The following is a 72,089-nucleotide window of genomic DNA, read 5'->3' as shown; positions in this document are numbered from 1 at the left end:
TACTAATATTTAGCTAAGGTCAGTTAACTGTATAATAAATAATTCATAATCATAACCATTTTGATCCTCGGATATCAAAAAGGTATGAAAGATTCAGCTTGTAATAAAGCTTATCATTTTCTTCTAAAATATCTTTAATGCAAGCATTAGGGTTAAGAAGTACAGGCTTACAAAATGAACAACAGCAACACCTAGAGGTCATGCCTGGAGTTTTATATGCAAAATACAAAGAGGCCTGCAAATCAATTCCCCTATTTAAAGTTTTGTAACCATAGTGCTTTAAAATGCTCAAGGACCCTCTTTCTGTCTGTCAATCCAACTCTGTCCTCGAAAGAGCACCTCATTAAACAGCCGTCTATACAGTTAATGCGAAAACACTCTCTTTTACGACCCACACAGCGGGAAACATTCCTCAAATTCACATGGTTTCTGTGGATATCCATGGAGACAGTAACACACTATTTGTGGAGATTCAGAAGCGTGCAGTTAACTGAAAGAACATGATGAAAACTATAGACACTGCGGTCTGAAAGTCATCTAAGTTTGACCAAAGATATTTGTAATGATTCAATGATTCTTTGTCAGATTTATGTGCTTCCTGTATCTTTTTGTTCTTAAACTCAACGTAAAGTCAGTTTTTGTTATGCACACTTTTTCAGTGCATACTGTATTCATAATTAAGTGAATTTGTTTCCTCATTGAATATTTTGTTTAACTCTTATATGTAGCTGATTACACGAGTAACATGGGCAAATGGGTTGTATATGTAATTTCATGTTGACATTAAAGGGATTGTTACTTAGGAAATGTTTATATATATATATATATATATATATATATATAATCACTTGGGTGATTTCCACTGAATGACAACTTGAATCACTCTCTCTCTCTCTCTCTATATATATATATTCAACAGTTTTGGGGTTAGTAAAATTTGTTTTTGAAAGATTTGGTTTTACTGACCAAGGCTGCATTTGTTTGTATGGTAAAGTGCAACTTAGACATTCTGCTAAATTTCTTATTTTGTGTTACAGAAGAAAAAAAAAACATTGTTTGGTGACACACGGTTAGCAGAAGATGACGGAATTTATTTTCCACCTTTTAAACTGCTTTTTCAGGACTGTTTTCCACCCAAAACTATTGTTGGATGATGCATCAAGTCACTAGAGGGCAGTCTTTGGTAGCTTCACAAGCAGAATAAAACTTGCACCGAAACATACATTCATTGAGGTTACATACTAACATACTGACTGATTGATACATTTTTGATGCAATGTCCAGATATGTTCATTTTAATGTTACTGTACTCATAAATTCACATTAGTCTCATACATCTCAGTATGACTGAAAACCTGTGCTGGTGCACAAAGTATTTGTTTTTTTTTTTGTAAAGACGCACAGAATGACGTTAACTCCTCTGTTTCTGTCTCTGATGTGGAATTAATATTCCAGTCATGTATCTTTCTCTCCTCTAGCAACTCAAACTCCTCTCATGTGTGGGTTAAAAGTCTTTGAGAATAGTCTCACTCTGACTGGAGTGCTTCCTCTGGTCTTGTGATGAGGCAGCTGTGAACATCTGCTTCCGGCTATTACACACAAACACACACACACACACACACACACACACACACACACACACACACACACACACACACACACACACACACACACACACACACCTTGTTTCCCCCGACGCACTGATGCTTTGGGAGATTTGTAAGCTCCTTTGTTTTTGAAATCCTCAAAGAGCTGGCGAATGCTGACTGCAGCGTGTCTGGTGTCATCGTCGCATGGGAAGATGAATGGGACGGTGCTCACGTCTGTAGATTTACCATACTACTTCTGACATTTTAACCCTTTTCTTGACATTCAGGACTGCTAGTGTCATTAAAGCCTCACTTTGCAAGTCCGCACTTCCCCTGCAAGTTTATAGATGCCTGTGCGGCTGCCCCCAGATGCGGATGTCGTAAAACGGTGATGAGATCGCTGATAAAGGTGAATGGTTATCATATTAATGGCCGGTGTGTCCACTGTCCTCTCTTGGGTCAGTAGTGTATGTTACTGCATACAGTATTTTATTGCGTACTGTAATACAGAGTGGGTTGTAGAGTAAATTTAAAGCTTGTGAACTCTTCCACACCTGCAGTTCATCCTAAAGTTCAATATCAAACACACGTAGGAGATTCATATCCTTCTGTATACCATTCACAGTTCCTTTTGATGCACATTTTTTTTCTCTTTCTCTCTCCTTTTTCTCATTCACTCTCAAACTCTCTCTATTACTTTTTATTTTTCTTTAAAGTTTGGCTTTCAATGTGCACAATTTACATTTAAGATTTGTGACAATGTAGTTTCATTTTAAAAATTACTTGTTTGCAAATGATGTTCTTGGTTGAATACAATTATAATTATTACAATAATCATTATATAATTATTACAAATCATTATAATATGCTTATAATATTCTACAATATATTCAGTACTCAAGAAATATATATTTTTTTATCAATTTAATGCATCCTTACTGAAAAAAATAGAAAAAAATAAAATAAAAAAATGTATATATATATATATATATATATATATATATATATATATATATATATATATATATATATATATAATATAAACCTTACTAACCCTTGCTTTATTCATATATTTTGTATACAGCTTCTAACAATTATGCTAAATTATTCCAAGATGCTTCTAAAAATACTAAATTGCCATTAGTGCAAAGCAAGTATGCACAAAGCTTATAATTTCTTGTGATGCATGCTTTTCCTTTTGCAGAAAATGAAACGTAAGCCAATTTGAATAGAACCGATTCAGCCACTAGGTAACCAACTTCTTAATATTTAGTAGGCCACAGTATCTTGTATAACTTTGAAAGTGTGAATCATAACTCACATTTAGGTTTTTCCTCCAATGCATCCACATTGGCTTGATTTATTAGCAAGCTGTTCAAACATCTCTATAAATGGAGAATAGTGATTTGAATCTCAGGAGTTTGAAAAGGTGCAGACTACAGTCTGTCTCTCCCTCTTTAAACTTTGTCCAAATTACTTTTAGGCTATGCTTGTATTAAATCAGTAACATATAGTAATTATTGCCTTGGTTCTTGCCAAGCACACCTGTTTCTGGTTAATAATGAGAAATTTCAAGTTAGCATAGTTCAGTGTATGTTGTTGCTTCTATGGCTAAATGGCCCCTAAAGTGACCCGTCATCCTTTGAAGAATCTTGGCGTTTATATTGGCGCAAGTACAAATTATCAGTTAAGATCTAAATGTAAAAACCTTCCCAGTGAGAAAGATATAGACATAGATTTCCATGTACAAAAACATAAACCTTGTTGTTTTATTATTCAAGTCATTTGTCACAGTACTGTATGTGCACATTTTTGTTGATAGTTGATCATGTCGTGATTAAATAGAAAGTGAAATCTTTAGACAGTGATAATGCAGTGAAAGAATATTTACTCTTTAATGGTGTTCTAATGTCATGTTTTGAGTTGTGGAGATGATTTGGCGAGTGTGTTGGAGTAATTGGGACGGTGCTGTGTTACTGCTTGAAACCCTGCTGCTTTACTGTCAAAGAGATTTTTCTTTTTGTAGGCTTAATGCCACACACACACACACACACACACACACACACACACACACACACACAAACACGCACACTTTCTCCAGGTGTGGTTTTTATCAGCCCCTAAAACAAAACCTTTTGTCTTTTATCATAATGAGTAGAGCACAGCTGTAAACTTTAAATAGTTCAGTTTGACTTTTGTGGCTTAGAAATCTAGAGTGATGTGTCAGTTATATTCAGTTTTTCGTTTAATAGAGCGTAAAAGAGATTGGTCATGGCTTAACGGGAGCCTTCGGCACTGAACTTTTATTGCTTACGTTGGCATTACTTGAGATTTGCAAATCAGGAATGCATTGATTCACTGTACTAAATCATAAAAACAACACATTATTTTCACAAAAGTTTGCATACTTTTGCATACAGCCAATTATTCTACTTTGATCCATGTTAGAATGTCTGTTTTTTGTTTTGTTTTATTTTGGCCTGTGTGATTCCGTATACTGCCAATTCACCCAATAGTATTTCCACACCCTGGATTGTCAGTTGGTGAAAAACATAGTGGATTGCAGCCATGGAAGTCATCAAATAAAATCGGTCCGATACTGTGGATTCTACCTGACTTAAAAAGCCTAGGTATCATCTAAAAAGCAGCATGAGACCAGCCATATTAAAACACGGTTGAATCAACTCATAAACTTGTAGTGTAATGATCCTCACATTCCATTGTCCATTGTGCTTGTTCTTGTTGCATGTCATCAATTTGGCTAACTACAGAATTAAATCTGAGGATGAGGTGGTGGGAGAACCAATATTTAGAATTTGTACTGCAGTACCCATTTCAACCGCTGTCAAAATTGCATTCTACTCTATCAACCACGTAACACTTCCTTTCTAGCACCTAGTGCACCATAGCAACCACTTAGAACACCCTAAGAACCTCCTAGTACATCCCTAGCAATGACTTAAAACATCCTAGTGACCATTTAGAACAGACCTAGCAAGAAACCACCCTTAAACATCATAACAGCAACCCACAACACCGTAAAACACCCAAGCAACCACCCAGCACACCTGTGTGTGTACACATGGATGGGTTAAATGCAGAGTACAAATTTTGAGTATGGGACACCATACTTGGTCAAGTCACTTCACTTTCACTTTGACTAAAAGCACATAGCAACCACATAGCACTCCCTGTTTAGTACACAGTACACCCTACTGTACTAACCACCCAGGGTGACCTTGCAACCATGCAGAACACCCGATAACAATAGCAACCACCAATGACAACCTTACCTAACATTATGGCAGCAGGTTTTGCATGGCTGAAGCAATGAAGTATTGTACAGGTTATCTAACACATGCACATCTCAAACTCAAATATAACTAGTTGAATAGGACTAGTGTTAAAGAGATGGTGGAGCATGGACCATTTTAGAATGATGCTATCTGAGATTTGGTTGTACTTTGTTTTGGCGGTGATGAATGTGTGAGGAAAGCTGAGACTGTCGCACCTCACAGAGGCTTCTTTACCCTCCCCGACCTGGCAGGGAAACAAAGTTCGGCTGTTCACATTGCGCTCACATCCAAGTTTTTATTATTTATGAAAGGCCTGACAGTGTTTGATTTCCTCCTATGATTTATCATTATGTCAGTGCTGGCGTATGAAACACAGAGGCTAATGGGAAAGTGGAGGAAGCCGCATTACCTTTTGTGAGGCAGATGGACCATGTTTTCCTACTGACAACTGGATTGTGTGTGTGAAAGAAAGCAAATATACCTTGTTTGATCTGGCGGTAGTTTGCATCCAATCAGCATGGCCTCTGAAGCCACAATGTGTCATCTAAATGAACCGTGCCATCCAACCGGGCAAGCTATGAAAAAAGCAACAGGAGAACACACACTGAAAGTGTGTTGGATAAAAGGTAAGAGAGATCAGTGTGGGCACCCATCAAACAGGATACAGACTGATAATGACTCGTGACCTTGTCAGTATGCATCACTGCTGCTATCTGAAAGATAAACACACACCCATAGCAAAAGTAGTTAGCATAAGCTGGCTGAATTTGGCTATTTCATTGCAGGGAATTCTTTAGTAGTTGATCATTTCTTCTGTGTAATGAATCTTTCCTGTGAGTCCTTCATTCTTTTGGCACATATAATCAAACCAGTGTGATCATTCTAGGCTGGTTCCTGTGGTGTATAAGCAAACCCAACTGATCATAGAGTTCTATATGCGACATTTGCACCAAATAGAGGGACTGGATGCAGCGTCTGTCATTTATATGTCTGAAACATGTCCATTTTATGGTAGAGGAATTCAAATGATCAGAAAAGGATGCACTGGATGGTTGCTAGATTGTTGTGTAAGGTTGCTAGGATATTATAGATGGTTCCTAGTTCTAGGTGGTAGCTAGGACACCCTCTATGGTTCCTATGGTGTTCTGTATGGTTGCTAGCATGTTTTAAATGGTCCTTAGATTGTTTCAGTTGGTGGTCAGGGCACTCTGTGTGGTTGCTATGGTGTTATCAACGGTTGCTTGGGTGTGTTGGCTGGTTGTTAAGGTGTTCTGTGGGGTTGTTCTCTAGATGATTCTCCAGGTGGTTGCTACAGCACGTTGGGTGGTTGCTATGGCATATTCAATGGTTTCTAGATTTAGAACAATCCGATGGTTGTCAGATTGTTCTAAATGGTTTTAGATTGTTCCAGGTGGTTGCTAGGGCAATCTGGTGGTTACTAAGGTATTCTGAGAAGTGGCTAGGTTGTTCTAGATAATTATATATCTATCTATGGTGATAAAAACATTTTTTTCCCCCGATTTGATTTGGAATACAGTGCAATACTATTTTTTTTCTCATAAATATGGCCATGATCACAATATATTATATCTATGGTCCAAAATATTCAGATTAGTGAACAATTGATATTGTTTTACAGTGATCAGTTCTTAAACTTCTACAAATTGTATTTATTTGGCTATGTTCTTAGTCAGATCTTTGCTTTTGCTAGCCATCACCTTTAGAGTGTGGCTAAAAAGCTGCCGCATGGACAACAAGAAGTTGTGGTCATGAGGAGGAAAGAGGCCTGAACGCTCAGTGGAAAGTCTTCAGTCACTTCCTGTGCTCACAAAGGTGGGTTTATCTGTCTAACCATCCAGCCAGCCAGTCTAAGACCACCAGAGCTGTAACAACTGCATCAACACTTCAAACGCCAAACCTGCTACTCTCTCTCAGTCTGTTTCACTCTGAGAGGCTGGCAGTTGGTTTTTGTCTCCTCTTTGAGACAGGGTTTTAAAAAAAGGGCTCAGGTTAAACAATATCACAGATGTCGGCTGATGGGATACAGTAGGTGAATGCACACATGCTTTCATTTACTTTACTGCTCTTGCTTTACAAGATTGCTTCAATATGGATATGTGAGTAATAGAAAGCCGGAGGTGTGTTTCCTATGAATATTTCAAACAGGAAGGGTTTGTGAGGACTTCAGCAATGAGACATGTGCGTGATTGTTTGGTCATAATGATTGAGTTTCATTGAGGAGTGCAGAAATAAGAGAAGAGAGACAGTTGACAAATCACCAACTATACATTTTGTTTAGTTGCACATCATGAGTTGATTTTGTACTGCATAGTCATTTTAGATGGATAGATTGTAGAGGATGGAGCAAATTACTGAGATATTGTTTGTAATTTACTGAGACTGTCCATTCTGGTATCTGAATCAGCTCAACCCAAATGTGTTTGTGTCTGGATACAGTATACGCCCAGTTGTAATATTCTTCTCCATAATTTGATGAATAACTGCTGCCATGATCGATAAAATTGTACAAACTTCTATTCACTGTCTATATTTTCCACAGGCAGTGATAGCATTGTGTATTGATAGTATTGTTGATTAATACGTCTAATTTTTGCATGGTAAAGAATGATAATTGACTTAATTGCAAAAGTGATTTAGCATTAGTCTATTTTCATTTCAAACACATATCCATAAATATTTGGAATTTAAACCATAAAAAACTGAAATCAAGTTTCTTTAAAACCCTGTATTGATAATTTGGTCGAGAGATTGAGAGTGAGGTTTACAGTAGGTCCAGTTTTTATTTTAGGCATAGAAAGTATAAGTAAAGTACTGTATATACAAATATGCATTAACGTTCAAAAATTTGAGATTAGTTTTATTTTGATAAATAACTATTTGGCAAGGATGCATTTAATTAATCAAAGGTGACGGTAAAGACATTTGATGTTATAAAATATATCTATTTCAAATAAATTCTGAACTTTCTATTAATCAAAGAAAACAAAAATCATAAAAATATTAAGCAGCACAACTGTTTTCAGCATTGATATGTTTCTTATCAATGTTTAATAATATGTTTCTTAAGAAATGTTTCTGAGCAGCAAATTATTAGCATATTAGAATGATTTCTGAAGGATGACGTGACACTGAAGACTGAAGTAATGATGCTGAAAATTCAGCTTTGCCATCACAGGAATAAATATAATTTTAAAATATATACAAATAGAGAACAGTTGTTTTAAATTGTAATCATATTTTAAGATTTTATTGTATTTTTTATCAAATAAATGCTGCTTTAGTGAGCATAAGAAACTTTTTCAAAATGTTACAGTATCTGCCAGCAGGGTCTAACTGTTTTACACCAGCTGTTAAGACATTGACCCTTTGCTGCCTAGTTTCCGTTGAAACACATTCATCTTAATTCTTAATTGTTCATAATTGTTTTGATGTATTGTTTTTAAGCAGTTTTGGTGGCCAGGTCTCTCTCTTTAAAACACGTTTTGATATCCAGAGACTAAAGAGGTTGAATAAACATTTAATATTACGTTGTCCTGTGGACAGGTGTGATGTATCACACCTGACTCCTCTGCGTATGCATAATTATTGTAATCGGTTCCAGAGACCACTGCAACACTCACAGGAAGTTAATCAGATGAAAAAGGATAGATCATCCAAATATGATTGATTATGAAACCAGTAGAGCAGATCTCCAGTGACAGGGAGGGGAATTGAATTTGCCTTGCCGAAGTATCCCATCAGTGCTTGAACGGGAAGCATTTGTCCTGTTGGGCAGTGACATAGGTTTCCTTCTGATGTCTGCTGGGAGCTACAGACACAAGGTTTTCCCTCGAGTAAGATTGATGATTGGGTTTAAAGTATCCCTTTGGAAGATCGAAATATGCTTGGCAACTATTGCAAAGAGAAGTGCAGACATTAGGTCATGCAGTCTGAGCTGTAGTGACGGACTGCTTGGGACCTTTGCCAGATATAATGATCTGAGATGATGTGGACAGGCGTGATCTGGATGACTGCTAACAAACCAACATTCCTCAAACGCAAGCACAGAATCATAAAAACATGCCTAAGAAATAAAATCTGCAGACACTTTTAAAAGAATAGTTCACCAAAAATTATTTTCCACCCTCACGTCAGTTGAAACCCATATTTTCTTTCTTATGTGGAACAATCGGTCAAGACACACACACACACTCAAATTAAGCAAACTCTACCATGAACTATTTTTATTAAAATTATAATTTTTAAAATAAAATCTGTTCATTAAACTTGAATATTTGTCCATTTCTATGTTCATTATCATAATTTACACTGACAGTTTATTTATGTAGTTGTTTATTTACTATGAATTTTAGTATGACAGTAGGACTATGCATTTATGACAGTAGGACTATGCAGTTAAAATACATTTATTAATAATTATAATTAAGTTTAAAATTAAAATAATTTGTAAATATATTGTTAATCTGATTTCTTTATAAATACATTTCTTTGTTTATTAAATTAATTAATTAATTAACAATTTTCAGTAATCATTGTAGTATGAGTAGGACTTTAAATATTAAATGTATTTATTATTAATTATAATTAAGTAAGTGTTTTAATTTAAATCTTTTCCAAAAGTGTGTGTATCGCGTATATTATCAATAAATCTATTTAATAAATTCATTTATTTATTAGCTAATATTTTATACTAAAAAAAATATATATATTTTTTTTACATTTTGATTATGAATAAATAAATACATTTATTTATTTGACAATTTACCGGGCAGTTTAAAACTTTACTGCATGATCTTAAAGTTTATCTTTTCAACTTTTTCTTTATAATGGTTACAGTGGCCCTTTATGGTGGTGGTCCTTTGTGGATGTGATCTAGTTTAGGTTCACATACAGCTGTGACAAACTGAGGATGACAGCAGACTCTGTACTGCTCTGGGCAGCTGATGCTGGTTTTAATGCAGCACGGAAGAAATATTGACCAATTAGACTGTTGACCTGTCAGATCTTGCCTGAAGGGTAAGTGGAGGATGCCCTTGGGTAACCCACAGCAATGAGGGGTCATTCTACAAATAGGCTCTTTTAACGAATTATAATATTAATGTCAGTATGGGTCACTGGATGTCATGTCCTGCCTTTATGACTTTCATGAAGTTCTTTTTTTTTTTTTTTTTTTTTTTTGAGATATGAAACTCTGAGACCACAATGAAAACTAAAAAGCAAAAATATAAAATATTAAGTGAATAAAATTTTACGATTTTCAAAAATTCTAAGTGAAATGATATGGTCTAAGATGAATAAGAAAACATGTACGATTCTGTATTGTTTCTTGGTTGCTAATCAGACTGAAGCACAATTACTTGTTAAAATTATATGTAAATTATATATAAATAAATGTCATTTTTTTTAATTTTCAGTTTTCACTCAAAATTGTTACGCTGATAATCATCTTTATTGAAACATCATTGAAACATTAAATTACTTATTATTAAAATATTATTAGACAGATCACATGCACTTAAATAATGTTCGTACTAATTTGCGGCACAAAAAGTGCTAACTGGAATTGTTTCTTTTCTACTGTTTTATTGGTGTAACCTAATATATTTAAGTTTATTTATTGAACTTAAATATTTCCGACTTAAACTTTCAATTTTTTTATTTCAATTTGACCACATAAATATTTTAGGTTTTGAAAATGGAAACTTCTTTATAACATTCTTAAAAAGGCTGTAAAAGCCTTTTTGGTACTTATTGGATCCTTTATATTTGCAGAATACACATTTCAGTATTTACATCTTTTCTTTATCCAAAACCTTTGATATAATCATAGTGTGTTCACATATAGAAGCATGCATTTAACATATAATTTAAGCAAAGAGTAATATGGTTGAATAATTGCTGTTTTCTAGGGAAACGCCTCAGGATGCACAGTACTCTCTCTCTCTCTCTGTGTGTGTGTCTTCTCTGAACTCTCTCTCCCCTGGGTTCACTCTTCACAGGTGCACTGAGCTTAACCCACTCTGTTCCTCTTAACGAAGCACTCTGGGGCTTCCTGTGACCCCTCACCTCTCTCTTTAACCTCTTTCTCTCTCTGCACACACACAGCGGACATTAGCATGAAGAGCCTTGAGGATACAATAGCTTGAAAACAGCAGGACAGGAAGTGTGTGTGATGTGATCAATGAGATGTTCCAAAAGATGGTGGAAATGAATAGAAACACTGATTGATTGACACATTTTCACTTTGATTACAGAGAGATACATTTTCGAGGGGATAAACTTTAACTCAGTCTATCTATTTTTCTATCTAGTTGTTATGAACCTCTTAAAATGGTCTAGGGGTAAAAGGAGGAACATTCAAATTTGTGGCAAATCTGTAAAACTGATGGAGGCAGCAAGACACAATGGAGACACCAACTGCCAACAGATTTGATTAATTTTACAAAGGGAAAGTAATCCATATAACTGTCAAAATATTTATAAGAATATAAATGATTAAAGAGACAACCAATATGTATAAATATTTACAACTCAGTTCTATATATCTGTCATTATACTGTATCTGTCATTTTGTTCATCTTTCTCTCTGTCTGTCTTTTCATATACATTTAAATCAATTCAAAATCAAGCATTAATAACAGTTTCATAGTCTTAACGGCATGTGGAATTCCAACAGTTTTTAATTTAAAAAAGGCTTTGATTATGACTGGTGCCACAGAGAGAGGTATTAAATGTGGGTTAGTTGGTAGTACTGGTCTGATTAGTTTGGGGAGATTTACTGTGGGACTGCTGGGGTTATCATTGGTATCATTATCATATAAGTTCAAACTGAAAAAAACAGACCAAAAACAAGACCAGTCTGTTTCACACAGAATGTGTTATTAGGCAACCATTTTTAATAAAACCAATCCAAATCACACTCAAATGTTCATTGGCAAAGGTAAATAAGCAATAATGGCATATTTGGTTGCACTTTATTTTTACATACTCCTTGCAGTATATGCAAACTTTTAATAATTTTAACAAAATAAGAGGGATCATGAAAATTGTATATGTTATTTTTTTATTTAGTCATGTGTTGAATAAGCTATTTTAGAGATTTACATATACTTTACAAAAAAACAAAAAAAAACAAACATAAAATGTCCCCGTTCAAAAGTTTACACATCCTTGAATCTTAATACTGGTCTGTTACCTGGATGATCTGCAAGTTTTTTTTTTTTTTTTTTTTTTTTTTTTGTGTGTGTCCTGAACAGGTCAGCTGCCTGCAGTTTTTTTGGAAAATTCCTCCAGCTCCTGCACATTCTTTGGTTTTCCAGCATCTTCTGCATATTTGACCACTTTCCTGTAGTGACTGTATCATTTTGAGTATCCATCTTTTCAAACTCAGGACAACTGAGTGACTCATTCGCAGTTATTACAAAAGGTGAAAACATTTACTGATATTCCAGATTTCAACTTGATGCATTAAGAGCCAGAGGGTGTACATTTTTTTAATCGGATAATCAGGGTAAATTTAACATATTTTGTTTCCGGGAATATTTTATTTAGCTTCTGAGAACTAAAAAAAAAAAAAAAAAAAAAAAAAAAAAAAAATATATATATATATATATATATATATATATATATATATATATATATATATATATATATATATATATAATACTATATTTAAACAAAATAAGAAAAATATAATCATCATCATCCTTTCCAAAAGTGTACACCCCCAGCTCTTTATGCAGTCTATCTATCTATCCAACCTCCATTGGCACTTGTAGTTACATTTTTATTCTTTAATAGCCAATGATTAAATGAATTGCTGAACTATTACTGAGGTATAAGAAACACAGTAAACCAAAATTTTAGCAAACATAATTTTTTTTGCCTTTGTATACTGTCCACGTGACTCTCAACAGCACATACAATGAACTTAGCAAGAGATATGTTAAATGTAAACGCTGTGTATGTGGTAATTAGAGCCCTGCATGTGAAAGGAAACTTTAACGGTGGTAATATCTTTCTGTAATGAGGCAGATAACAACGTTGTGTTTGTGCCAGACTTTTAGACTAAATGTGGCACCAATTTAAACCACATAATCTTTACACACACACACACACACACACACACACACACACACACACACAGGACTAGAGACCCTTTCATTGTATTTGCCTGGAAATGCCATTATTGAGACACTTTTTAACTGTTTTATTTTTCACAGATGCACAATGCATGAATTATTTCCTAATTGATGTTGAAAAGTGTTTTATGTGTGTTAGCAGTCAGTAGGCCTGACATACACCACACCTTCTGTGCCTGTAATCAGCCAGTCCTCCAAATGTATGGCACTGAGAGTGTTAACACACACCTTTACTAAACCAGCCTTTCAGTAATGACCTCCCTGGGGACAAACAAACACACCACCTCTGCTCCCACGCTGCTGATGACTTTGAATTGTTCTGGAATTAGTACTTTGTTTTGTATCCTTTCAGTACAGCAGCTAAATGCTAAGGTATATTCAATTGTGATTTATTTGCAGAGAACTGTACATGCACTCCCCCCACCCACAATTCCTGCCGGCCCAAGACTCAAACTCACAACCCTTTGATTGGGAGTCTGACTCTCTAACCATTAGACCACAATACGACTAGCATGTGACGTAATGCTAAATTTCTCCAAATCTGATCCGTTGAAGAAACAAACTCATCTAGATCCCAGTATTATTATACATATAGCAAGAAATAATCAGTGAATGTAATGTTAAACAACATATTTTCCACCATAATTTGCAATAAATGTAGACAAATGTAGTTAATTTGACAAATTTCATTAATTATTAATTTAAATAAAGACCTAAAGATCTAAAGCTCGGCATAAGTCCCTTGGCTGACTGTCATTCACTATAAAATCTGGCTAAACTGGGGTTGTAAAAATACTAAATGGGACATGAGCCACATAACTGCACGACTGCATACTTATGCATATATTTACATGCACACATAGACAGAAGTGCACAACCATTTCAGTCTTTAATGGCAATTTCTGGTCAGACTGAATATAAAGGGTCATCTCTACAACAATTCCCCCCTGACCTGTTGAGTTTACTTAACCAGGAACAGACAGTTTATCGCTGAACAGTTCTCCCCACTCCACTGAGCACAATTACAAACTACCGCCATTAGAGCCTCTCACAGGATACAGCTCTAAATCCAACTGATTCATGTGAGGAATGTGGAACACACACACACACACATGCATATATATATATATATATATATATATATATATATATATATATATATATATATATATATATATATATATATATATATACATATATATATATATTTTTTTTTGTATTATTATTCGATTTAAATACGCAATAAATACAAATAAATAAGTTAAAAATGCAATTAATATTTTATAAAGTGATAAAAAAGATTACATTTGATTTAAATAAATAAATAATACATCTAACAGTAGCCTTCTCTGTATAAAACTTGTTTGAAGTTGTAAATAAACAGATTATTTGAGGACATTTTACAAGTATATACTATTTCAGTTTTTCAAAATGTCATGCTTAAGTGTGTTACTTGCCATTTGTTTGTAATTGTTTGTTAAATTTACTAGCATTTATTGAGTGAAAATTGTTTCTACACCATTTTTTTTTTCAGTGGCATTATCAACTGGTCATATGAAACTTGTTCTGTTTTTACAGATTGTTACTTAGAAATCTCATCTGTATTTCAGTAATGTTCTTGCTTCATACATAAATAAACGCCTGAGATTTACCTGCCGGATCAGTGACATTTTGATATTATTTTAAGAAAGAAAACACAGTGAGTGGGTTATCACACTCATACTTACAGATCTGGTTTCAGATCTGATAAATGTATTTTACCAGCAGGCAGCAATATTGACAGCCTGTGGGGTCCTGTGCAGTTTCCCACTAGAGTGCAGATGTCCGATAAGGTGAGAGAAGCATAAAGCTGTTCGACTGTACCACAGGCATTGCATACAAACCCTTAATATACTACAGTATGCTTCAAACTCCCTTTCAGAACCATTGATGTCAATATTTGCAGACGAAAGAGTATAGTATCAACACGTATTCCAAAGAAAGAAAGAAAGAAAAAGAGAGAGAGGTTGGTCAGTGGGCTGAGTCAGAATGTTGTTATCTTGCTAAATTATTAGTAGAGCTGACTACGATATGAAGGCTCAGTGCTGAAATCACTCCAAATCAAAATACCGGCCAATGACATCTTGCTTTAGGCAAAAACTGTGTTTGCAATGAAAAATGTATGTGTACTCCAAATCCTTGCCAATACAATGGATTTTGATGTGAAAATATCCTTAGTTTTTAAATGTAGGGTGCAACTCTCATCCTGTAGATCACAGAGGATTATCAAGAGGAAGAAGAACGTGACATCTTTTTGATTGGAGGAGTATTGTTTTGAGAGAGTTCAGAAATGAGACAATCGTATGGAAAGTATTGAAGGTTTTACAAAGCATGAATTGTGTCTAACAGTTTATACTTTTATTCACACTCACTTTCTGAACTCTCTGACCATTCTTCCTTGTGTAACTAACACTTCTCTTCCGCTATCTTGCCCTGCAGCCACTGTTTAGTGCTGAAACTTGACTCAATTCGCCTTGTTGCTTAACTTGTATATGGTACACCGCAAAAAAAGTTATTTTCTTATCTGTATCTCTATTTGTAGCTATATCATCAGCTGAGCACAAGCCTGACCAGACACCACTCTAGACTGGTTTCAGTTTTACTTTCCAGAATTCTTTGACTTAGATTTGTCATCTTTGCTTTAGCTTCCCCTCTTTTATATGGCTATCTGTCCATCATAGCAACACCCAGGCCAAAGAAAGGCCAGCAGACGGTAAGTACCAGAGGGAGAAGAACAAAGCCCAGTGGTGTTTGTCAGTCACTAGGCAGGAAGTGCCGATCCCATGCTTCTTCTCACCCTTGTTTCCTCTCTGTCACAAGCTGTGGGACTTTGACCGACTGCCACTGCAGTCTCACTGCGTCTGCACAGCTGAGCTGCCAATTAAACAAGAAAAAAGACTGAAGGACATCAACCAAATGGCTTTATCACCAAACCAAAAATCTGGAATTTTTATATATATATATATATATATATATATATATATATATATATATTTATATTATTCACAATATCAATTAACATAACATAGAGATGCATTTTAAATCCCGAAGGCAGCATTTTTCAGTCTTCGGATGCAGCCGAAATTTTTCAGAGGAAGTTTCTCGCTCAAGTTCACATGACCGAGACAGCAGAAACCACAAGTTGTTTGCTTTGATAAGAAGCACAACGTTTCATTGTTATTCTGAGCACACAAATAAACGTATACAGAATCGAAAGATTTATTACTTTGATCTGTATGACCAAAAATGACGGAGTATTTTAAGAGCAAGTGAGACAACCGGTGCCTCCATCTGTTCAGCTGTGAGCCTGCGCTGCTGTTCAGTTTCCACACACACTTCAATAGCACACATTTCTGTAGTTTAAGATTAGATTTAGCGGCCATGTATTGTTACTACATAAACCTTTTAGATGAAAAGCTACATTTTAGGTCTATGAATGATAGGTGGGCTTTTGGATGTCTTGCCCGAGGTAGGCTACTGTATTAGCACATAGACCATCATTCACTTAACCAGCCACACCAAAGCAAACAGGAGGAGAGCATAAAAAGACATGGCATGTGGAATTGAGTTCAAAATTTAAATATAAGCCTACAGTTTATAGTTTATTTATTTAAAAAGTAGGCTATATTTGTGTATAAAGTTGGGGATCAAAGCGTTATTATGATTCCCAGTCCAGCCCACTCCCACTGAAATTTTTCCAGTCCCGTCCAATCCCATGATTAATAGTGATTTTGTTTCCAAATCACCCACATTTCAGCTAATAATCATCACTTAGAATGACTAACATTATTTTTTTATTCTGCTAGGTTTGTGTGCTATTTGTCTTGCCATTATGTAAATAATCTAATTGTCATTAATACATTTTAAGTGTCTGACCTGATATATGACCATATATTTCGAAAAGCCTTATATAAATGCCTCCCTAAATTATATCACAAACACACCATGTTCATTATGAAAGATTAAAGAGGTCAAAAGGTACTGCACCAAGTAGGAATGACCCAGGTGTTGTCTCATTATTCTGATTTGAAGAGGCTGGGGATATTCAAACTACAGTAATTAAATGGAGGTGCAGACATAATATGATTGCCATTATGAGTCACACAAACACACACATAATTAGTAAGAAGACAGAGTTAAGTGTGTTATTTTCAGTGGAATACCACTGCTGACACATCACCTCGGGTTTTTTTTGCAAATGAAAATGGATACTTTCAGCTGACAGGGTAATTCAATCGTTGCAAATGGCTTTGATATGATTCACAAGGAAAGGTGTCCACTGGGTTTCATGCCAAAGTGGAAAAGCCCAAGGCACGGGTGGAATTGGAGCTTGAGAGAGAGGGGAAAAAGATGGGAAGGGAAGGTGAACACCCTGATGTTTGTGGATTGTGACTGTGGAACCGTGGGAAGAAGGACTTTTATAGTTTATATTGACCTTTCCAAGCACAAATATAAAGTATCAAAGCCAGTATTTTACTTTCAGGATCTGGTTAATCATTTCCATGTGAAGCATGGAATAGTTTGCCCATATATGATATATTGCATGCAGCTCATCTCCTTTCTTGTTAACATACTGTTATTAGTGTTAAGGCATTCGTTTTGAGCTTTTACACATGTGTCACATGAAAGCTGGTGTACGGTTGTTGTAGGTCAAAGTGATGTAAAGCCAAATACATTTTTAACACCTGCACCATTACTCAGAACACCTTACATCCTTTAGTGCCTAAAACACATATATGCACACATACAAATGCTTCCCCATTATCGAGGCACAAGCAAGAGTGTGTCCACCAGCTGGCTGACATTACACTTGAAACAAATTTTCTCTGAAACTATTTCCCGAACATCCCCTGCAGGTCAGAAGCATATAATCTCCCTTCTGCTGTCCCCTTTTTCTCCATTCCGTCCTCCTCAGTTCTCCTTTTCTGTCTTTTTTTCTTAAAAAATCATATCAGTTTTGCTCCACATGCACAGACATCTCACACCGGGTCTTTATAAAAATCTCTCAACCCCCACTCAAGTACTTGATTTATTCAGCTCAAGTTGCATTTTATTTTTTTCAAAGCTGCAAATAGACAAAAGAAAATATTTTGCTCACAGGTTGTTCTCAGGAGACTCCGAGTTTGCCGTTATGTTTCATCAGCTTGGTCTTAGATTTAATATTCCTTAGGAGAAATAAAGAATGGAACAAATGAGACAGCTGTTGGCAGAGAGTAGTAATATAGATTTATACTGTAAAATCAATGTGGATAGTCCAGATTATTTGACTTCGGAAGACTTTGCGTTCATATTGAAATGTTCACAGTGTTTACGTTTCGATTTCAGGAATGGAAGCTCAGAGGAAACTGGTTTCCTGCCAGATGTCAACATGTCATCGCTGAAGTATGTGGATAATAGTGTATGACACACTGTAAACAAAAAAAACATAGCTGGTTTGTGGAATTCAGATTTATTTTTTCGCCAGACCTCTTAAGTTGGTGTTAAAACACATATGCATTACGTTACTTTTGTGTGTCGTCATCTATTCAAAGATAAACACTCACATAGATGCATTTCAGTTGTTTATCTTTTCTAGCATGATGTCAACCAGAGCAGACACACCTTTGAATGTCACTGTACTACAGTATATACTGTATATGGGTGTGTTTATGTGTCGTATGATTCAGATTTCTGCCGCTGGGGAAAACAAAACACCTCAGCTGCATCAGGGAATCCAGCTGTCTGGTCAAGAAGAAAAGTAATAAATAATACTATGCATGGACGCTTGCCAGTCGTGAAAAAGTGAGGGGTAAATAAACACATCACAGAATGAGAGAAAACTTTGCTTGGCTGATTACATGTTTTCAGTGCAATTGTGGTTAAATGGATTTAGTGTTTACCTCTGGAAGAGTGAAACTATGTAGACTGCCACACTGTTTATTTACAGAGAATTCACTCAGGCCTGGTTTGAAAACAACCTGTGCTCGATTGCATACTGTACATCGGAAAAAACGTGAACAGCAGACAGCAGATATCAGGGCATCTTTCTGCCTGCTTTGTCAAAGCAGTGATTATTTTTAGTGGAAGGGCTGCAGACGAGGGGACAACTTGTAGGGGATCTGAACCGGCAAAATAAAACAAAGAAACTTTAATGTTCTGATCAAGATGTGAAATTGTTCTGATGGTTGTCGGTGAGAATTAATGCAGGGCATAAATTTTGCTTCTGGATGGATGGAGTGCTTTTAATGGCCCGGTTGTGAAGAATGCCGAAAACCCCCTTCAATATAATGGGGAGTATGAGGAGGAATGTGTGCTAATGTATGCCCATGTATTTCTGACGGACTCATACTGTACGGTATGTGACCATACATCTTTTTATTTTTTTCCAGGACACATCAGGGCCGAGATTTCTAAATTACCTAAAATGTCTGGGTGTGGACTTTGTTTTCCTATTAAGTTCTGTGCAGTCCTCATACATTTTATGTACGTTTTTCTTTGTTATAACTGTTTTCTGTAGATCTCACCTTCTCACACCAACAACTGTTCGATTAAGTACAATACTGTAAGTCTATTGGTCAAACTCCTTTTCAGCAAGACAGAAAAATAATAGGAAAACAGTCAAAACCCAGACATTTGAGGCAATTTAGAAATTGAGAATTTAGGTAAAAAAAGCACATACTTTCACCCTAAGTCTGTGTGATGTGAAATGAGAGACATCAAAATGTCTTTATTCACACTATGAAATGACCCCCTCATATGCACAAGCACACAAATATCATTCACATGTCCTTTCATGGGAAAAATTCTTAAAACGGTTCAGAATATAGAAAACTTTAATTATTAAGATTAAGATATATATATAAAAAAACAATTTTGGAAATAATAATGACTTCTATAATGCTGATAAATTCACTCACATTCCCAACTAATCTGCACTTCCATCTTAGTGTATATATATTCATAAGCCTTCTTGTGATGCAATATATATATATATATTGCCATTATTTAGACATTGCTAGATTTATATTACTAGTTACAGTATTAATTCTTCTATTATTTATCATTTTTACTCTCTTTTAAGGAAAATGTCTGTGTTGCTTCTTTTATATACAGAATATCCAAGTGTGGCATGTTTTACCACCCATTCCCAAACCCTCAGTGAAACTTCATGGTTGATAACCCCCCCCCATTTTTCAAGCTACTGGCGTAATTTCATTATTGATACCTGTCCTTATCGTTGATAAGCCTGGATAGCATGGCCCATTGAATTGTGGGAGTGCTCAGCCAGAGGCCTGGCTCATAGACTGCACTAATGGCATGATTGTCTAATCACTCTCTCTCTCTCTCTTTGCACTAATAAGTTGCTCTGTGTGGGGAACGGGAACTAAAAGGTCCCTTGGTGTAGTGTGTTGGCTCTGTGCCCTCAGCGCAGTTGATCTCTACTACAGATTACTTCAGAAATTACTCACAGATTTCTCACAACATTCTTACAGCTATATGACAGGGATAGATGGAAGCTGAATTGGCTTGCTGTTGGAAAATGAAGACTGTTTTATATCTGTATTCGAAAAAAGAATTACTGCACTTCCTAGATTACACATTTAAAGACTAAGGCTCAAATCATATTCTATGCAAATATACAAATGTGAATATGGACATTTCCGTTTACACTCTTGCAAAATATGGTTTTCACAGAAAATATATATTTTTTACTTTGAGTTAAGAACATTGTAAGATTCTGAAGAACCTTTTTAAGAGCCTTTTGTCCAATGGAAAGGTTTCAAACACCTCAAACATTTCTCCATTTTTTTATTTTAATTGATGTATTAAAACTTTATGGTCATAATTAAAAATGAACAAAAACTTAAAAAAGAATAAATACAATACAACATTTGTCTAAATTCTAACTAAAATTAGACTGAAAATGAAATAGAAAGAAAGAAAAGATTACAAATAAAAATATTACTAAAATGACATTGTCTCCCTGAATTCAAAGGTCTGTTACCATTGTGCTCGCACACTCATTGGCCATGCATTTGCATGGGTTTGTACATTTGCATGAATAATGTTTCTAGCAAAACACACACACACTCTCACACCCAGATATACACTTATAGACAACACACACAAGTTCTTTCCAGGGAAATATTCCACTTCTTACGTATTTGGGCAGCGTTGTGGGACAGCAAGCCACTTTTCTCAACAACACCCATTTGTTTTTACACAGACTGTCCTGCATTTTATCCAAAACACATCCCAAAAAGGTCAGTAATCATTCAACACTGCCCTTGGTTTTTAGGAGCTTCCAGATTAATCACAATATTTCAGTTGCTTACACTATATTTTGCCAGATAATACAACTGCATGTTACAGTCCCTAGCAAAAAGGCCTATGATTTGATTAATGTACCCAGAAGGGCAGCTGAGTTTAGATTCACATTCTGAAGCTCTTAGAGTGCAGTGTGTCTTGATGAATTCATGGGGAGGGAAAAGTATAGCAGAGCTCATTTTCAACCTCATGCTACTCTAAATGTGGAAGTGAAAAATCACATCAATTGAAGTATGCCATTTCTCAGTGCTCTCTCTCACTCTGGCAGTCTTGCCGGCCAAAGGCTCATACAATGACTGAATTGTACAATACATTCTGTACAGTAACAGGCTTCTGAATGCATTGAATGTGTCAGCATTCATAAAGAACTATGCAAGTCACTGCAAAAATGAATGACATTAACTATAATTAATGACATTGGCAGCCAGAGAGAAATTAAGCATATTGAGACCTCAACCAAACCTTGAATGTAAAATGCAGTAGCCACCACTTTTTCTATGGCACTGGATACCGAATGATTCTTCCCATTAATTTTCTACATCAGTAAAGTAAATTCTTAAGGGTAAAATGTTACTCACCCAAAATTGATAATTCTGTCATCATTTATAATTTTTCCAAACATGTGATTTTCTTTTGTCTGTTGGGCACAAAAAGTGATATTCTAAAGATCATGTTGATAACCAAACAGTTAAAGATAGCCATTAACTGACAGCCAACCAAATAAAAAGTATTCTCATAGTATATAGGCTACATTATAATAGATATTATACATCATAAACTTAAGAGCAGTGCTTCTTTATAGCCTACATCAATCGAGACTTCTCGCAGTGGTCGCGATTCATCGATCTAATCCGACTTCAACACCTTAGCCTTTCATTATTTTCACTTAAGGAAAAAAAAAATATCTCGTTCAGTCAGCGTTCTATTAAAATAGAATAATTTCTTCATTATAGAAATAGTTTATTATTATTATTTCACAATATTAATAGTTCTTCCAAAATAAAATAAAATAAAATTCTCAGAACAAACGACAGTATCTCCAAGTCGTGGGAAAAAAAGTGTGAATAGGATGAAGCGTGCGCTGCTCTCTCGCGCTCCCCTCCCCTCACTGCACGCGGCGCTAATTGGCGCTCTCAGCTCGAGCCAGCAGCCACGAGCGCCACAGACGCGGAGACCTCAGCCAAATTCACAGTCCAGTCTGACTCAGAGAACCGTTCTTTAGTCTTTATTTGTTTTCGGTTTATGTGTCTCCCCTCACTAAGTCGAAGAGAGCTTAGTTTAGGAACAGTGGACACTTGCAGACATTTCAAGCATGACTTTGGATAATAACGGATCTTGAAGTGTCAAACTGCGCCCCAGACTTTCAGAAAATAACGACAGACACTAACTCTCACAGGTATCCTTTTATTATTAATATTTCAGTATTTTATTGCATTTCATTGGTGGCTATTGAACAGATACGTTTAAAATGTCATCAGTGTCAACTTTCACCAGTTCAAATATTTTGAGTAAGTTTTAGGGTTCATCACTAAGAGGATAAAGGACAGAGATTGTATCTTTTAATTATTACGGTCTATAATCGATAGCAACAATTCTTCGATAGTTATATAGTATTATAACATTAGGCTAGATTATTATCACATCCATAATAAAGATACACCAGCGTTAAACAGTGGCATGTCTGTTGCGGGCGATACAGACTTCAGTGTGTAAAAGTAATTGCTGCTCTCATGAGGATAAATATTTGCAGAGATGTTGTTTGAGGTAATTGATCATGCATGGCTCTCCCGTTTTCTCTTCTTTATTCTTCTCAGATTTGTATGTGATACGAAACATGTTACATTTCAAAAGATTTCAATCGCAGCTGCGCATTAATAAATAAGACCTCACTGGCAAGTTAGTTTAAAGCAAATATTTGACTTTAACAATTACATGGAGTCATCGTATAACGTCATCTTTACAAAAGCACGCATCTATATCAACATTTTTATTACAATTTATAATATTTTATGTACATTGACTATAGATACGTGTGTGTGTATACATATACATACATATAAGCCTATGTGTGTGTGTGTTTGTATGTTTTTTTTACATATTTTAATTTATACATACACCCCCCCCCCACACACACACACCGAGGGTAAAAAAAAGAAAGAATCAGTCCCCTTTTAAATAATATTTGTTGCTTTGCAGCATGAAATGGAGACGGACACAGTTTTTGTTTTATCCAGCTGTATAGGATACTGTATTTAGTAAAAGATATAACACCAACATGTCAGAAAAACATCAATAAAAAACAGAATCACTGAGTTGGAAAAAGTATCACTCCCCCTCCTAAAAATGACTTTTAAACTCAATCAGGTGTAGCTAATCACCTTCTCAATGGCACAACAAGCCATTTGACTTTCAACTGTGATCCGCCGTGCACATTTTGATTAGCTCAGCATGAGAACAGCTTTCCTGGAGCATTATTGTCCTTGGTCTTGCAACTGAAGCAAACAATCAACTGTGGGTGACAAGGCACTGTCAAAAGATCTCCAGTATAAAGTTGTGGACAGGCACAAGTCTGGGAGATGGATGCAAAAAAATCCAAAGGCTTTATCAATGCCTAGAAGCAAAGTTAAATCTGTTATTAATAAGTGGAAGGTATTTGGTACAACACAGACCCTCTGTGGATCAGGACGTTGCTCCAGACTGGATAAAAGAGCCAGGAGGAAACTGGTCAGAGGGCGACCAAGAAGCAGTTGTGGGAATTAATGATAAAGAGTGGTCATTGTGTGAATGTGACCACCATATCACATTCTCCACAAATGTGGCTTGTATGGGAGGGTTGCAAGAAAAACGTCACTCCTCAAGAAAGGCCCCTTGCAGTCTGACTGAGACTGAGCTTTGCCAAAACAAACCTTGAAGATTCTGAGACAGATAAGACTAAAATTTAATTATTTGGCCTCAACACCAAATTATATGTCTTTCGGAAATCCAATACATCTCACCATCCAAATAACAGCATTCCTCCAGTAAAGCATGGAGGTGGAAATATCCTGTTATAGGGGTGTTTCTGTGCAGCAGGGACTGGATCACTTGTCAGCATAGAAGGAAAAATGGATGGGGCAAAATACAGTCAAATTCCTTAAGACAATCTGCTGCCCTCTGCCAGAAAGTTGTCAGTGTGAAAAAGGTTAACCTTCCAACATGACAATGACCCACAGCACACAGCTCAACTAGCCACAGAGTGGTTGAAGTAGAAAAAGCATGCCTTGCGTGGCCCAAGTCAGAGCCAAGACTTAAATCCCATTGGAAATCTGTGGAATGACTTGAAGACTGCATCCACAAATGGTCGCCATCAAATTTAACTGAACTTGAGCAGTTCTGTAAAGAAGAGTGGGCAAATATTGCAAAGTCTAGATGTGTAAAGTTAGTAGAGACGTACCCCAACAGACTAAAGGCTGTAATTAAATCAAAAGGAATTTCAACAAAGTGCTGAGGCAAGCGGGTGATCCTTTTTCCAACTAAGTAATAAAGTTTTCTTTTTCTGACATGTTGGTGTTATATCTTTCACTTGGATGTTATAAGTTGCACTGAGTAAATACAGCTGGATAAAACAAAAACTGTGTCTGTCATAATTTCAGGCTGCAAAGCAACAAAATGTGAAAAAGGGGGCTGATTCTTTTTTATTCTACCGTATACACAATGTATGTAGTGTGTGTGTGTGTGTGTGTGTGTGTGTGTGTGTGTGTGTGTGTGTGTGTGTATGTATATATACAGTATTGTTCAAAATAATAGCAGTACAATGTGACTAACCAGAATAATCAAGGTTTTTAGTATATTTTTTATTGCTACGTGGCAAACAAGTTACCAGTAGGTTCAGTAGATTCTCAGAAAACAAACAAGACCCAGCATTCATGATATGCACGCTCTTAAGGCTGTGCAATTGGGCAATTAGTTGAAAGGGGTGTGTTCAAAAAAATAGCAGTGTCTACCTTTGACTGTACAAACTCAAAACTATTTTGTACAAACATTTTTTTTTCTGGGATTTAGCAATCCTGTGAATCACTAAACTAATATTTAGTTGTATGACCACAGTTTTTTAAAACTGCTTGACATCTGTGTGGCATGGAGTCAACCAACTTGTGGCACCTCTCAGCTGTTATTCCACTCCATGATTCTTTAACAACATTCCACAATTCATTCACATTTCTTGGTTTTGCTTCAGAAACAGCATTTTTGATATCACCCCACAAGTTCTCAATTGGATTAAGGTCTGGAGATTGGGCTGGCCACTCCATAACATTAATTTTGTTGGTTTGGAACCAAGACTTTGCCCGTTTACTAGTGTGATTGGGTCATTGTCTTGTTGAAACAACCATTTCAAGGGCATGTCCTCTTCAGCATAGGGCAACATGACCTCTTCAAGTATTTTAACATATGCAAACTGATCCATGATCCCTGGTATGCGATAAATAGGCCCAACACCATAGTAGGAGAAACATGCCCATATCATGATGCTTGCACCTCCATGCTTCACTGTCTTCACTGTGTACTGTGGCTTGAATTCAGAGTTTGGGGGTCGTCTCACATACTGCCTGTGGCCCTTGGACCCAAAAAGAACAATTTTACTCTCATCAGTCCACAAAATGTTCCTCCATTTCTCTTTAGGCCAGTTGATGTGTTCTTTGGCAAATTGTAACCTCTTCTGCACATGCCTTTTTTTTAACAGAGGGACTTTGCGGGGGATTCTTGAAAATAGATTAGCTTCACACAGACGTCTTCTAACTGTCACAGTACTTACAGGTAACTCCAGACTGTCTTTGATCATCCTGGAGGTGATCATTGGCTGAGCCTTTGCCATTCTGGTTATTCTTCTATCCATTTTGATGGTTGTCTTCCGTTTTCTTCCACGTCTCTCTGGTTTTGCTCTCCATTTTAAGGCATTGGAGATCATTTTAGCTGAACAGCCTATCATTTTTTGCACCTCTTTATAGGTTTTCCCCTCTCTAATCAACTTTTTAATCAAAGTACGCTGTTCTTCTGAACAATGTCTTGAACGACCCATTTTCCTCAGCTTTCAAATGCATGTTCAACAAGTGTTGGCTTCATCCTTAAATAGGGGCCAGCTGATTCACACCTGTTTCTTCACAAAATTGATGACCTCAGTGATTGAATGCCACACTGCTATTTTTTTTAACACACCCCTTTCAACTAATTCAACTAATTGCCCAATTGCACAGCCTTAAGAGCGTGCATATCATGAATGCTGGGTCTCATTTGTTTTCTGAGAATCTACTGAACCTACTGGTAACTTGTTTGCCACGTAGCAATAAAAAAATATACGAAAAACCTTGATTATTCTGGTTAGTCACATTGTACTGCTATTATTTTGAACAATACTGTATATATATATATATATATATATATATATATATATATATATATATATATATATATATATATATATATATATATACACACACACACAATATGGCCATTGCAGTTTTATTTAATAGCAAATTGTCTTAGGTTTTCTTCACAGCTTTGAATCACGATTAAATTTTGGAATTTCTAGTCAGAGCCAGGTAGTATTAGAGGACTAGAGACTTGTGATGGGAGTAAGATGTAATATTATTAAGTTTCAGAAAAGTGCATATTTATTCAGTTTTTAGGACAGGCTACTGCCCGACAGTCTATGTGGCATTATGTCACCAAAGTATGGATTCAGAAGATGACCAAAGAGGCTTAGGGTGTCATTTGGCACAGTTCAATCTTATTCTAGAGAACATTTACCTCATGTGAGTACAGTAGGTTTTATTTACAAGTTTTAAATGCATAAATCTGCTCATTTGTATCAGCTTTCTAGCATATTGAAGGCCTCAAAAGCAACTTTAAATTAAGGAAAAGATTAATAAGGTTATGAAAGCAGATAAGGTTTATTTTCAAACGGCGGGCCAGATTTGCTGGTGCGGAATGTTAAATGGGAGTAAAGTGTGTCTGTGGTGTCTTGTCAAGAAATGAAAGATGGGAGATTCTCAGTCTCCCTCTGGTCCTCCTCACACATCTGCGCCAACAGCTGAGCTGGGATTGGCATTAACTGTTGACTCTGTTCTTCTTCAGAAGAGTAAGAGGCTGAAAGCAAGCCAGAACATAGTACTTGAGTGGAGTAGAGGGGGCTCTTTCTCTCCCAGCAGCATTTGCCCTGTGTTAATGGGCAGGATAATACCTCTCTGTGATGCACACAGACTTTATGGAAACTCTCACTCTCACACCCATGGCTTTATGGGGTGAGACCAAGAGAAAGTCTCAGTCATAAGCCACAGATGTCGTATACACACTTTACACACTATGTGTGTGTGTGTGTGTGTGTGTGTGTTTTATTAAGGATTGATTCAAATAAATATTAGCAGTTAATGTATCTGTATTGAAAAAAATAAATAAATAAATAAACTTTAATGGTATAACATGAGTGTAGTTGTTTTTATTTAATTCGCATGGATAGGCACACATGCCGGCAAGTATAGTTGTACCTGTGTTCTCAATAAAAGGTTTTGCATTGCTTAATTCAGCAAACTGGACCTCTGACATATATTTGGAGAGGAAAACATGATACCAGAGAAGGTGGGGAGCTGGATTTCAAGAGTGATGGATTCTGTTGCTGTGTTTGTGTGTGTGTGTGTGTGTGTGTGTGTGTGTGTGTGTGTGTATGAGTCCTTGTCCTAAGTGTTTTTAATATGTCCAGTGGAGCATAGTGCCGCCTTGGTGTTAAAAGGCTCTAACACAGAAGTGCAACTGATTATATAGTCTTATGTCTCTCTCTGTCATACATTTTCTCTTCGTCTGCCCCACCTCACTGTCTCTCCTCACTACATCAGCAGTATATGAGCCAGTAAGACAAACCAACCTAGAATTTTTTTTAAATTTTTTTATCTCAGTTTTCTTGTCTCATTTAGAAGGCAGAAAGAAAATAAAGTGCAGGAAAGAAACTAAAAAAAGGTATGTAATGTTTTAGTTTTTTGAAGAAGAAGTGGTGTTTGTTGTGCACAAGTATCTATCATGATAGGATGATTGCCACATGGTTGACACAGTGTTCTAAGTGGTTGCTGTGGCATTGCCAGGTGGTTGCTAGGGTGTGGTTGAACCATGTCTATTTTATTTTGGTTTCTCAGTGTTGCTCTTCAGTGTAAATCTCTTTTTAATCATCCACCATATGAAAATCATCTGATTGTTTAGAAAATGAATGGCACACCTCACTATTTAAAGTATCATTTAGGGAGCCACTTCAGTAGTGGCCTGTTACTCTAAGCTAGTTGAAGAAACTCAGAACTCAAAGCTCAGTTTCAGAGTAAGTTTAGAGTTTACTTCTTTGCTGAAACATATCATGAGCTGAAACAAATTTACAAGGCAAGAAAACACAGCAACTTCCATTAGTGTTCCTGTAGTTCAAGTGGTAGAGCATTGTGATAGGGGGTTGGGGGTTCGAATCCCAGGGAACACATGTTAGGAAAAATTGTTAGCCTGAATGCAATGTAAGTATAGTTTTGCAGTTGTGAAATCTTTATGTATTCTGTTTTTTGTCACAGTTCTGTTCCAAAAGAAAAGCAGACCTTTGTTCAGACCACACCTCTAAATGGTGTTACCTGAGTTCCTGTTTTTCACTAAGTGTGTGAATGTTTGTATCTTAAAATGATTGACTGACATGTTGCGTTCAGCCTTGTCTCCCTCAAAGGGCTCCTGTCAGCGGCACTACACACTTGAACAACCTTGATAAAAACACAGAACAATGTCAAACACCTCATCTTTATCCTACCTTCACACGGCCTTAAGCTTACACCATCTGCCCCCTCTTCACCTGTATGTTCGAACAGTGCGGATTTTAATGCGCTCACTCCAAACACAGCTAATCGACAGGAGACATTAGCTGAGCACTTTGTCTGCTCTCCATTACGGCTATGGAGGTTCCTCTCAGGACGTATTGAATTACCCATAATTCCCTAAACCTGTCACTCACAGACAGACAGACAGACAGAGTGTCAGGTATTCCAGGCATATAATGAGGATCGGGAATGTTGGCAGAGAGGAATTTCTTCACCGCTCTCTTTTTGCTCTCTGTCATTAGATATGCACCTGGCTCTCTCTCTCAGCTAAGTGCAGGTATGAAAGCTAAAACGTTTCCTCCTTTAAAGATGAGAAGGGTATTAAAAACATATCATTAAACATGGACTTGGCTCAGACAGGCAGGACTAAATACAGAGTTTCACCCTTTTAAAAGTTTGCAGAACATATTTTTTTTACTGTACTTTTTCCCGTCTAACAATGCGGTGATATTTGCGGTCGCCTTAAGTCAAACTTACAGACTGCAGGAAACAGTTGTTGAGGATTAGAAATTAAATTTTAGACTGAATCGTAATGACACCGCCTATGTGTCTGCTTTCGTGCTGTGTGATTGGGCATTTAGTTCGAGGCCGAAGGACTGTCCAAAATGTCACATGAAAACTATTCAGCAAGTTCAAGTAAAGGCCTTCTTTTCCTTTCACTGCAAATTTAAGCTGTCAGTCATTCAGTAATGCCCCGAGGCAAATATAATGTATTAACTAATAGGGGAAATCATATTTTACAAAGTTTTCATTATAGGTATTGAGATGGGATATATTACCAGGTCACAGTATCACGTATACACAGATTTTTGTGGAGTTATGACCGGAATATAACTGGACACCTTTTTATATCAGTCTGAGTGAGTAAATGCATACCGTCGAAATGTCATTACATTTATTTATTCACTAAAAATACTTAGCATAGTTATAATTTGAACTGATTTTCCCAGTCAGTCTTCTAAAATAGGCTTCTTTGTAGGACTAGTGCAATGTCAAGGTCACATGATCACAGCTGTTACTACTACAGTACAACTGTTTTCAATCATAATAGAAATATGAATAGTAAAACATTTACTTTTGCACCAGTCGGTGTCAGTATGAAGTCCAAGACCACTGGGACAAAAAAAAGCCCCAAACAAAAGCATTTACACAATGTGTGAGTAGCATCTCTCACTATTTGCACTTACAGTCTTGTAAAGAAATTCTGTTTGTTTTTATTTATAACAAACAGCATCTACTAATTAGACTAAGTTTCTGTTTTTTCTTACACTTAGTATACATAACTTTTGCTTTATTTATAAGTCAACTTCGGTCATTAGAGTACAATGAGAGTCATGTGAAATTATAAATTAAAACTGCCAATCTAATTTAGACTCATTTCAATCAGACCTTTTTTGTCTGGCAGCAACAAAACCATATTTCTGCTTCTTATAACAATACTTTTTTTTGAGCTTTCAAATTGTTCAGTCTTATTGAACAAAAGCTTGAAGCCATGGGAGCTGCAATTCTAAGATGTGGGTATGATATAATGTGACTGGGTTATATAAAATAAAAGACAGAAAAATATGAGGGTCAAATGATAGGATATAGTTTTTTTTACATTTTGGGCTTACTGAGTCCAACCATCACTTTGAACATGATACAAATTACTCATAATGCAATGATGACAAATTTTCATTGTATGTTATGATTATGAAAACATAACATGGCCTTGGTGTCTGTGTGTGCTTATATTATGAACATTATTTACACAGAGGTAGGGGTAACCCTTACACCCGACTATGACCACAGCGAGAAGATTGACCCCTGCCAGGGATAACAAAAATATGTAACCTGAGCTCATAATAATGAACTTGGACTGACCTTTTGTAAAGCTGAAAGATTAAATAATGTCGTGAACAATTTCTGTGGTATGTGTAAGAAGCCGTCCAGGAGATGTTTGCTGAAATGTCAAAGGAGAAGAAAAATGTGTCTTTGTGGAGGAGGAAGAAAACATAAAAAAAGTGTCTTTGTGTAGGAGGAATAAAAAAAAAAAAAAATAATAATAATAATTTTATTTTTATTTTATATATATATATATATATATATATATATATATATATATATATATATATATATATATATATATATATATATATATATATATATATATACACTTTTGAAAGAAGTTCTATTTTTTGATATGAACTTACAAGCCTCATGCATTACCCAAGAACCCCTGTGCTGATATCCTTGTGCTCTCTGAGATAGCTTTCTCAACCCCTTTAAATCTGCTCTACATTTCATGAATGCAGTATCATCCATCATGATCAAAGCTATCTGTGATGTTGCCTTGTTCTTTAAATAAACATACAAATCTGACTTATCTTTAAGTTAGAGTTAGAGATAGGATTGTCTGCTGTTGGTAAATGTTCAGTATTAGAGAAACATTCCTTATTGACAATATACATGTATGTCTTTTACAAATGTTTAAAAGCTAGATAAACTCTGTTTATGTACTGTTTAGCTTAGTAGATGTGTTTGGGTTGCAGTAGGTCATTGAAATTACATTGAATGCAGCTTCTGCACCACATGGACTGCATACACACTGCAAATACAGAGCATGTGTGAACCTGGCGTATCCTGGTTCTCCCTTGTCTTGTTCCTGGTCTTTTTTTTCTGATTGTTTTCTGGATTAATCTGTTTTTCTTATCCCCTTGCTCTGTTGTTGCTTTGGATTGCCTGTTTGTGTATGACCTTTGCTTGCCTTTGGGTTATGTTTGTGGATTACCCCTTCAATAAACTACTGCATTTGGATTTTCTACCTTTGTGTCAGTTCATGACATCAGTGAACACTGCTGAATGAATTTTGAATACCTTATTGAATCAGTTTGAACAGTTATTTGCTCATTTTTTCTTCCACCAAATAAAATAGTTCTCCTTTGAGTGCCACTAGCAAACATATAGGAAACCTGTAATAAGCACTGAAAACATTTCCAACCCAGCACAGTTTGGTTATTGATTATAAATGATTATCAACTCAAATTGTGTATAATCAAATAACCCAATGGTTTTTAGAGTATATAACTGTTTATTGCACTGAACAGTCATAGTCCTCACAATATTTAGAGATATACTGCATAATAAAAGCAACGTTGGTCAGTAAGTGATTTGAAGTCTTACAGTAATTCTCTTGAATTTTATTGTCAGTAATGGTGAATTTGTTCCAAAATTGATTGCTTTGGGGGGAAAAAGGGCTTTAAAAGATGAATTTAGAGACGAAACTTCTCAGGGAGGATTTTACTGTCAGCATGCCAAAGCCCAGCACACTGTCAGCACGCTCAAACCCTCACTGAGAAGTCAATTCATGTCCCTTAAAGCAACACTGGTAATGATCCATGTAAATTCCCTAGTTGGATGTTTGACAACATAGTATAAGTCCCTTCATTCCTCTTTTTCATTCATCCTTTCCCTTGTTCCTTTATTCAAAATCATAGGACTGTTTTGAGAGCCCTTACTTTGGAGTGTGTGAATCCTTGTTCTAATATTCCCTGCTGAAGGAAGCCTACTATGATTAAAAAGACATACTACAGTTTTCTCACTCTCTCCCACAATTTCTTGCCAATCTAATGAAGCAGATTCAGACATGATTGTCGCCCTAGTATTTAGAAAACTGTTTGTTGAAGAAGAGATAAAGGCAGACGGAGACAGGGCAGATGAAGGATGGTGTGAGAAAATAAAAGAAATGCATTTGAAATAAGGCTGAAAGTGTCTGCCCTCATTAAGCTGACCTTTTGTTTAGAGACAAACAGATTTAGAAAGAGAGGAAGAAAGAATGCATGTTGGTGGACAAAAGAAAGGACTTGAATAGAGCAGCAGCTGATCCAGAGCTGCTAAAATGCATAGACATGCCTGAAAGAGTCCCTAGTAAAGCAGCTGAACTTTAGCTTGGGATTTAACAAGACCTCAAACACACACATACATAAACCTCCCACAGTGATGCTCAACCACTCCCTTAGATGACTCCTTCTAACTGTCCACTCCATCACAGGTCCACAGCAGCAGAACGCTCCTCTCCCATCATGAAGTCTGCCGAGGAACCAGACAAACAGAGACAGAGGAGCAGACACCAGTGTCTCCAGATGGGGTGGTTCTCCAGTTTCTGGTGGTGTACATTCGTGATGCTCTTCTTTTATCTGCCAGAGGTGAAGTCTATGAAGGAGAGCATGCCAAGAGTTAAACTCAGCTACAAAGGTAATGTTTGTCTGTTGCTCTGTGCAGATGATTTCTTTCTAAGATGATCTATTAAATCTTTAGTGTTTTGCTAAATTTCCTTGTATTTATTTTAAACATCTGCTTGGGCATTTGTCATTTTGAAAGGATACATTTTGAAGCACATGTAGGGAAGTGAGGAGAGTTTTACAACTCAGTTGTATCAGGTCTATATTTAGAATGCATTTCTGACTGACTGAGTGTATATAAGTAATGTGCTACATAATTTTTTCAATTATGCAGCCCCAAATGTCCCCAGTAATCTGCCACTTTTGTTCTTAAACTTTTGATAAATGCCTTCTATATAGATAAGAATTGTAACATTTTAATTGTATTTTACATTTTCAAATCGTTCCAACCCAATAATTATGTCATGATATATATTTTTTTTCATGAGATAAAATTAATCATATCTCTATTTAAGATTTGGATCATATCACCCACCCCTACATCTCACATGTAAAAATCTGGATCAGTAAATATGCATTACATGTACAGTACACCTGCATTTGTTTGTTTATAGAGTTGTGCTGTGTATTTTGCTGCGTCAGAAGTTTTAGGACAAAATGACCATTTCATAATGAGAGGTTAAACAAGGCCATGACTGCTAAGGTCTGGGATTTTACCCAGTACCTCACTGTAACTGTCTGCATCTCTTGCTGTATTTGCTAACCACTGGTCCATGCTGTGATCACCCTCCCTCCCTCTACCTGTGGTTGTGTGTGATCGCTCGACTGCAGCTGTGGCTTCAAAGGTTTGATAAGTCAATAAGGCGTTAACTCTGTTCGCAACAGTGATCCCACAAGCACAGCACATTTTAGATTATCACTGGAGTTATCCTGACAACATCGTAGCAGTGCTACACGCTCAAACACACACACACACACACACACACACACACACACACACACACACACACACACACACACACACACACACACACACACACACACACACACATGCTGTGAATACTATGGGCACGAGTTCAGGGTAAGATACATGTATGTTGATATAAAATGAGTGAGGCTTAAAAGAAACAACTGTTAAAAGTAACAACGTATCCTTACTTAATTAGACATGGATTATTAAATGACCTACACGTATGATAAAACTACACAAGCTTTACAACAGCAGTAGCAACTTTGATTAGATACCAGTTTGTTCCAGAACATGTTTTTGATAGCGCTGACAAGTGACAAAATATACTTTAGATATTAATGTTTTTTTTTTTTTTTAAGAAGTGATAAAAGTATTTTTCTTAATTTGTTTCTTTTCTTTCTCTCTCTTCCATTCTCTTCTGTGTTCAATCCCTGCCTCGATTTGTGGAAGGAAGTGAATGCAGTGTTTGTTTTATGCCACTGAGGGAAATAAAAGTTATAGATCCTTAAAAACTGACACACAGCATGCCAGCACTACTGAACCAGACCTTCATCCATGTCAGGAAACTCACCCCAATAAAAATATGAGTGACTGTGCAGGGGCGTCTGTTTATTTTCAGTTTCTGTAGCATAAAAATCCGACATGCTGTGTGTCAGTTTGCCATATTTTAGCCGCTGTGCTTGGCGAGAACGAGAATGATGTAAAAGAGAGGGGAGAACAGACAGCTGCCTGACTTTGATTATGATTTGTGCATGCAGTGACCCAGCTCTTGAAGAGATTTTCTTGATTTTTCTTTTTCTTAACCCATTGCCATTCTTTTCATTTTCTTAAAGCAGAAATCTAAAATTTAATAAATACTAGTTAAGGAAAAAACAACAAACAAAATCCTATACATTTATGTATAATATATAGGTTCCTTTTGGGCTTTTTTACAAGATTTTCTAATCCTTAAAGCTGCACTGAGTGGGTCTGTTTGATCTTAAAACTTGCTGTTCCGCTCCATGTTTGGTCCTGTTGGAGAGGATGCAGAAGTACAGTCTTTTACAATCCATCATCTGGGCAGATGGTCTCATAAAAACATTGCACAATATCTGTATCACTGCAGTCCTTTAAAACAGAGTGTGTCATTATATAGAAGAATGCAGGCCTGCGCGCACACCTCAAGGACGAGCAGCAGTAAGTTACTCTTGTTTTTCCCTTAAAGGAAGGCTAAAAGGGGAACATCTGATCTGTGTTAGATATAGTACATCTCATAATGTTCTCTGGAGTCAAGTAAACAATATTCTTGCTTGTCGCTAACATCACTCCTAGCTGATAATGTCCAGTGAAACGCATCAAAATATTATCTTCAGGTTGTGTAAATATTTCTATTAAAGACAGTCTCCTTCAGCCCAGGGGTCTTGAGTGAAGGTTATTGATTGTTTTATGAATGGTATATATTCTTTTGTTTGACATAAAGTGTACATGCATGATGGTATAGATATTAACGTGAACCATGTAAACACAAATCCTTGTTTTGCAATAGGAAAACAGCAATTTAAGAACTCACAGTATAGTATACAATGAACTGTATGGCTCCCTAAACAGATGTAAAACAAGCAGGTCATAAATATGGCTACGAGTCTTCCTAATGTACTTTACACAGAGTTACACTAGTTTCCACTAGTTTGGCTCTCTTCCCAAACCACAGGCAGGATATTTTTTTACACCTAAGAGTATAATCCTTTACCATGTGAGAAATCTTAAAATAAGTCTTGCTCTGTGACATTAGCTTTAAATGTGTGGTCCAGTTCCTGGCAAATAACTGATTATACCTTGATTTGTCAACCCCTAAGATTGTCCATTGCTTCATAGGTTTGTATTTCACTCATCGATCTTTATGCTTTGCTGTTGCCTGAAGATAAATGATGTACCTGTAGGGCTGAAATAGCTTGCTCTGTAAAGATTGAGCTGTACAGCACAATGTATATTGAACTGAATGGACAATACTTTCTTTATGTTTCCACAAGGAGTCTGCATTTCTCATAAAAAACAATTATTAACCCACTACGGTCAGCAAACCACAGAAGTGTAGCATTATGCTGCAAACTTGAAATTCTCTTTGGAGCCTTGGCAATGTTCCTTCTAGTCATGGAAGTATAGCCTCTTGGTACTTGAACTGGAATATTATTAAACTGTTTTGCCATGCAAGCTTATGTTTCAAAATATTTCAAAACAGGGAAATTACAAGGATATGTCAACTATTTATACAAAAATATCTACGATTTCCTTATTCATACAATGAAAGTGAATGGTGAACACAGCTGTAAGACATATATTTGTTGAATAATGACTTAAATATGCATATTTGAGTTTTACTTTTACTTTGATTAGTTTTCATTTTTTGTCCTTTTTGGAGCTTGACAAACATTGGTTTCCATCTCCTTCTGTTGAATGGAAACAAGCAGCTTAAACATTCTGCAAAATGTCTCCTTCCATATAGAAGAAATCATATAGGTTTGAACTTTATCCCTTTTAAGACATGAGATCCATCTTCTCCTCATTATATTGTCTCCGGTATTACTTAGGAAAGAGAATTCAATCTTTCTAATGAATTTGTCAATGCACATTTTAAATATCCTCAAAAAACGTTGTCTAGCTGTAATTTACAGACTACTGCTATGAAAGAAAGTGAGAATTTATTCCCATGAGGGGTCAAGATAATACTCCAGAACTCCAGATAAATCTCTCTAGACCTAATTTCAAAGCAGGAATCTTTCAGCAGGGCTCTGACCTAAAACTGTTTGCAGAGTAGATTATCGTCAGCTAGTCAGGCATTAGCATGAATGGGGTTTTATTTTGAAGAGGATTTTTTTGTCTTATAAATACTGATCCGAAATGACCCATCCTCGACCCTGCACCCCAGAGAATTAATAGTTAAGTCCTAGGATTTATTCAGCTTGTTGATGCTCTAAACTCAGATTCTGACACCCCATGACCCGACCCTAACGTGGATGTTTAGACGATGTGCAGACATGTCAGACATGTAGGAAGGTAGCTGAAATGAGAGATGGAAAGAATGAATAAGGAATGATATGTATATGTGAAATTCTGAATTCAAATATAAGTAAAAGAATATCAGAAAAAAAAAAATCTACAAACCTGCTTTCTATAGTGTTTAAGTGCACACTGCCAGGTTTTCTTGCTTTGAGGCTGCTGGCAGATGGTTATTTATGTGTGCATGCAGAGCATAACAACTGGGTGGAGAAATGTTAGGATTATATCCAAGTCTACTAAAACTGCGTGCTTTGGTCAAATGCAATTACGTGTTTCAAAAATATCTCAAGAATTATGTATCTAGAGAGTTCCGCTTGTACATACCAATTCTTCAGTGAGAATAACAGAATATGTCATTGCTCCCTCAGAGAGGAGAAATGGAATATGAAACCTACTGCAAATGAACCATCAAGCTAATCTTCCATTGTTCGACGTGAGAATTGATAGGTGGAACGAGTAGCTGATTCCAGCTGAATTCTCCGACAGCTCAGAGCCTTTTGGTTCATGTTCAGCAGGTGAAGTAAGGGCTAGAGGAAGGAGGATTAGTAGATGGGCTGATGTTACAGAGAGGATGAAACCTTATCAGAATGGAATCTGAACACATAGATGACAGATAGCCCCAAAGCTATTGTTACTGTAGATAATATGGACTGTAAAGGTAATGGTGCCTCTCAGTATATTAGAAGAGTGAGAGATTTGGAAGAAAGAACAATAGCTGTGCAATGATACAATTTCCAATTTATTGCTACACTGCAATGCTTAGAAAAATGCACACCTGTGCACATATTCACACATAAAGCTCTTATATGCTTGCACAAGTCACTGTTCTGATACACAAGTTATTTAGTATGTTTGTGCATATAGTACATGCTATGTGCTTTCATATATGTATTCACCCTCATTTGACTTTTTCAGAGCTGATTCATTCTCGAAGTGTGGTGCCGTTTGTGGGTTCCAGCGAGGGACTGCGGTTTCAGACAGTCCTATTGGATGAAGAAAAAAGCAGATTACTGCTGGGAGCCAAAGACCACATCTACCTACTGGACCCAGACAACATCAATAAACACCCCAAAAAGGTAAATACATACACATTAAAGGACTCAAACCTGCAGACATGCAGAATCAGGTCTCAGTGAAAAGAAAAGTGAAGACTTTACACTATGTGTGGTCTGGAGGAAAACTTTTCCATAGAATCATTTAGAAGTGCATTCACTCACTCTCAGACTGGTTGACAGATTTCTTCAATTTAGAAAAACTGTTTTTAAAAGATGTGATAATTACAAATTGTTTTTTGATTGAACATGTTGTTTCGTCCAAACCCTTTTTTGTCATTTGGTGAGTAGAATTATATAAAATATATGTTTTGTGTGAAACATTGAATATAAACTAGATCCTGTATATTGTCTGAAGAAAAAATGTGCTTGGCAGTGTTCGTAGGTGGTCACTTCATTTGATAAATTTGATGTTTGTCTGCCTTTTGTCAAACAGGTGCATGTTTTATTGGGAGAGCAAAAAATATTTTTTAATTTTTTTCTATAAAACTGTTAACTTGTCGACTGATAATACTCCTATACTTAGACAACATAATCTGAGTTAAACCAAGTACAAATCAAAACTGTTTATACCTTTATAATCTCACAAAAATGCCTGATAGCAAGGTGTCAGAGTTTCTGGATATGTTTAGCTTATGAATACATTCATGGTAGTGGGTGTTCAAGTATGTTTATGTGTGTCTGTGTGTTTCTGCCTCAAGATTTCCTCTAGTTCACTTCATAATTTCAATTCCAAGAAGTGCTTAGTTATTTCACTGATTGAGCCCACTGATTTGCAGTAGGCATGACAGTCTTCAAAGTACATTATGTAAAGTCATCTCATGAGCATGTGTACTTATGAATCGTCTATTACATGTAGAGACGGTTCTGGTAAGTCAGTGTCAAAGGTCAGGCCTGTGTGTGATAAGCGCTTAAGCTTTTAATAACACGAGTGCAGAGACAGGGCCAGAAGCCCCTTCATCACTCTTTATCTGTACGTCATCCTCCCTCTCAGGGGCTTAACCCAGAACTCATGTTTGTACAGTATTTCATGTGTACAGCTTTTCATCTGTTATATATACAATGAATTAAACTTTGTTTAAAGTCCTACTTTGAGTCTCGACTTGATCTGAGACTAAATCAAAGCTTTTGTTGAATTACCTTTCTAAAAACAATTCCCCGAGAGACAATTGTAATCACATATGCTGACAATTTAAATTAGAAGGTATTTTTTGCTTGTATTTTTACTTGAATTTACTTGCTTTGTATGTGTGTGTGTGTGTGTTTCTCACTTGCAGCTGAGCTGGCCAGCTCCAAGAGACAGGGTGGATATGTGTATACTGGCTGGCAAAAACCCTCTCGTAAGTTTCACTCAGCATATATGTCTGTTGAATGACCATTTCAATACACAGCCTGTCCTCTTTAACTCAAACCTGTATAGTAAAAGATCGCGGACTTCACTGCATGGTTCACAATTTTCACAAACTCAACACTGATAATGAGAATTCTTTCTTACCAAACTTTAAACAGTAGTGTATATTATATCACTTGATTTTTTCAAAGAATATTGTTTGTTTTTTCATCTGAAATCTTACAAACTCCATTTTGAAATGCTTAAAAAGTATGCTTACGATATCTTTCTTGATAAAGACAGTTTGTTAGATATTAGGCTTTTTAATGCAATGACATCCATACATTAAATGTGTCCAAACAGTTTTTGAGGCCACTGCACATGCTCCCATTCTCTCTTTCTCTTTCTACCTCAGACCGAATGTGCTAATTTCATTCGAGTTTTGCACATCTATAACCGGACCCATGTCTACACCTGTGGAACTGGAGCATTCCACCCCACCTGTGCTTTTTTAGAAGTCAAAGGTCACAAAGAGGCAAGGAATTCAATTATTGACTGATTCCACATATATTGATTATATTGAGTTTTTCGAGGTTTTCTGTTTTATTTATTGGTAATCTTGAAAGAGTATTAAAGCATTATAAAATAATTTCTCCTGTATGGTAAATATTAATGGTGAGTGTTTGGTGTAATGATTGCAGGACACCTGGTTGCACATTCACAGCAACACTGTGGAATCCGGCCGAATGAAATGTCCTTTTGACCCACTCCAGCCTTTTGCTTCAGTACTCACAGGTGAGCATGAATCTAAAAGACGCAAACCTGATATAAAGAGCATTTTACTCTTTGCATTTGATAGGCTTTCACCAATGAAAAATCTGGCTCCTCTGTACTGTCTGTCATTCATTTGTTTTTGGCTTCAAGTTAAACAGCCCCTTATGTTTGCAATGAAGGACTGCAGAGAAACGTCACACCCTGTCAAGAATACCAGCTGTACAATTTCCAATGTTTCCTTTTTCTTTTCTTGTGTTCCATTTTTGTGGGTTGTATTGAAGCCTGAATTTTTCTAGCTGAACAAATTTTGATTAATTATGGCCACAAGTCATCACAGATACTTCCTTCTTAACAGGAATTGGATTGCTAAAATAAAATTTTCATAAAAGACCGGAATTAGGAAAGTAAAAAAAAAAAAAAATACACAAAAGTTAAATTGTCATCATTTACTCATCCTCATGTTCATTCAAAGGCTAAGTTGCATGAAACACAAAAGGAGTTTTGAAGAATGCAATGAAAACATTTTGTGACAAGCTACAAAAAAAAAAAAAAAAAAAAAAAAAGTAATAAAATCGTAATAAAAGTCATCCAGCCTTATGTGCAAATGGACTATAATCAAAAGTTTAAGTTAAAATCCAAAGTAAGTATTGCAAATGAGATTTTTTACTTTTGGTTGATCTCCTCCAACAGTGTGGTTGAGGGTGTTTATTTACACGGACAGGCATAAGCAACAGGGAACAACTCTGGGAGAACACAGAGCACATTCTCCTTGATGTCATCGAGATTTGCTCCAAACCACATACTTAGAGAGATGGGTGAGGTAGGGTGGAGGCCCAAACACCAAATGATAACTCAGATAGAAATCGCTGAGTGATTCTAAAAACATAATCCATATACCCATTTTAGCTGCCATGGATGTTATTGAGACTGTATTTATGGAACATACTGTAATATCTCAGTTGGGCTTGTATATCACACGTGTGAGGAAAAGAAAACAAGAGAATGCTGAGGCTAATGATTAATGTCTGCAGCCTGACTGACCACAGCTCAGTGTTTGTTTTGTTTATCCCTTTCTGTTTTCAGATCAGTATCTCTATGCTGGCACAACGTCTGATTTCCTGGGCAAGGACAGCACGTTTAGTCGCTCTCTTGGCCCGCCCCCGGATCAGCATTACATTCGCACAGACATCTCTGAGGACTACTGGATCAATGGTCAGTGCTCCCCACCAGTCCAGTTCAATACACTCATACCAGCACTTGTATGAATTACATACAACGTGTTAGGCACAGCTGAAAGAGTTTTTGGTTTAGTTTAAAAAAAAATTTTTTAGATAATGAATACTGGATAACCGGTGATCTTTTAATGTGGAAAGTTTAATGCTATTGTGCATAACAAGATCTTAAAGTTAGGGAGTTTAATGAAGGGATTTTGCAGTGAGGGTTTACTTGTTGCAGTTTAGCCATAGGTACGGTATTTATGGGCAGCCTGAATGTTGTTTCTTATTGTGTCTATTATATATACACTACCATTCATAGGCTGCATAATGTTATTTAATAAAACAATAATACAATACAATTTAAAATAACAGTTTTCATTTAAAAGTTTATTTATTTATTTTTTTTATGTAATTTATTCTTTTGATGCCAATTACCAGCCATTACTCCAGTCTTCATTGTCAGATAATCCATCAGAAATATTTTTTTTATATGCTGATTTGGTGCTCAAGAAGCATTTAATATTATTTGCAGTGTTGACAACAGTTGTGCTGCTTAACGGTTTTGTGGAAATCATAAAAAAGTAAAAAAAAAAATACATAAAAGTTAAAATTGTCATCATTTACTTATCCTCATGTTCATTCAAAGATTGACTTGCATGAAACACAAAAGGAGTTTTGAAGAATACAATGAAAAAAAATTGTGATAAGCTCAAAAAAAAAAACAAGTCATAAAATCATAATAAAAGTCATCCAGCCTTTTGTGCAAATGGACTATAATCAAAAGTTTAAGTTAAAATACAAAGTAAGTATTGCAAATTTGATTTTTTATTTTTGGTTTTACTTTAAGCAGTGCTGACAACAGTTGTGCTGCTTAATGTTTTTGTGGAAATCATAATATAGTATATCTTTATATGGATCGTTTGAATAAAAATTTCTTTAATGTCACTTTTGATCAATTTTATGCATCCATTCTGAGAAAAATAAATAAATAAATAAATACTCACCCCAAACTTTTGAATGGTAGTGCATATAAAAACAGCTTTTTGGCCACACACAAGCCCACACTCATGCTAACACACATATAAAGCATAAGTGACAGATTGAGAAAAACCAAAACCACAGAAAATAGAAAAGGCGCAGTCATTAATATACGGATACCACAAACTGATTTCTTCTCACAGTCTTTGGAAAAGTTATTACGCATTAAAAGATGCCACATTTGAGGCGTGTTGCCTGTGTGTCTATGACATACAACCTATGTAATTTACTAGAAAAGATCCTTAAATCATAAGAAACGATGAGTCAAATCAACCAGCACAGAATATGTTTACTGATAGTCAGGTATGTTTGAGTTGCCAGTGTCTTCAAACTTGCATTTGCTGTAATTAACTCAAATCAGGGCTTTTTGATATGCCCATAAAAGTGATAAATAGATAAAAGTATGCATTTTGAATATCTTAAAAATCTATTTTGAAAAACTAAATGTGTTAAAGTATTATCTTCTGCTTGGACTCTGAGTAACTCTGAGAGTAACACATCAATCCTTTATAGACATCCTCTGAGTGAACAACTGCTGGCACTTTCATCTTCTTTCCTCTCTATCTTAGTCATTTGCGGAGAGTCCAACATAATATAGTCTTTGTCTTCTCATTGAGTTAATGACTGTCTTTCTTCCACCTTTGGTTTTCTTCTGAATTTTAGAGCTGAACGTTGATGCAATTTAATGGAGATTAAACCCACACCGTCTATTTTCCAACCCTAAATACCAATTTAACAGTCTGCTCTGCGTCTAAAAGGAAATGCCTAGCATTTACACTAAACAGTAGGATACAGTCTTTATACTCTGTCACACACACAAACAGTGGGTCTTAGCTCTTTTAATAGGACTCCACACTTTCTTGTAAGTCTGATAAAGTGATTGGTGGATTAGCATCACAGAAATAAATTAAAGCTGACCAGCTTTTCTCTCTTTTGTCCCCACAGAGGGCAAGTTTATTTCCGCTTATCCCATCGCGGACACATACAACCCTGACGATGACAAGATTTACTTCTTTTTCCGCGAAGCGTCTCGTGATGGGAGCACTACGGACAAGACTGTGCTGTCTCGTGTCGCCCGGATCTGCCAGGTAAGACTTGTCCTCACTCTGCCTGATCAGAGAGAAACTCACCTCATCACTCTTATCCTTTCTTAGCACATAAGATTAAATGTGCTTCCCCTGGGAGGGGAAGCTTCCTGGTAAGTTCCCCCTTGATGTGATCTGCTGAATGCGGACCAAACCACTGTTGTTAGGCGGGGTAAATCATAGCAGAGGTCTGGCCATATAATTGCTGCCTAAGTTGTTGTTTATAATGACATTTGGAAGTCCTTTGCGTTGCAAAATATGTGTGCTCAGTGACTTCATTGTCACATTGTGCTCTGCCCATCCCCTAACCAGAGTTCATTATGAAGGCTGGGGATATTACACAAAAACAACCATAAAAAAGTCAGATATGCGTTCATCTGAAGTCAAGCTAAACTATGTGGAACAACAGATCAAACATCCCACTGACCAAAAAATGCGTCATCTTTATATTCATGGAGGGTTATGTGGGAAATGAACTCTGTTCCCAAGGTTGTTCCCTAAAGAAAGTGATTAATTGATTCCCTTCACAAACGTCTCTTCCACAAGGCTGTCATGAAAACACAAAGACATCTTTTTCATTTATGAAGAAAATAATTTATTGTCTGACCGTACATTATACTGCTTATTTGAGAAGATAAAGCAAACATAGTAATACAACCATGAGTGACCATGAGTACAAGAGACATAAAACCAACACTTATACAGGTACAGTACCTTTCAAATGGTACAGTTAGTAATGGTACAGTTGGGTTAGGAAAATGTGTATGTATATATTTATTTAATTTTATTTTACACTGCAGACTAGCGTAATGGCCACTGAAAATTCAGCTTTGCATCACAGGAATGAATTAAAATACATATATTAAAACAGAATATTTCACAATATTACTTTTTACTATATTTTCCATCAAATAAATGCAACATATGTGAACATATTGTAGGAGAGTTCTTTCAGAAACAATAAAAAAATCTTACCGACCCCAAACTTTGAACAGTAGTTTATACTGAATGTTGAAAATGGTTGTTGTTATGCAACAGTATTTAATGCAGAAAGCTGCAGTTGACCAATTAGAATCAAATATCGTAGAGAGTTCTGTGTCATTTTAAGTAATTGTCCATGCAAGTCACCTGTCAGCCTGCAATTATAAAAAGTAAATGATTTAAATCAGTTTCCTTAATGCTGGAGACTTATCCTCCCGGGCTGTGTGCTATAAAAATTCCTAGCTCTATTGCAGAATTCTTAGACTGAAGCGGGTGGGTTTTTATAGCTTTAGGAGTGAGCTGTAAAACTATCTGAGGCCAGATTCCTCACTGGATAACTGGCCTAACACTAGAGAGGGCATCTTTGAAGATGAAAGAATTTGGAAAACGCCACTCCAAAACCTCTTTTAGGTCTTTCCCCTCTTTTTCTCAAGTGTGTGTTATTCCAGAGGAATAATGGCAGAGCAGGAATATGTTTGCTGCTTTAAGTTGGTGTAGGTGAAATCATTGGAGTCCTTTGATTAAACCCTTCTGGCTATAATGAGGAGACTCATTTAAGTGTTCTCAACATGTCTTTTCAGTCTAAGACCTCTCAGTGCTCTATTGTGCATCTAAAGACAGAAACCTGCTCTTGGTAAATTCACAGAGAAGGTCGTTATTTTCCCATTATAAACTCCCTCGCTTGCTCTTCTCGATTTCTTAAACTCTCTTTCTTTGTCCCTCTTGTGTGTGTTTGTGTACCTCTTAAGTTTGTGTGTAACTGAGGGGTTGGTTTGTGGTTTTCTGCAGTCTCATGCTTAATAAGCTGCTATAATCAGAAGCAAATGCTGTTTTTCATTTTTATTATAAAGTCTATAAAATGAAGGATTTAAATGATGAACATGCTTTCAGCACGGCAGAATTAAGAGACCCTATATGCCCTTGTGTTTGCATGCAGAATGATGTTGGAGGTTTGAGAAGTCTTACCAACAAGTGGACAACATTCCTCAAAGCAAGACTTGTGTGCTCCATTCCTGGACCAGATGGGGTGGACACACACTTTGATGAGTTACGTAAGTGCTCCTGCTTCCCGCTTCTGTATTTCAGTTTTATCATACTTTTTGGCATTTGAAAATTGTTCATTGTGCACTTTTTTTTTCATTGTGTGTGTGTTACAGAGGACATCTTTCTCCTCCCTAGAAGAGATGAAAGAAATCCAATGGTGTACGGCGTGTTCACCACCACCAGGTGAGACAAGAGCTCCTACAAGAGAGCATATCAATATTTCATTGCTCTTGGTCTGGGTACTGTGGCTTGAAATCCATTCTGAAATGTGTAATTGTTGATGTGACATAAAATGAGTGGAAAATTATTTAGCAATTAAAAAAATATATATTTGTAAAAAGTTGCGCATTTGTAATAACTTTTCGTTTACTGTGGCAGTCAGGATGTTGTTTTTTAATGTGCATTTTTGGGCTCAGTTCCATCTTTAGAGGATCAGCAGTTTGTGTCTATAACATGGAAGACATCCGTGCTGTGTTTAATGGACCGTATGCTCATAAAGAGGGACCGGACCATCGCTGGGTGGAATATGAAGGCAGAATCCCCTACCCACGACCAGGCACTGTTAGTAACACTACAGTTTCAGTGCTCACTTTCAGTCACTGACACTTTGATGAATTTTATACATTACCACTAGAGGGAGACATAACATTATACTGTATCTATACCTAATAATTTACATACTTCAAAATCCTGCTTACATCTGAGGTGCCCACACTTTTTACTAGGATGGCCAAAAATGTAAATATATTCTAATTATATAACTAAATATCTTATTTTTCTTTCATAGTGCCCCAGTCAGACATATGATCCTCATATAAAAACGACAAAAGATTTTCCAGATGAAGTCATCAGTTTTATACGGCTGCACCCGCTAATGTACCATTTTGTGCACCCAATGACGGGCCGACCAATTTTCACTCGTGTCAATACGGAGTACCGGCTCACTCAGATTGTAGTGGACCGCGTGGCAGCTGAAGACGGACAGTATGCTGTTATGTTCCTGGGCACAGGTAAGAAAAACAATACAAATGTTACTAGTGATTTGTAACAACTAGATATGATGTTGTATTTGGGGAGAATTAAGCAAATGTGATGCATTGTTATTTTGGTATTTTAAAAAAGCTTTGATGACCTAGTGGAATAAAAAAAAAAAACATTTTGCCTAATTCTACATACTTTTTGGAATTTTAATTGCTATTAAATTTCACAAAAAATAAAACATTCTGCAATTTTTAGGTATTAAAACTGAAATAGTATTTTCTTTTTAAACATAATACAATAGCCTTTATTTTATTTATAACTAAAAAAATTATGTTTTACAGTATATTTGCAGTGTATACGTGAACTATTTAAGTAGCTTTCATTTTTATCAGCCAGCAGATGGCAGTAGAGCTAAGAAGACGTAATTGTGTGTGTCTGTGTGTGTGTGTGTGTGTGTGTGTGTTTCTGCACAGATATGGGATCAGTTTTAAAGGTTGTCAGCATCACTCAAGAAAACTGGTACACAGAGGAGATCATCTTAGAGGAGCTTCAGGTGTTCAAGGTAAATGTAGCAAACATGCAAATATGAAACATGTATGGATGAATAAAAAAAATAATAACAATAAATACAATAAACAAACACTAGCAAAGAAAACACAATGAGAAGCAAAAAAGTTCTTCTGACAACATCACTGGTGCATTTATTTATCCAGAGTCCCTCACCAATCCTCAACATGGAAATCTCCTCAAAACAGGTAAGAACTGAAGTTTAAACTTGGTTCTAGTAAACTAAATCTTTAGCTTGGGATTAAGGAAGAAAAAACAAATAATTTTATACATTATTTAAAGAACATTCATCAGCAAGATGTTTTTGTTTCAGAGGTTCTACAGGACTCTTTGTCATATTTAAGCAACAGCAAATAAATGTTACCAGGCCTTGGTCTCATAATAGACTTTTTATGGCCTCCAATGTTTTGTACTTGTACTGAGTCTCAAAGAAAAGTCTGTTTCTTCAGTTTCTTGGCCAATCTTTTTCTTTTTAATAGCAAAGGATAATAGAGTATTGGTAATAAATTATATGAAGAATACAGGGGTTGGATTGAAACTTTGTGTCATTATATCATTAACATTTTACTTCTGCCTCTAATTATCTATAGTGAATGCTACCACTTGAAATCACTAAATGGCTTCAAATAAGTTCCTGAACAACATTTGCTTTTACAAGGGTGTTATATGGGAAGGCTTGCTGTGACGGCCAGACTTATGCTGAGAGAAAAGCAATGGCACCATAACTTTTATTCTGTGTATTGTTGTTGTAGTCATGTTTAACTTTTTTCTCTGAGTCACATGTACACTTTCTTTATTTAGAAGAAGACGTATTATGCGGATTGATAACTCTGTTAGAGCGTTTGCTCCAGTAAGCATTTTTTTTAAATTGCACCTGGTGTAGTACTTTGTGTATGTGTGTGTGTGTGTGTGTGCAGCAGCAGCTGTTTGTTGGAGGAAGCGACGGGTTGGTGCAGGTGTCCCTGCACAGGTGTCATATTTATGGGCAGGGCTGTGCAGAATGCTGCCTGGCTAGAGACCCCTACTGTGCTTGGGACGGCATCCAGTGCTCCAGATACATTCCAGCTTCCAAGAGGTAACACACACACAAACACACACACAACATGAACCGATAAAGTCATTGTCCCAAATACAAGTCGATGCAAAGCCTTGACATTGATTCACAGAGTCAGCACTTCTGTTTAACGGTCTTCTGATCGACACAGACAAAAAACGCAAAGCCACATGTGTCCTACGATATCCCTGAGATGTGCACCGTGTGCAGTTTGGTGCGCTGAGGTTTTTGGGATAGCAGAAAGTTAAAATAGAGAGAGGGCTCTGTGGTGCCCTCTTTCTGACCTATTTCTCCAGGGTGAGTTGTTTCCTGGAGTTCAGCACAGAGAAGAAAATGATAAATATTTGATTTTTCCTGTGCCATAGGGTGTAGTGGGACTGGACTGGACAGGCAAATTGATTAAAGTTGCTTTGTTGTTGAGATGATGTATGTGAGCTGCCAGAGAAGTTTTCTTGCCCTTTCTCTCCCGGCTCTCCAGTCTGCCACTGACGCAAGGAGGCCAGGTCATCCTGCAGAGAGAGCGAGCGAGAGATAAGGAGACACACAGAAAGAGAGATTTTAGTTTATTTTGGAGATTATTTTGGCTGTCAAAGGCCTCTGTTTGAAACACGCTTTGTGGCATCATTAAGATTAATTAATTTTTTCTTTTTTTGCTCTGAAGATTACACTTTAGATTAGCCAGTTATGTTTTGATGGGTATTTGTTGTAATTGCTTTGGCTATTTTTAATTTATGATTGATTTATCCAGTGGTTCTCAGCCTTTTGACCCCCCACCCCTCCATTTCCACAACGATAAATTAAAAATACTTTTTACACACAGCAAGCATGAAAAATGAATGGATGCTTAACAATATTAAAAACTCAAGATGTATTTGTCTTAATTTGATTGGCGGCTCTTTTAATGTTTAAAAAATGTGATCAAAATAAATCTGAATCCAGTTCTTACAGGAGGGCCAGAAGGCAAGATATCAAGCATGGAGACCCATCCAGCAATTGTTGGGACACAGAGGATGGTAAGGAGGCATATGAGGGTGTGTGTGTGTGCATATGGGGCATAAAAGCACTAAAAGCTCTGTTTTGTTTTAAGATGCTGCATTGTCCTGTGGGGCTCACCTAATGGATCTCTACACTAACCCAAAAAATACTTTACTGTTTTTCTTATATGGTGATCACTCTCTCTCTCTCTGTTTGGCAGTGTTGGGGAGGAATGTTGAGGAGAAGGTGTTGTATGGCGTAGAGAGTAACTCCTCTTTTCTCGAGTGTGTTTCACAATCCCAGCAGGCATTGGTCCGCTGGTTCGTACTGAAGCCAGGAGCGGACCACCGTCAAGAGGTATAGTCAACAAACATCTGTCTCATTGTGTGTGTGCGTATTATTCACCCATTTTTCTAGCTCTGTCTTGTGTGACAGTTGGTAAGTAGTAAGCTATGCTACAAAATTCAACATTTAATAAGTATTTAATATTTATATTTAGATAAGTATTTCACAGAGAATGCAAATCCAAAAGCAAGTAATAAAATTAGCTCTTGAATTTTTTTATTTTAAAAAATTAATTATTTAATTATGTCAAGTCAATTATGTTAAGTCACTAAAATGAAAGGTTGTGCCATAAAACATAAACAGTAAGCGGTACTGTTTTGTTTCAAAGTAAATTAGTCAATTAGCATAAATGTATGAAGTATAGCCTGGCATATTCCAGCCATAATTTCTCTTTCATAACAAAATATTTTGCAATCACAGGCTTTTTATTGTTTGACACAATCTAGAAACTAATTTACAGCAACTCTCAACCCCCTGATGCTTAGATGAAATAAATGTTGCATAATTCTGAAGATCGTCTTACTAAACAATGTGTTGTAACTGAGAAAAAGAGAACTAGAACATTTCTGTTGGTAATCTTAAAGATGGCCTGAGGCTCAGAAACTGAGAAAAAACAAACAGAGATAAAGAACACAGCAGTACCGTCAAGAAGTGACCTTCACTGATGGATTCATCTCTCTTATTCTGTGTTTTACACCTACACATTTAATCTCATCTTCACTGCTGTCGATTAGGTGTCATGCACCTGGTTGACATACATACTAACTGTTTCCCCTTCTTACTTTAGAAACACATACAAATACATCTGTCTTTCAGATATCTCTGTCCCTTTAAACTGCCCGAGGGAGTGTAATTGTGCTATCTTCTAAAACAGATTTTATGCGGTATATGTGAACAGCAGTTTTTTCAAGTGAGTAGTAATGGATCTATGTGTGTAGTGGAAAGATCATAGTGCAGAAACAGAGGTCATTTTAACCTTGTGTTGTGGGTGTGTCTTGTCTTTATTATCTGTGATGAATAGACGAGGGCCAAGACCCGACTCTGGAGTGGTAGATCAGCATACCCTTTTATTGATCCATCTCCACAACAATGAATCCCAACAGGAATGTGTGTGTGTGTGTGTGTGTGTGAGAGAGAGAGAGTTGAAGACACGTATGAGGAGGCATGACAGGAGGTCAAATCACAGCATGTCACAGGCTAGATGCAATTCACGAAGAAATGTGCTGTTTCCTGCTTTAAGAAATATCCTGCAGTCCCACGTCTCAAGTAAACATTAGTCCTGCTATGATGCATTTGATTTATTTTAGTTTCCCTTCCTGCTTTTCTTCTCCTCCTTTCTTTCCCGTCTTTCCCACAGCACAAAACAACTCCCTACCACACAGCTGCCCAAAACACCTGCAACACATGCACAATCTTAAAGATATCAGCCCTCACTTCACCTCGTAAAAGACAACAATAAATGATAGAAGAGAAAACAGCGCCTGCTTGTTTGTGTGAAAATGTATCGAATCAGAGTAAACAGATATCTGGTTGCAATAACAGAATGGACCCCTCAACATAGCTGAGAACATAGCAAAAGAATTATGGGATGGGAATTATAGAATGTTTTTATTCTGGTTGCAATTTGGATTTCAGTTCCTTAACAAGCCCATTAAAACAATTAACTTGTTTTTACGTAATACTTAAAAAAAAGCACAAGCCTAAACTTGCACCATGGATTAATTTTATATATATAAAAAAAAAATTCTAAAGGCTTTTTATATAGGCACTTATAGTTAGCCATATTTGAACCATATTAAACTAATTCAGTTTAATTGTTTTCACTATAAACAGATTTACAGTATGCTGATTCTAAGAAATTAAAATAAATACATTTTGAAAATATAATTTAAATGAAATCATTTAGATAAAAAAGCCGACATGACAGCAGCAAAATGTTATATTCTTATATGCATCATATTTTATGATGCTCCAGATATGTTGGTGAAAAAATGCTGAAGAAATCATCAAAGTCTTGCCAGCATTTTTTAAAAATCCAAATAAGAACCTTTTTATCGATTCCCAACCCTAAACAGGACTCGCTACTTCATGCTTTCTGTCCCTCTTTTTCACTCCACCCCTCTACCTAATTTTCCACACTCTACACTACCCTCTTTTTACAACTAAATATATTTTCCCAAAGGACTGTGGGTCACCAGCAGGCCAGCTCATATTTGAGATGTGAGACAGATCCTGTACTGAAGGTTCCGGGCCCTCTTTCTCTCTTTTTTAAATCCCACAGCCAGACCCAGGGGTGTGCGGAGGGGCCACAGACAGACAGAGGCCTTGTATCGTGGTTTTAATGCCTTTGACCTGGCACTGAGACCAATGCTGTGCTTAAACCTGCGTCTGTGATCAGAGGCCAGTTTCCTCCTGCCCCCCAGTAAAACCTTCAGCAGGAGTTACACGCCATGATATATTGCCAAGATACGAAACACAGACACACACGTTCACTTTACAACTCACCCACACACCAGAACATCTCCATGACATACACATGCGTTTCATCTTGACACTCTTGTGCCCTTAGCCTTTATATTATAGTTCCATCTGTTACAGGTGCTGCAAAACCACCCTATTTCCTATCATTCCAGATACGTTTCATTTTAAAAAGCAAATATAAAGTAGAAGAGTATAAAGAGTATAAATTTGAAAGTATAAAGAGTTGTTTAGTGCAGTCATGACTATTACATTTCCCTGCAGCATCCTTTAGATGGTAAAAAGATTAGCACAAATCAATGCAGCAGTGAGCAGTTTGTGTTTTACAGGGTTTCGTTATGCTTTCAAGCTTTCTTTCCCTCCTCTCAGTGCTGCACAGCTGTACTGATTTACTCCAAGACAATAGCTTGACTAGCAGGAGAAATCAGCAGGCTCAAAGACACAGATAACAGAAAAAAGTGACCCTGGACCACAAAAGCAGTCTTAAGTCGCTGGGGTATATTTGTAAAAAAAGCCAAAAATACAATGTATGGGTCACAATTATCGATTTTTTCTTGTTTATATGATAGCAAACTTTCAGCTTCATGCAACCCATAGCCTGAGCTACTTGTCTCGTAGGAAAGTGGTGTTACACAGATGTATTGCAAATCATTAGAATTTTACTGTGAATTCTGTCCTGATTCTTCTAAAATCTAAATTGTATTTATTGGTTTATCATATATGAGTAAAGACATGATTTGGAAAAGTTTTTGTTTATTATTTTTGTTTATTATTATTATTAATATTATTATTATATATTATTATTATATATGCACTCTGATTATTATTATCAAAACAGAAATACCACACAGGGACTAAGTGATAAATAATGAATCAAATGAATAAAAGTGAAGAATATATTTTTTTTTGTACCATTAAAATTAATCAGATTTTTTAAATATCTGTGAAGTGTGTATGGTCACAAACAGGTTTGTATTCACTGAACACACAGAGCATTTCTTATGTCAGAGTCACCAGAAAGATGGAAAAATAACACTGCAATAGATCACACAAACACCTTAAGTTGAAAGTAGACCCTGAAATCACAAGACCAAGGGCATAACACTACTTTGCCCCCCTTTTTCTCTGTCTTTCTGTCTCATTAACATTAACATGTGGTCAGCTTGTCTAATTACATTCTAATGATCAATCAGATGGGATAATGTGAGGTCAGCAGGAAGTGAAGCACTGAGGTTAAAGACTGATCTCTGACCTTGAGAAAGTCTCACTGTGGGCTTCTGGGCAGAATGATTTATGAGAATAAACCCAACAAATGACGCATAAATTCACAGTTTGGTTGTGATTAAAGGAAGTTAGAGGGAAAGTTTGGAGGGAGAGTTTTCAGGAGTGATGATAAAACTGTGTGAGGTCGAAGTGACATACATTACAGTCATTATTATCCGCTTAGGAAATCGGCACTGTTTATTTTGTTTCACCATAATTACTCGTGTAACTAGTCATGGAACTTCTTTAAATAGGGAAACATGGAAGTGTTTGGTAGCTTCTAAATTAATTCCTGTTTGGATCCTAAGGAATGAATGCAGCTAAGCTAAACGCTAGCATAGTGGCGCCGAGCTCTACAGCGATTTTAAGTGCACGAACTGAGGCGGGAGTGTTATGTATCAGCTTGTCTAAGTTGAGGGAAGAACATAGTGGAATATGGAAAAACTGTGGCGTTTTTCTTTAAGCTGTCATGTGTCCAAGAAAGTATTTGTTGATGTGGTTGATTTTTATGAAAGAATCAGTAATTGTGTTTTTGTCGCAGATCAAACCGGACGAGCGTGTGCTGATAACCGAGCGTGGTTTGCTGATTCGTTGGCTCCAGCGTAGTGATGCAGGTTCATACTTCTGCACCTCCCAGGAGCACAGCTTCACCCGTACCCTCCTCCACCTCTCTCTTCACATACTGGACCGTGGACAGATCCACGCACACCAACCTGCTATACGGGAATCATCAGAAAATCCGTCCATGACAGAACCCCGCCAGCGCTATAAGGACTACGTGCGCATGTTGAGCGACCCCGTGCGTTCTCTGGATGAGTACTGCGAAACGCTTTGGCACAAAGAGAAGAAGCAAAAACAGAAGGGCAAATGGAAACACGTTCAAGAGCTCCGCAAGAGCAGGAACCGACGCCACCACTAGAGGCACCAGTGAGGCCTGGATTCGAGTGTGATGTTAGAAGGGTCACAATGCCCTTAGAGCATCTAGATGTGGATTAAATGGACTCTAAACCAAATACTAAGGCATAAATTAATAATCTCCATTCAACCCCCCCCCCCAAAAAAAAAAAAAAAAACTTTCAGAAATAGCAGTGAAACGACACATGAATCCTGTTTTTGTTTTGACAAGTCCCTCAAAAGTGACCCAATGATTCCACTGATTCTCTAACCTTTTGAAAAAATACCTTCTTGAACACCAGTCATCTTGACTATTCTTGAAAATACATCAGAATCTATTAGTTTTGTTAAAGCCCCTTAGGGAAAGGTATGGTACTCTAAAATTATATATCTATTAATCTATAAACTATGATCAAAACAAAGATTTTTTTTGGTCTAAAAATATCTGGATTGAGGAAGTTTTACAAAACAACGCATTAATTTTAACCAAGAATAAAATTGCATTCATGTTGAATGTATGTAAATAATTATATTATTTGTACATGAGATTGTGCATGCTTTAGGATTATTTACATAGAACTCTCTTTAGAGATTACAGTTTTAATCAAGCATTTAAGTTTCACTAAATAAAATACATTATTTTTGTATTTTTGCAATGTGTCTTACCATAGTTAATTTGTTTACGACATATGCCGTTATTTAAAATTGACAATGATGTTGAAATAAACTGTTTCATAACTACTTAACTGTACAACCAAGAAAAGACAATTACTTTATTATTTAAAGAAATAGTTCACACAATAGTTCTGTCTTCCTCTATCAATGTTGCACAAACCAAGCATGATTTTTATCCTCCAGGTGAAGCCAAAAGGAGATTTAGCACAACGTCCAAGCTTCTTTTCCATACAGTGGCAGTTAATGTTGACCATGGCCTTGTTAAACTCCAAAAAGAGTGTCATAAATGGAGTCCATATGATTGTGCACTATATTCTAGTCTTCTGAAGGTATATGAAAATGTAAAAGAGTATGTTGTAAGTAGTATTTTTTTTTTTTTTTGTGAACAATCCCTTTAAGTAATCATTGATTTGCTATGACACTGGCAGCAAGATATATAATATATTCAGTTAATTGTCCTCAATTCAGAATTTTATGATATAATATAACGTTTTTTTTTTAATCCACAGAATACCACAGACAATTATTTGCTATTACCACATGAAATAGAACGCAAATCATTTTCAAAACATTGCTTTTAATTTGTAATATAATAGTTTATATCTTGTGATTTTATATTTAAATGAAGATGGAGTGTTGATACCAGAGTTTATTCAAGACATGTGATGCAATATATATTAAACAATATATCTCTGCCTAGAATGTTTACACACACACACACACACACACACACACACACACACTCAAAGCACAGTTGTATCTTATATCCCATAACTTCACATCTGAACAAGAGGCATGCAGCACTGCCATTATGATTGATCGGAGAGTTCATGGCTAGACGGCCTTTTTCCTGAAGTCAAGCTGCCTCAGATCAGGTTAGAGAAGGAGTGAACTCTTCACACATACTTTACAATAGAGCGTGACCTCAGATAACCCCACCGCCTGAAGAGTGTGTGCTTGTGTTTTCAAGGTCAGGGCTCCTCTCCTATCAGGATTTCTCATCTACTCCATCATTTGGTCATTAGAGCATGCGGTGCCCTGCTGAGGAAGTCAAGGTCAGTAGGTCGCACACAGAAATCTACTAGCACAAACTCTTTACATTTCTTAACATCTTTAAGGTAGAAAATACACAACAGTTTAATATTTTATAAGCCAAATAATAATTTTACACAAGTCCTAAATGAACCACATCATGCCAGAAAACCGTATTTACTCTGGGATCAACAACAAGGCCTTTCTGTCTGATTCGTGGCACAGCCACAGACGCCAGTGATGAGCACATGTGGAGTGCAATGAAGGGGAAATGACTGTTTATGGACTCATAGGATAACTTATTTATCACTTGGCTCTGATTTTGCATATTTTACCAATGTCGGCTGACAACTTCTGAAAATAGAGATTGTACTGTGATCTGAAATGTTTTATAATCCTCTCCTATCTGTGGATGCTTACTGCTCATTTCATCATTACAGCATCATATTTTCTGTGAAAACACAGTAAGCTGGTGCTTTAACACAAAACCAGTTGGAATGTGCTTAGTGCATTTAAAGTCATTTAGCAGTACTTTCTTCATGCAAAGTTGAGTATAATTCCATATATTGAGTATATGCATATGATGCTGAACAGTTTTGTAGACATTAATATGTGCATCTAAAGTTATGTGATCCATGACACTGTCATTATATAGTGGTAGAATTAATCGACCCTCGGAGCAGACAATTCTGTAGGGCAGTCCACTCTTGATCCCAGAAAGTGCAAGTTTGCATATATGAGTGAAAACATATCTAATGTATCTTACACTCTCCCAGTGGACACATGATGACTGTGTCCTCTACAGTACAAAATCAAAAAGATGATTCATGAGTCCTGGAGCAAAACCACAAACCATTTCAAGCAGCGTTATCATAATGATATAAAGCTGCTTCAGCTCCAGCTGAGATCTGAGTATTTGAGGAATCTTTGGTTGTATCATCAGTAGTTGCATTCAGTGTTTTTGGGTGATTCTCTCCCGCGGTGAATCCGGTACACAGGGTTCATGCATTCCTTACGGCAAGCCTGCGGTTTTCCAAAAGCCTGTGCAGAGCAAAGTCGGATATAGATAATTATATGATCTTCATGCGGAATGGATGGTCTACAATATTCTGCTTGAATTAATTGAATATTTTGCATGTTGAAAATGGAGAAATGAGCAGTAAAACATTGTGTTGGTTTCTTATCTATCATTCTCGGCTCTGTTGCTGAGTTTATAAGAGCGCTTGCTCTTTCGCTCTCTCTTTGTTAACAAAGCTGATGAATATTTCAGATCATGTGTTTGAGAGTTTTTGAAGCGTCATGGTTTATTTAATACCAAGAACAAACTAGAGCACCTATCAAAAGAAACCAGTGAAAAACTAGAGGCCAGTTGTTATTCTTGCTCCTAAATGTAACTCTTTTCAAAATAATATTAAGTCTATTGTCAATCGATATACACATATACTAATCTAAGTAACAAATATCAATGGAAGTGGATACATGAAAAACAAAGTGAATCTTAAATGGGCATACTTCCCTACCGGAAGTTATATGGGAATGACAGGAAGTGGAATTCATTGAGAGAAATTCAATAAATATGTGTATATAAAAATAATCAAATTATTAAATAAATAGTATAAATAAATAAAAAATAGTAAAAAAGAATCAAAAACTGTGTTTGCAAGTTACCTGGGCTACATTAATTTGATCAAAAATGTAAAAAAAAAAACTGTAAAATTATGAAAAATTACCATTTTAAATAGCTGTTTTAAATTGTATTTTATTATATTTTAAAATATAATTGATTGCTGTGATGCAAAGCTGAATTTTCAGCATTACTCCAGTCTAGTGTAATAAATGTAGCGGACCTAATTCTTTGAACAATGCTTGATTTGAATAATTTATCTAAAGATATTTTAAGATATCTTAAGTTTAACTGCAGGAGCTGATAAATCTGACCTCTTAAAACAAATGTCATGGGGAAAAAAAGTAGAGAATTGAGATATCAAGAAGGCAGAAGGTGTGTTTGGCAGAATATTACAGGGCAATTACGCTGCTCCAGATGTGTACGGCAGTGCTGACAGACTGAAAGACAGAGAGAGCATCTTCCTTTAAGCCAGTGACAAGGGAGGAATATTGATAGTGTCCTGAGGGAAGAATGAAAGGAGGAATGTATGAAGGAGAGAGAAACAGTTGTTACCTCTGAGGGGGTAATGACTACCTGTGCTTCTCACACCTGATTTATGCCTGGTATCTCCTCACCTGAGCGCTGCCACGACACGCTGAACACACATACACTCACACCTGTGGAGTGATGGCTTCATTCACAGGAAACATTTGTCTGTCTGTGTGTTTAGACAGCATCTTCATTTTCCATGTACCACCATCTCTGACATTACAAATAGCAGCTGGTTTAAGATCAGAACATTATGTGGCTGTAGATACAGATAATTCCTATTATTCCACCATGATAACATTTAAAAGTCACCCTTAGGGTAACAAAATTACTCTAAAATAATGCAATTAACATTAACAAAAAATGTATAACCTTGACATAAAAAAGAACATTAAATGTCACACAAAACAGGAAAAGAGCCCTTATATGTGTCTGTGTGTGTGTGTGTGTGTGTAGATTTACAGTAAAATTTTAGAGAAAAATTCAAAAACATGTTTACAGCATAACAGACCAAAAATAATCAGGTTAACACACATGGCACTAAAATTACGCAATAAACATTAACTAAAAAAAAAAAAAAATGAAAAAAACACAAACCACCATAATTCACATAACTAATAAAACAACAATAATAAAAACATTTTAAATTAACTATAAACATACAAAAATTATACTGTGACCCATATATTTACCATATATTTAAACACAATTTCCTGTAAAAGTAGACATATTTTCTTGCTAAAAATTATATAGATTTAAACTGTGAATTGTATGCCAATTCAACCTTTTTACTTCAAAAAACATATATTGTACAAAATTTTACAGTAAAATACTGTATATAGGAAATATTACACTGTTCGAAAACCAGAAAAAAACATCAACACACAACATTAAAGTATGAAATAAAATGTAACACAAAGCACGTAATGGACATAACTAATAATAATAATAATATGTTGTTCAAAATGTATAAAATATAATCACATTTGAAACTTCCAAATACTGTTTTCCATAAATTTATAAGGTGGGTCATAAATAAAAACTAATTTGAACAATACTATAAAAGTATATGTTTTTTTCTCATAAATATTTATTTTGTTTTACTTTAAAAAACATACATTTTACAGGTTTTTGCAGTACAAAACAGAGAGAGAGAAAATTAAGACACTGTTCAAAAATGTGATTACAGCGGGAAAAAATACAGTTTTTACATTATGAATAGATAAATTAGGTAAGACATTCACATGTGTTTAAAATGCTAAATCCTCAATAAAGAGCAACTAATCTCTCAGTATTGAACTCATAATTAGCTGAACTGATTTCGCTGATGGAGTTTTTTTAATTCAAGGGTCAGATGGACGGGGATTGAGTTAAAGCTCCTGCATGGACTCATCTGCGTTCAGTTCTGCCCCGTCTTGAGCATGCGGAAGGCTAAACGTTTGTTGATGTAGGGTCAGTAGGAACTCTGGGAAAGCCGCTTGTGTCGCTGACATCAAATACTTTGGCTCTTTGTGACTGATTTGGGGTTTTATTTTATTTTTTTTACTTAATTTACTCGCATATTTTGAATAACTTGACAATCAACTCCACTCACAAACCATCAGCCTGACCTTTAACCCTGTGCTCCCAGGGTTTGTGGGTAAAAGGTTGTGGCAGGGCAACACAACATTTTCAAGGATCACTCAACACAGAGAAACAATGACATCTGCAATAACACTAATCTAATGTAACCTGAAAAAATAAATACAAGATGTAGATGAGTTTGTTTCTTCATTCAAACAGATTTTTTTTAATGAGAAATTTCACATTACAGTACTTGCTCACCAATGAATCCTCTGCAGTGAATGGGTGCCGTCCAAATGAGATGAGAGTCCAAATTATGAATCATCTGAGAGTCCAAACAGCTCATAAAAACATCACATTATCCACAAGTAATCCACATGACATAATTGAATGTCTTGTGGAGTGAAAAACTTTGTTTGTAACAAAACAAATCCTACATTAAGGCATTTGAGCCTGTCTAGATGGCCTGACTCATCAGAATTGCATAAGATTATAATTTGATGCAGTTCAGCAAGCATGTTGACATAATGAAAAAATATTACATCAACTACTAACAAGATTTGAAGCTGTGCCGAGTGTATAAACTCTGTCCCAGATTTAACTCTATGAACGTTAGCTTGTGGAAGACTAGTGCAGTGTGACAGGTTTTGGGCGACTTCTCATGGCTGCGATCTGGAAACCACAATGAACCTTTCAGTGCATGTCAGAGATAATTTCATTCAAACATCTTGCTATCATAATCATTCGGTTGCCTATGCTGATAATTGAATACAGTCACAATATCATTTGTATTTTTTGGCCTTGCTAAAGAAGGCTCTCTTTTTTGTGAAGCGAATAATAGAGCAGAAGCTTTTGCTGAAAGCTGTCAGTCTGGAGAAAAAGAAAGAGAAAAATCCAAAAACATGTGACAGAAAAATACAGTTTGTTTGTCATTTGATTTTGTCTTTAAATGTGGAAATATGGAATGTGGAAACCTCATTTCTAGATATGTAAATACAATCAGATACATATATCTTAAGTTAAAGAAGTACTGAAACACTACACAAAAACAGCAATTATAAATCTTAAGACATCATAAGACAGGTTTTCTGTGACAGCTTCTAGAGTGTGTTTGAGCCCTGTAAGTGTGTTCTTGTGCTCTATTGATCACTGATACACTCTCTCACCCACTCACTGTGGGCCAAGGCCAGAGCCAAGACAGAGATCAGGTTCACCCTGCAGGAATTAAAAGCACATTGACTGGTAGCAAGTTTCTGAAGAACACCGCAAAACTGGTGTCAGATTGTCTTTTACAATATCCCTTACTTTTCCTCTACATGCAGTGTTCTTCCTTTCACCATATCTATCTATCCTTGGACGATGGTGGGTGTTGCTGACAATAAATCCTATCTGAAAACTGATTCAGAAGTACTGGAATCAGTAATGTTTCCCCTTAATCCTGGTATGACTATAAAGGGTCATTTAATTTACTTTTATCTAATGTAAAGACTTTTATTTTGATACTGTATGTTTTCCCACTGGGGAGAATCATGGGTATGTGCTTCTTAGTGAGGCGGGTTTTTTTTTTTTTCTTTTCTTTTTTCCTTGAGGCTCTGATTTAATCTGATTATTTTTGCTGATATAATCCAGCAGGTTTGCTCATGAGGCAGGCATGAATAGTTGCATTCATATTTTGTCAGTGTAATGAAATCAGACAGCACAAGGCAGGCTGATCGCTGCATGTATTGTTAGTCAGCTGATAAGGGTCAAGACTTTTTGTCCAGATGTTTTATCTCTGCAATTATTTTAAGTTCCAAACCCCAGACACTTAAACCTGCACTGCTGAGTCACACTCTATATAAAACACCTCCACACATCAGTGCTGTTAGGTGCGTTTTAATCAAACCTTCTCATTTAATGTAGAGTGCATTATTAGTTTTGAGTATCGAAGCTATAGAAAGGCATGGACATGAAACTTAAATTTAGCTCTTTAATGTTATGTTTGGGTATGTGTGTCTGCATGCATAATGCTGTAAAAACAAATAATGAGAAGTAGGTGAATTTCATTTAACTTTTAAAACAAAGACCTGTTCTGTTTTATTGAGGAAAGCTTCCAAAAAGCCCTTTAAAAAAATAAAACAATAAAAAATGTTGTTACTTTAAATCTACTGCGTGGTGGAATTCGCATGAATGTTACAGAAGAGAATAACCCCAGCTGATTAAACTAGAGCTAACAACGCCAAAAGAAACACTCAACATGCATTGTTTAATCAGGTAAACTATCCTGGGTGGAAAACACGTAAATGAGTTGCTTTCACGGTCCTGCAGCTTTGGTGTGATTTACTGATGTAGTTTTTTAGTAAATTATGTGATTATATTTATAGTGAATTTATAGAATAATACTTTTCAAGTTTTTTTTTTTTTTTTTTTTTTTTTTTTTTTTTTACAGGCTTTAATTTGTACTTTTATTTTTATTAAAGTCTCTTTTGCTCACCAAAGCTGCATTTATTTGATCAAAAGAACTGTTTTCTATTTGAATATATATATTCAAACAATAATTTCTATGATGCAGTCATTACTCCAGTCTTCAGTGTCACATGATACTTTAGAGATCATTCTAATATGCTGATTTTCTGCTCAAGAAACATTTTATTATTATTATTATTATTATTATTATTATTATTATTACTACTACTATTAATGTTAAAAATAGTTGTGTTGCTTAGTAATTTTTTTGTTTTGTTGTGAAAACCAGGATTATATTTACAAACTAAAAAACAAAACGACAACAATTTAAAATAGCTTTTTTTATTATTAAGAATAGTAATGATTTAAAAAACAACAACTGTTTTTGTAAAAGACTATCCTAACTTTTGGTCATCTTAATGCATCGTTATTGAATAGAAGCATCCATTTTAATAAATAATAAATAATAATAAAAAAAAGATCTATTTGCATTTAATCAAAATATGTAGTTTGATAAAAGTGCACAATAGGGGCACTATAGAGTAGCCTTGTGAATGATCAAATTGACAAAAGAGACATACTATGATTGTGGACTTCACAAAGTCCATAGTCCATGTCACGTGTGTAATTTGGCACATGGAGTCAAAACTTACTGTAGTGTATGAAAAATACAGTGTACAGAAGCAAGAGAAGAGTGTATTTGTCTGATCTGAGGCTTGTTTCATTCCTCACACTGGGTAATTTTGATGAACTTGTTGGCCTCATTATGTTCCAGTGTCATAGTCAGTAAGCAATGACTCTGATGTCTGTGGAGATGGTAGAATGAGACATCTCATCTCTGAGGAGCTCGCTAACCACTAATTTATCACCGCTAATGAATGTCTGAGAGCGAACAGATGTTTTAATTTCCATTACCGTACCTAAAATGGCACCAGAACAACCATTTGCCGTGTAAGTGTTGAGAGAACCTTCACTGGGACAAATATGAGTCCAAGCAGACTGATAGATACTGTATATTACTTTTAGTGGTTTCCATACTTTTAAACAATAGCACATTCAACTAAGGGTATTTATTCCACTCCGAGTGCCAACAAGTAAAATAGAATTAAATTAGCAACTGCGACCACAACACAGATGGGAGAGAGTTTTGAGAATCTGTTTAGATTGTAAGAAGAAGTGAAAGTGATTGATGAGAGCCGTACACATGCCACCTTTCTCTCTCTCTCTCTCTCTCTCTCTCTGGCTGGTTTATTGGTGGGCCGCTTTATTTGCGGTAATCTGAAGCAGATGGCAGTTTGTTTGAAGTCCCTGCAGATGGTCATCACCGCTCCGCTCTTCAGCGCCTGAGCCGTGAGGGATCCAGACGCCACACAGAGGCCTAACCTGCCAGAAGAGCTAAATAACCATTGTGCAAAATGACCAAAATAACTTACTCTGAAGGATGAGTCAAAACCGTGAGCACTAATCAGGTCTAGAAAAACCCGTCCAGTGTGTCAGCCGTGATTAAAGATCTAACCGTGCTGTATAACCAACATGTTGTGTTTAATATAATCAGGAGTCACTATTCTAACTAAAAGAACCATATTAGCATAACAGGAAAGCTTGTCCAGACCTATGTTATTTTAGTCCTGCATTAACCTGCATTTTTCCTGGAACATCTCCATTAAAAACTTCTTTTAGCCTTAGAATATGGTAAATTAGTGTCAGGAGTTGACCTACGATATTAGGTTGTTTAAAACAAACACGTCCTCATTGGCACAGGTCTGTGCAGAGCGCTATGCATTCTGGGACTGAAGCCAAACGCAGCCATTCCAGTCAAGCAATGCAGATCCAAAGCATATTTAAAGGCCAGATGCTGCATAAATTGGGAAATGGACATTCAGAAGGGCAAAAAACATTGAATGTGAGCAAAGTTTTCATTATAGTTAAAGGTTATCAAACCCATCTTCTGCTTTTGCTTTAATCTGACAGAGGCTAAAGTGTCATTTCATACTCTAGAAAGCATGAAGGATACAATCACAGTCATAGCAGAGACTTTCCAGTCCACGTCTGTGCCAAATACCTCACAGATGAATGGCGTTAAACAGTTTGTCTGCCCTTCATGGTTACGCTAAGATGCAAAAAACGATTAGTCGGCACAATCATCATCGCTTTTTTTCTTTCACTTGATGTCGGCGTTCTGAGAATATCACATAGAAATGTAACTTGTGGGGTTTATTGGAGCTTGATCCTTGAAACGTGACTTGTAACGTCTTGTTTCATTGGCTGAGCAGACAACAGGATGTACTTGGCAGGAAATTATCATTGTGACAAGCTCAGAAGTGAACTGCCTTTTTATTGTTAAAGCTGATGTTGTGCGTTTTGAAGGACAGTGAGACCGAAATGGAGAAAAACCTGATGTTCTACCCCACTGTTCTGCTAAACTCAGAGTAATTTAAAATTAGTTTTCAGAAGAAAATGTTATCCTTTGTGCAGTTGTTGGCATGCATTAAGAAAACAAAAGTGGATGGCCTGCCTTAGATCTTTTGGACTTAATATCAATGTTGGAGATTATATTGTTGCTGTTGTTGTTTTATAGAGACCTGTTTTGTGATTTGACTTTCTTAAAAGTTTACTTTCTTAGTGACCCTTTAGCTGGCAACCATCAGGACTTTTAAAATGTGCCTTTACACCTGTTGTTTTAGTACGTTTATTCAGGTGATGCCATAACGTCTGGCAAAGGTGTTGCTCATATTTGAATATGGATTGCAAAAAAAAGAAAGAAAAGTTTTTGCTTCAGGGTGGTAGTGTTTTTCCTCCACAAATGTTTGTTAAAATAAAATAAAATAATATTAGGCTATTTGTCACTCTTTGTATATTTAATTTATGAAACTATCATTAGTGCTGTTTTTCTGACTTATTTCAGTGATACAGTATAACTTATAACAAAATCGCTAAATGATGACAACATTTTTGTCTTAACTATTCCTTTCCTAACTGAATTTCTTTATTGTTAAGAAACTGGCATACAGATTGTCCAGTTCATTTGAAGTAGCTCCCTCCACATCTTCCATCTCATTCTTTCAAGAGGATAATGAGAGGGCTTTGCAGTGGATGCGGTCAACTTATCAGACTCACACCTGCATCCTGAGTGACATCTGAGCCGGAGTCTGTCCATTAATCAACCCCTCTCACTCTCTGGCTCTCTCTTACACACACAAACACACGGCAGGGTTGTGTGTCCGTCTCATGTCATGTCTGGTCATTGAAAGACGCCATCAACCACTTTATATAAGAGCTGCAGATGGGATACAGGACTTTGCTTTTAAGCATACACATACACATGCTGATAGCTCAAGATAATTGGCTACTGCGACTCTAGGAGACATCCTATCACATAATTCACTCTCAAACACGCAACACCTACACACACTTAACGCTAATGTACTTGGCAATCACACACACACACACACGCAATGTGCCTTACAGCTCAGTCAGTAAGTGACTTTACAGCAATGTTGTAAGTCAAATATTTATATATTTGTAAAATATTTTTTGCTTAATATTTGATTTTTTGTGTCTTATGGCTTAGAAAGTGACTCCACAGCCAAGTTATTATAGTTTAAAATATTTATCTATTTTTCTATTAGAAATTTCAGTTATCAGTTAAATTTAACTTATTTTTTATTTATTTATTTTAAGATTGTTAAGGTTTTCTAAGGACACCATTTCAGACATGCTTCCAAGGAACCATAATGTCAAATCTAATGATCTAAAGCAAAGTGCACTTTAGAGACCACCAAACAAATATTTAATGCCTAATATGTTTATTTCCCACTATAAATGGATTAATAAGATGAAAACAATTAACATTTATGAATTGATTCAATTTTATCTATTGCTCCAGATGTTATTTTAATTTTTAGGATTGTGCGAGGTAATAAAACACAAAGAATGAAAACAAATCACCTTTGAAGACCGGACATCAGTTGTGTTTGGCTTCAGACAGCCGATTGGAGCAGATCCAATCACTTTCCTGCATCACATCCCTTTATTCTTTTGAATGCAATTACAGACAAACAGACTTGCGCTGTAGAGACTCAAACCTTGAGATGACACTCTGCACGTGTCACTTTAAAAGTATATCAGCCCTGAGGTGAAGTTTTAACCCTGTGCAGTATGGATGTCACCTTAGGAATGTTGAGGAGAGACCCTGACCCGACTAATTAACCCGTCCATCTTCAGAGCCTCGCTCAAGCTTAGAGATAACTGACTAGAATGTCACTCATACTGTTTACATCTACTAAAAATAAGTGGTCGGACATATACACTCCAACCTTCTTCGTCAGTGGAAACAGACACACTGAAGACACACAGACATGAAAACTATGCTGACACGAAGACATCCAATCAGCAGTTAGTGTGATACTGTCGACACCGTCCTCGCACACAATGCCTTTGGGGTAATGGAGGAGCTTGTGTCCATGTGTTTGCATATTTAAAGTAACCCACGCCTCATGAGAGTGACCAGGGTGTCTGTGGAACAGATTTCAGTACTTTCTTTTAATTTTTCTTTTTCTTTCAATATTTATTAATGGTTGTTATGTTTTAGCTATTCACAGACTGTGAAATATACTGCTTTCTCTTTTCATTTACAGAGAGAGCCAAAATATGTCCACCAATCCACCAATCAGTGCTTTTGTTCTCTTGTTGCTAGGCAGAATTCCTCCTATGGCCAATCACATTAAAGGAAGAACAGAGTGATGTTGAGTTTTTCCAAAGGATTACTCATGATTTTGAGCTCACAACACTTCAAATCTTAAGTTTATGCATTTTGAAGGTAAATAAGTTAAATTAACTCATATTTTTAAGTGAAAGGGCCAAAATGCAAAATTTTAAGTGATGTTTAGTCAACATTACTTGATTTTTTTAAGTCAAGACAACATTAGGGTTTACAGTGTAGGCTACTCACAGAACAAAAGCTGAATGAAAGTGCTGATTGGTCATTAGCTCCCTAAAGGAATTCTGGGTGTAGTATCAGTAGATCCATGGGAAACCAAATCAGGCACGTACTGTATGACCCATACAAGCTCGTCTAATCTTACAGACCACACGGAGAGCAAGCGTCTCACTAATGCCACACACGCATGTCTAACACATTCAGGCACTCTGAGAAACTGGGCCAGGGCAAGACCCACAGCCTGTCCTGTTCTTGTGTCCATGCATGTGGCGTTTTATAGATAGCAAATAATGAATTACACTCCGGCTTGTTTGGACGTCCACGATTCACTGTAGAAAAACAAAATCTTGGCAGATCGTTCCCGCTACACGATAGAGGACGAGGAAACTGACTAGGGGAAACTCCAGTTGTCTGGAGGCTCGCAGTGAAGGGCAATCCAATCCAAACATACCCTGGTTTGGGTAAACACCCAAAGTTTTTTTTTCTCTTGCCGCCAGAGTTTAACCAGGCCAAAATCAACTCCACTATCTGTACCACTCGCCTCTACTTGAACTTCAAACACCAGAATCCAGATCCAGCTCCTTTTAACATCAAAACATGCAGGTGTTTTCCTCCCTCTGCTGTCTTGATGACCTGTGTTACGAGTGAAGACATGTCCTATTGCCCAGTGTTAATTTTGTCAGCAAATTCGGATTTAGTCTTAGTCTTAGTCTTTTGAAAAACACACCATTTAGTTTTAGTCACAATTTAGTCATCTGAAATGTTTTAGTCTTAGTCTAGTTTTAGTCGACTAAATATCATAAGAGTTTTAGTCTTAGTCTAGTCTTAAGTCTTTTAGTCTTAGTCTAGTTTTTTTTTAGTAGAACAAAGTCAACTTAGTTGACTTGACTAAATGTTTCCATCAGTCTGTTATGGAATGGTATTTATAAAATAAACATAAGGCCTGCTCTCAATGAAAAATATACATGCTCTCTGAAAAAGATATGCATTCGTCCTGAATGATATGCAATGCATATGACATTCTTTCAAGATGAAGTACAGTATTATTGAAATAGACAACCACCTATATTATATTTGTATTGTATGTTCATTATATTTCTTTATTTGTGATATTTACACAAAGTTTACATTTCTTTAAGTTTGTTTTTGTTCATTTAAAATAGCACTGCATAGTCTTCACTGTAAAATAAAATACACAAACCAAAATGTATTCAGACACCTTCAACATTTCTTACAATATCACAGTTTATTTGCTGTAGTTTAGAAATTGGTAATAAAATATGACAATAACTCAGGGTTAAACTGTGTCAGAACAACAAATTCATCTTGATAATGTCTGATGCAATGCTTAATTTGGTTCAGTCTGTGGTGTGAAAAGGTTGCATGAGCAATTAAAGAAAGAAACACTTAAGCAAAACATGCTCAGGTCCCTAATTTTTTTTTTTGGTATTTTTTAGTCACTAGTAAAACAATATAATCTATTCTATCTGATTTTTGGATTGACTTTGGATAAATTCTTGTTAAAACTACAAAGTAATTTAATCAAGAGCAGTGAGTGATTTACTTTCATTTTCATACATTAAAGACACTGACAGCAGAGCTAGTAAATTAGGCGCGGTCACTTTAAGAGACAAATGCATCCATTATAAAGATACACATCCGATTTCTTTCCAACTCTTTACTTTCACTGAAGACATAACTACATACCTTTTCGAACACACTTTCCAAGACGGGTATTTCGACATATTTAGTATGTATTTGTTGTCGGTACAAAAGCAAGAATACTTTGAGACGCGTCTCTGCTTGCTCCCTGAACACCAGAACACCGCGCTGCTGAATTGAGCTCTTTCACTTTTCGCTCTTTTTCGTATGTTTATTTAAAATGCGATTTGTATTTGTTCGTTCAGGTGCAGGAGGACGCAAAGGTCCTGAATGAGAGCTCGGTTCAGTGTTGCGCGAGTCATCAGCTGCTCAGTTCAACTTTCCCGCATCGCTGGGCTGAAGCCAACTTGATGTGTTGAATGCTCGGAGCACGTTATAAAACGTATTCTTAAAATACACATTTCTGTTTTAATAAATGCTCATATTAAAACATAGCATTACACATAAGTAGGTACAAAAATAATCAGTGATACATTTACGACCCCATAAAAATTTGGGTCGCAATGGCATTTCAAAAGGTCGCAGTGTAGTTCCCTGTGTAAACAACTTAACTGTTATGAAAACGTCCTCGAAACTGTGCGAATTTCTGCAAACTCATCTTTGTTCTCTTTTCTGTGTAACTGCTGCTGCGTTTGTTTAGCTGTTGCGCTTGCATTTGCCGCGGCTTTTTAAAATGGCTCGGCTGCTTCTGCATAGATCAACCTACCCTCAAAGATTCGCTCTGATTGGATCTCTTCTCCATTCGTCCCTCCCATATATTTTCGTCTCATTTTTATTCGTTGACTAAAGTGTCAGTTATATTTCGTCACGTTTTTCGTCATCATATCTGACTTTTTATTTAGTTTTTATTTAGTTTTCGTCCGTGAAAAAGGTTAGTTGACGAATATTTTTCGTCATAGTCTTCGTCAACGAAATTAACACTGCTATTGCCGTGATGATATGTGTCATTGGGGGTGAAGTTATTCAACTGATGCTTTTATCCAAAGCGACTTGGAACATCCTTAGGTATCTTGTTCAAGGACATTTCAGGTCACAGTCATCCCACGTGGGATTTGAACCTTCAACCTTGCAATTTCTAGCCCTCAGCTTGACCAAGAAGACATTTTGTCATTTTGATGTTTATATTTTCTTCATTCACATGTGGAGGTGACTGTACTTTTTTCTTGGCTTTTTATTCGTAACGTTGTTGTTTTCTTTTCGTCCTCACGGGGCAGGATCGTCCTGGCTCAATTTTACCTTTAAATGTGAATTTATTTTTTAATTTCTCTCCGAAGACCATGAAGAATAATAACAGATTTGTGTTAGTATTGTCCAGTATAAAGCTGCCTGGCCTCAGGATAACCGAGACCTGGATAAAGTAGATTGGCATCACGGTGGTAACTTGTTTACTTGAGAACATCAGTCCCATATTAAACTGATTCACGTCTCCTTCACGGTTTGTATTTAGTTTTGGTAATTACTGTAGAGTTTTCCATGGTGGCTAGGTATAGGTTTGGTGTTTAGGTTACAGGCTCTTGGCTGAACTTATGTTGGTCTAGTATGCAAATGCTAAACAGCCTGTGGTTTCCATTATGGTATTTTAGGAAAGGTCATGGAGTAATGGAAATGCTTGGCTTTTGGCTGTAGGTAAGCTACACTGTGTGTGTGTGTGAGTGTGTGTGTGTGTGTATGGCTGACGGTGTCATGATGAGAGATGAAGGTATTGAATAACAGAACTCAGGAGTCTGGTTGGTAATTAATATGTTTTTTTAAGACGACACATCCAGTGTGTCAGCTTGACGCTAGCCATCTTCAGAAGGGGCATGTACCCATCGAGAGGGGTCAAATATGCCAAAGATACCAGTATATATTGCCTCAAGCAACAATAATGTGTAATACAAGACCCTGCGGTTATGACAAAGCAACAAAACAAATGCCAGAAAACCAAGAGAAACATTGAACTTTTAATTTATCAAAACATCTTTAGTGTTTTATTCATACAGCATTACAATTACAAGCATGTGTAGTGAGTGTTACTTGGCAAAAAAATCAAACATCGAGAAAATGATTCTTCAAATGCAGCTTGAGTACTATGGACTTTATAATATGTATGTGTAATAATAATAATACTAAATGTAGGATTACATTAAATCTAAGTTTATTTTAGTCATAAATTCTCTAAAACTTTATGTATTCATTTTCTTGTATATGGTGGAGTAATGCTATTATACAATTAAAAAAAATAGATTTAATTTATTTATTTTAAATTATACTTATATTTAAAATGTCACTAAAAGCTATTATGATTAATAATTTGCTCTTGTGTTTTTCTTGGCTACTTTTTTTTTTTTTACAATTTTAAATGTATTTTTGTGATATACACTACTGTCCTGATGCAATATGGACCAAAATTGCATTGCCGTTATTACTTTATGTTTATTCTCCCTAGCTATTTCATGTCATTATCTATGACAATATTACATACAGTGATTATCTGAAAAAATGTGTTATTGCTGGCTATTATTATAGGCAGACTGGTTTTAGTGCCAGTAACCTAAACTACGTTGTATATTCTCACTAGTGTGACAGAGCTATTCCCAACCTACCAACTCTGAAGACACACTGTCTGTATGAGCCAGCAGCCAATAGTCTGTCTACACAGTAAAATTTGTGACTTTTGGATTCTTTTGATGCCCTGAGTAACTTTTACCATTTAAAGGGTTTTAAGGCTGTATATTGGTTCATATTTTGACCCTTCATAAAGGTGCGACTCCTTGATCTTTTTTCCAGAGTGCTCTGATCCGTGAAGCTTCTAGTCTGCAGCTGGTTGGTAGCTCTGTTTTAAGATGTTTGTATGTTCTACATTATCTTGGCTGTTGCTATTATAGCATTTCTAAGTTTGGAAAGGTCATCTCCACTAGATATTTGTATATTTCTTCTCCCAAGGTTCTTTCTTAGTATGGCTTGGCATTCGCGTTACTTAGTGATACTATTGTATGTATGTCTAGCGAGCTTAAATAAGTTTAATTTTGTTCTTGCATCTTCAATGGCCAATAAGTTCTTAAAGCTATATTTTTTTTGCCTTTTCAAAAACAAAGCCTTTTATTGAATTTATTGACATTTATTGTAAAAAA

At 36.2% G+C, this 72,089-nt stretch overlaps 1 protein-coding gene across 2 annotated transcripts; it reads left to right on the top strand.

Moving 5' to 3' along the window:
* The first annotated feature begins 22,524 nt into the window (after positions 1–22,524).
* Positions 22,525–54,684, top strand: LOC113073057 (semaphorin-3D-like). 2 transcript variants are annotated; one of them, XM_026245935.1, is made up of 18 exons: positions 22,525–22,789; positions 33,292–33,494; positions 38,343–38,503; positions 39,757–39,819; positions 40,225–40,344; positions 40,511–40,604; positions 41,667–41,795; positions 43,784–43,926; positions 45,842–45,956; positions 46,062–46,131; positions 46,365–46,509; positions 46,736–46,958; positions 47,403–47,491; positions 47,643–47,684; positions 48,414–48,571; positions 49,490–49,563; positions 49,746–49,882; positions 54,153–54,684. In XM_026245935.1, exons 2-18 carry the CDS (start codon positions 33,323–33,325, stop codon positions 54,528–54,530), a joined length of 2,313 nt encoding a protein of 770 aa, XP_026101720.1. In that variant the 5' UTR covers positions 22,525–22,789; positions 33,292–33,322; the 3' UTR covers positions 54,531–54,684. The 2 variants fall into 2 exon arrangements, with proteins under 2 accessions (XP_026101720.1, XP_026101721.1); XM_026245936.1 differs by lacking the exon at positions 22,525–22,789 and having other exon boundaries at positions 33,323–33,494; positions 49,499–49,563; positions 54,153–54,530.
* The last annotated feature ends 17,405 nt before the right edge of the window (positions 54,685–72,089 follow it).

This window comes from Carassius auratus, unplaced genomic scaffold (assembly GCF_003368295.1).
Source record: "Carassius auratus strain Wakin unplaced genomic scaffold, ASM336829v1 scaf_tig00011294, whole genome shotgun sequence".
NCBI classification, from domain to species: domain Eukaryota; kingdom Metazoa; phylum Chordata; class Actinopteri; order Cypriniformes; family Cyprinidae; genus Carassius; species Carassius auratus.
The sequence above is the reverse complement of the archived record's forward strand: the minus strand, read 5'-3'. Positions and strand labels throughout refer to the sequence as shown.

Bases quoted from the DNA above. Each gene is read 5' to 3' on its own strand.
- LOC113073057 (XM_026245935.1), top strand. From the start codon at position 33,323: ATGAAGTCTGCCGAGGAACCAGACAAACAGAGACAGAGGAGCAGACAC. The intron at 40,605-41,666 runs GTGAGCATGAAT...TTCTGTTTTCAG, and splicing joins TTTTGCTTCAGTACTCACAG to ATCAGTATCTCTATGCTGGC. The intron at 46,132-46,364 runs GTGAGACAAGAG...TTTTGGGCTCAG, and splicing joins GGCGTGTTCACCACCACCAG to TTCCATCTTTAGAGGATCAG.